The sequence below is a fragment of the Emydura macquarii genome, unplaced genomic scaffold, assembly GCF_026122565.2.
Source record: "Emydura macquarii macquarii isolate MOO-44397 ecotype Brisbane River unplaced genomic scaffold, CSIRO-AGI_Emac_v2 contig_295, whole genome shotgun sequence".
NCBI lineage: Eukaryota > Metazoa > Chordata > Testudines > Chelidae > Emydura > Emydura macquarii.
Genome location: NW_027130432.1, coordinates 8073365 through 8134312, shown reverse-complemented (window position 1 = coordinate 8134312; position 60948 = coordinate 8073365). Strand labels below are relative to the sequence as shown.

Genomic DNA, 60948 nt, shown 5'->3' with positions numbered 1-60948 from the left:
GATTAATATAGCACCTGAGAGTTAGATATAGGCATGAGGCTGTTGCTACAAACTTGGTTTTGGATGGGTGAGCTCTGTGCAGTAGGCAAATGGATCCTGCCACTGGATTTCTGAGTATTCAGTCACCTCTAGCAGTGCTCTGTCAGACAGACTGGCTGCATTGACATCAGCCAGGAACAAGAGACATCTGCAAAATGAGGACATGCCATAAGAAACTACAAACCATGCACACTCCAGGGGAAAAAAGTATCCAATCTCATGCACCTACCTATTCTATCTGGGCAGTTGTGTAGCCCCTATAATCATATTGACTCAGTGCCTATATGAACATTTCTCCAGACACCCTGTAACACCTCTGTCCTTTCTTTCTGCACAGGTTATTATTGGATTTATTTGCTGAACTTGTCGCTCTGTGTCAGGTGGCCATATGCCGCAGAGGTGGGAACCTCATATAACTGAATCATTCCTTCACTGTAGAAAGTGAGGAACAGTCCCATCCCTGATGCTCATTGGTTCCTTGATGTGAATGAGTTTTCCATTGGGTAGCAACAGCTGCCAATCATACATGTGACTCTGAAGAGAATTAATAGCAGCTGTGAAGTGGGAGGCTGTGGTCTTGTTTTGGCAGGGTTTGTTCTGATACTAGAGTTGGTTTATTGCTAACCCTTCTAAAAAGAAGAATGGAGTCTCAAGTGTGCCAGAATTTCCATGCTGGGTGTGAGGCTGCTGTGAACCGCATGGTGAACCTGGAGCTGTATGCCAGCTATGTTTATCTATCCCTGGTGAGTGTTTGTCTCTTCTCTAGTGTTCCTAAATATCCAGAAGAGGGTGTGGTTTGTTTTTTTTAAAATTTTTTTAATACACTAGAGGATTCACATTCTTATGCTAAAATAAGATCTAGAGGTTTCTGTTATTATCTGGGTTGAATCTCTTGAGTACCTTTTCCAAGTAGCTGGTCCTGAAGAAGCTTTAGGTTAACCTAACTAGTAACTCAGGAGATTGTGACTCTTCTTTGCCTCCAAGATCTAGAAGGGTAACTATGTTCATCTTTGTTTCTTGCACCACTAATCCTTTCATTAACTCCATGGCTGGTGAAACATCTTCATGCTGCACAACTACTTGCTCCTGAGCCCTCGTTAACTAATGGTTCTCTTGTTTGTGCCTTGCAAACTGGTCAGAAAATGATTTGATGTGAGAGGTGGGGAGCGATCCTTGTATATAAAAGCACAAATACAGTCCCCAGTCTTGTTAAGTGTATGGGGAAAACTAGCTTCTTTTTGTGTCTAATTGTGATGCTTGTGAACTCTCTTTCCCACTGAAAGCTCTGAATTAAAATATCTGAATAGAGTTGGAACCTAGATCTGGCTGGCAAACTTACCACAGCAGTAATTAATATTGCACCTCTGTAGCCCTAAGGCACCGCATGTTGTGTTTGCCTTGAGAGACTATCCTGCAGGAATGTGAGGCAGTGGGCTACGTGGATGAAATAGAAAGGATATAGATTTCCTGTGTGTTTCAGACTAGGGCAAGAGCTTCAGAAGCTTCTCCCTCTGAGGCTTATGTAGGCATCAGAGAATCATGACCATAATTCTTTGTGGCTGGCTTCATCTGAATATGTATATGGATTGGGACTTTCTGTAGTAGGTAAGCACGATGAAGGGAGGGGGAAGGATTTAGGCATCAGATAACGAAAGCCATTAATTCTCTTCAGTTAGCCACTTCCTGTGCTATGACTGTTTTGCTGTCATATGTCATTCATCTCCTCCTCCTCCCCCTCCCCAGTCCTATTACTTCGACCGTGATGATGTGGCCCTGAAGCACATGGCCCGGTTCCTGAAGGAACAGTCCTGTGAGGAGAGGGAGCATGCAGAGAAGTTCCTGAAATACCAGAACAAGCGGGGGGGACGCATTGTCCTGCAGGACATCAAGGTGAGAAACTGTCAGTAATCACCCAGACTGGGGAGAGTAGAATGGCGATTCCAGGACAGTAGCTCAGTATTTCTTGCTGTGTGAAAGTGATGCATAGGTTGGTAGCTGTATCAACTTCTCCTCTATAAAAGAGCCATTAATGACTACTGCTCAGCCCATTGTCCCTTGATGCTCATTTGAAGAATAAGAAACCTTTGCTTCCTGCCTGTAACCCAGCATGTATTGGGCTCTGTAGTCTCAAATGGGCAGTTTTTTTTTGGTTCCAACTTATTTTTCCAGTGGCTGTTGAAGCCTCCTTGATGTGTGTGAGAAGTCTGCATAGATAGTTGCCCTTTTTTCTACACCATATAAACACTTTAGAATTAACATACTTTTGTGGTGCAGCAATTTTATTCTAAACAAAAAGAGGCAGGATAGCAAGTAGTTAAGCAAAGGAGGTGGGTGTCTTAGAGCATGCAGGAAGCAGGGATCCTTTTCTAATAGTGTGGGTGTTGCCATTCTATTCCTGGTCTGCTCTACAGAAGCCAGAGCGGGATGAGTGGGGGAACAGCCTGGAGGCCCTGCAATGTGCCCTGCAGCTGGAGAAGACTGTGAACCAGGCCCTGCTGGACCTGCACAAGCTGGCTACAGAGCAGAATGACCCCCATGTGAGTGAGTGGGTAGTGGAGAAGTGCAAAAAGCAATTGTTTACATTGGTGCAGAGAGAGGAGTTGGAGAGATTCAGAAGCTGAGCATTCTGTGATTCACTTGAGGAAAAATTAGTGTCTGGCCTGGAAGGAGGGGTGAAGATGAAACTTGCCATAAGTCAAGAGCTAGAGGGAACTCTTCCTAGACCACCTCAAGTAGTGGTGAAGGACAAAACAGTCTCTAGCTTTTGCCTCCCCCTACATTTAGGGCTCTAATCTGATGATATACCTTGGATTAAGGTGACTATATATGGCTTGCTCTTCCTTGAACTCTAGTGTTAGGCTGGATCAGGATTTTGTCCTTCCTTGAAGGAGGTTAATACAATGACTCTGCATGTTCGCTGGTGCTACCACCTCTAGGATTCCTTATTGGAAACATCATTCATGTTTGAGGTCGGTGGTACTATTGTTCTGGACAAATGCTCCATAATTAGTATACTACCATCTTGGGAGTATGCCATGGAAATTTTGTAGCTGTAAAATAGGACTAGAATGACTGAGCTACAATCTGTAACCCAGCATAGTCCTCCTAACTTTTTTTTTCTTTTGCAGCTGTGTGACTTCCTGGAGTCTGATTACCTGGAGGAGCAGGTGAAGGCCATCAAGCAGTTAGGAGACCACATCACCAACCTGAAGCGCCTGGGAGTGGCCCAGAATGGTGTGGGAGAGTACCTGTTTGACAAGCACACCCTGGGGGAGAGCAGCTGAAGTGAACTCTAGGGATACTGTATATGTGGGGGCTCATCTGTATGCAGATAAAACAGGAATTGACTTGAGCTAAATACTGTGAATAAAACATGGCTTTCGGTTGTAACCTGACTTTGGCTTTATTTAGTGTTCTGTTTTAATTGGCTTTTGAGTAGGTGTCACTAATTACACTACACACTGACAACTGGATCAGCACACAGTGAGTGCCCTAGTAATTACTGTAGATAAACCATGCTTCTTGGCTGTCATAGTATACAGCTGGAAGGCAACACTCCATCAGACTGTCATTCCCTTTCTTTGCTGTCTTAACCTGTAAGTGATAGCCTAAGCCGATTCAGAAACTACTGCACCTGCAAATGAGCGATGCCTACCACCCAACACTAACATTGTTGGCTCTCCAGTTAGTATCCCTACATCAAGGAGGAACACTGACGAGCATCATTGAAGGTAATGGGTGTAAAGCTTTGTTCCAGGAGTTTGCTTAGGCACAATGATGCCCTGTAATGAAACCTGTCCCTGCAAGCAGCTCAAATGCATTCAGCTAGAACTGTCCCAGTAATCTCTCTCTTGTGACATGTCTGTATGCAACAGCTGGGTTTATTTTTTTTTTTTTTTTTTAAAAAAACCATAAACCTCCCTAAGCCTAGAAATATTTCACACATGTACAGGGATCTGGCATTAGCTTTCACAACTGCAGTTAGAGCTTCCTGCAAGAGGAGCCCAGGTACAAAACAAGACTCAACATGTTCAGATGTCCTCTCCAATAATCCTTCATCCCAGCAACCTACAAATAGGCCCCATATAGCTGAGCAAAGAAGGGGGGGAACAGCCCAATTACTGCCTTGCTTTCACTGCTAGTTGTTACCTAACTTGGTACAGACATTTTAGACTCATCTTATGGGAGAGGAGAGCTTTGCTTGTAGTAGTTGCCTTACTTCGGACACTGTAGCTGTACATCAAATGCCATGGGCTTTTTTCCTTCCTTAGTAAGGAACTGAGTTCAACACTCTTCCCACTAACTGATAGCAAACCATTCTTTCCCCTCTGCTGTATCCCACCTCACAAGAGTTTAGTGCCAGCTTGGCTACTTAAAGAGGCCTAATACTGAGTGCTGAAGGTTGGGCTCTCTTCATTTGTTGGCTTCAGAGAGGTGATAATCAGCAGGACAAGAATAAGCTGTTGACAGTTTTGTCCTGGCTCTATCATAGTCCTTCTCAGGAGAGATCAACTGAGAGAACTGGGGCTGCTCAAGCATATTTGCTTCAGCACCTCATCTACGGGGGACAAGGGGTAGGCCAGGGGTCTGCACCTGCAGTGTATCAGGCTGTCTCTTTGCAGCAGTGTGTCTCCAGGCCTCCTTGAGTTAGCTCTGCAAATATACATTGTCCATAATAAGCAGCTTTTTAAGATGGTTGAACGTCAACTGAGACAGATGATTAATAGCACAAGCTACTCAAAAAAACTCATTATTTGATTTTCCCACTTCTATGTGCATGAGATTGCATTATATCCTCCGAGGTGGTTCTGGAAGAAATAGTCAGTTTTGTCCCCTGCTTGGTAAGACCCATTGAAGAGAAGAGAAAACCAGAGAAGAAAAATCACTGTTACATCTCAGAGAGACAATAGCTCCTGCCAGGGGCTGTCTTTAAATTCAGTCATTTACAGACAGACCTGCTATAGTGCCATCACCCAAGTGCTGTCATAAGGATTGGGGGTGGGGAGAGGGGCTGTATTACATAGTGAATGTCCAGCCAGAAATCATTTGGAAAAGAAGGCAGCAATAGAAGGTTGGGAATATTTTGTCTTCTTTTATTGAACGAAACGGTGGAAATGAAAACATTGCAGGTTGGTTGTGGGAGTGCTACAGCCCAGGTTTGCCTGTTGCTTCAAAACACATGCTCACATGTTTCTTGTGTTGGTCCTATTGACAGGAAATTTAATAATGGAACAACATGCCATAGTTGGCCACTCTAAGCCTTTGATAGCCACTGACACCTTCAAGTGCAATATTATCAATCCTATTCAGCTTTACCCTTGCCACAAATAGGTTGTCTGTTTCTGTGACCATCAGTGCCCATTCTCACATGCCCCTGCTGCTACACTCCACATGGTCGTTTGCTCCCATTAGGTCCCTCATTCTCTCCTTGGATCTCTGGAGTGACATGTTTTCCCTGTTGTCCATGTTGTATTTTTGTTGTTATTTATTCATTTCTGGTAATGCCCTCAATGCGCTAGGCACTGTACAAACAAAGAAAAGCACAGTCCTTGCTGCTGTGCCCTTTGTGGTCTTGGCTTTTCCTCCCACACCCTATCTTACAATAAACCTCAAAGTCATTTCCAGGTTCTCCATATAATACCAGCTGTGTTAGGCAACATTTCAGAGAGCAAAAGGGCTCTTTCCTCCCTTTGGAGATGTCATAGAAAAGATGTGCACCGCACAGAGCATTTTGTCTAATCTAAAGTATCTTCTTAAGCTACATATCTATATATTTATCTGGCCCTCATCATCATAGTGTCTGTTCTCCAGACACCCCATTACTCCTCCTTCCCTTTCTTACAGAGCCATTACAAAACTGGATTTGGCTGTTGAACTTTCCACATCTGTCTCCACTATCTGTGTGACCTACACCACAGGGTCATTCTGCTAGTAGGCAATGTCATGTTACCTGTGGCAATTGAGAAACAGTCTCACCTGGTGTCTTAACTGGTTCCTTGGTGAGGAAGGCTGTTTCCATTTGCAGCAAGAGCTGTCACTCACATCCACACCTGGCTTTAAACACTATTAATAGCAGCTGTGTGGGGAGGAGGGGGTAGCAGTGTTGTGGAGTGGAGGAGTTGTGGGCAGTAGTGTTAGATGTGAACTTGTTGTCAGCTTTAGTTTATTGCTGATACTTTACTACAAAAATCTGGTAAGCAGAGGAATGGAGTCCCAGGTACGCCAAAATTTCCATGCTGAGTGTGAGGCTGCTGTGAATCAGCTGGTGAACCTACAGCTGTATGCCAGCTATGTCTACTTGTCCATGGTGAGTGTTTTGTCTGTCGTTCAGAGAATAGGGCTATTATTGGAAAGCATATAGAAATAGTCCTTTTTAACTGAGTAAGTGAGGTATGTTTAATAAAAATACAGCCAGGTCAAGCATTGAATAATAAAACTATGGAACCATAGTCCCCTCTCATGCCTTCTCTAAAAAGTCTTCCTATGGCCACTCCTGGAAACTGTGAGGTGCTCTTTGGCATAAATAGTTATCAGCCTAAGAGTGAAAGGACTGGCTGTTGTCTACAGAGCCCAGAATACATGTTACAGACAAAGGAAGAGCTACACACACTATCTCTGTGGGCAGCAGTGTCAGGGATATGGTAGTAATGCTGCTTGGTAGGGTAAGTGGGGGTGGGGGGCCTTCTTTGGCATAAGGCAAGGATATATGTATTCAGTCTATTTTCAATCAGTGGGAGATGGCAAGGTGGAAGGGAAGGTTAAGTTTCTGTATAAGCCTCCTCCACAGAGGAAGAGTGAGATGGGGATAACTTTCCTTACACTGAGGTTCTCAATTATGTATTGGAAGGAAGTGGTTTTCTGTGAAGCCCTTATCCTTAGCAAAGACATCTGTCATGTGACAATGTTTCTTAGTCTTATTACTTTGACCGTGATGACATGGCCCTGAGGCACATGGCCCAGTTTCTGAAGGAGCAGTCCCATGAGCACAGGGAGCATGTGGAGAAGTTCCTGACCTACCAGAACAAGCGAGGCGGGCGCATTGTCCTGCAGGATATCAAGGTGAGAAACAAATCAAAGGGGAGATTCTGAGGGCGCACATTGTGGCCTCAACTCTATAGGAGTCAAGTAACTTTTTCCATAGTATAACCATGAAGAGCAAAATGTAGAGTAGTATGGCCTAATGAATAGCACATTGGAGTGGGACTTGAGATCTGGGGTTTTTTTTCCCCCTGGTTTTGTTACTTGCATCATAGTCAAGTCATTTCTTTCTCTTTGTGCCTCAATTTCCCCATATGTGAAATGGGGATAATGATATTGACTTCCTTGTAACGTGCTTTGAGATCTGCTGATAGGTACTGCATAGAAGATAAGTAATATCCTATTTGAGGGTGTCTTCTCTGTGAGGTCTATGTATGAGGAGCAGGAGCTATGTATCTCTCTTCCCCTCCCCCCCTCTCCCCCCAAAAAAAAATATTTAAGGGCTAGAATTGCAAGGGGTCATCTAGACCAGGGTAGAGGCAAGAGAGATTTCTGAGAGTACAGGCAAGTGTTCATAATCATCTACAGATGTGGGAGGAGGAGAGGATGGACAACTTTTCTCCCTTTCCCCTATGTTTAGCTACACTCCTTGCTACTTAAGGGGCAGGGAGGGGAAACCTCTTTAATGCAACACAATTTCCAGTGAATGAAGACTTTATATGCTGTACACTCCTGATCCTCCAAATAGCATGGAGGACATAATTTTATGTGGATGATTGGGAGCACTGGTGATCAAGAGGGCAGGAGTCATTCAGCAGTGGGGTGGCCTCCTTAGTGGATGGAGTTGTCTCCTCCTCCTTCCAGTCCTGGCTGAGGGTCTCTGCTCTACTTGCTCACTCCCATGACAGCAGGGCTGAGGAGGGCTCCCTGCACTGCTGTAGGCACGGTTTAGCAGCAAGGTGGCCTTGCAGGCAGCTGGGGGGTTGTCCTCCTCCTTGTATTCCTGGTTTGGGGAGGAAGGGGGGGGTGTGTGTCTGCTCTCTTATTTGAATCTCTCATCAGAATTGCTTCCTTATCCAGCATGTTAGATGGAGAAATGAGGTGGGGATTTGGATAATAGAGAGGTACAGATTATCTCATTTTGGATAAATGAGTGCAATTGCTGAGCAGCAGGACCAGACAACGTTCTTTTGCACAGAAGCCAGAGCGGGATGAGTGGGGGAACAGCCTGGAGGCCCTGCAATGTGCCCTGCAGTTGGAGAAGACTGTGAACCAGGCCCTACTGGACCTGCACAAGCTGGCTACTGAGAAGAATGACCCGCATGTGAGTATGTGGATGCCCTTCTGGATTAGGATGTGCACAATTCCATCTTTGAATGTGCTGCCCTGTATGGGAGAGGGGTGAGTCTTTGGCTTTCAGTCTGGGTAGCAGGATTCTAGAGGAAAACATGTCAAACAACAGCACCTGTATCTCCTGTCTCTGTGTTAATGCATGTTATAAATGGAATGTCAAGAGGTTCAGTGGTATGTCCTGTCCCTGATCTGCACAAATAAGTGACTAGTCTGTCCTTGATTGGTGATGTAGAGCTATGCTAACAGTGGGAGCACTGTCAGCTTCCTGACTTCACTCTAGGTAGTGTCTAAGCCATTCACCCTCCTTCTTAGTGAGTGCTTGCCCCTCATATGAGCTGCTTACAGGTAATGGGACACTTATTGCCTGGACAACCTGTGAAACCAATCCCCTTTTTGTTATCAAAATAGTCTCCAGGAAGGCTTCATATCACCCAGTAGCAAACAGCATTAGACATACCAAGATAAGCAATAGCAGCCAACTACAAAAGAGCAGAATGGAGTCCATACATCCTAATAATCCCTTATTTGTATCTACAGCTCTGTGACTTCCTGGAGTCTGACTACCTGGAGGAGCAGGTGAAGGCCATCAAGCAGCTGGGAGACCACCTCACCAACCTGAAGCGCCTGGGAGTGCCCCAGAGTGGCATGGGAGAGTACCTGTTTGACAAGCACACCCTGGGGGACAGCAGCTGAATGACACAGCAGAGGCTCAGAATGCTTTGTGCCCCCTTCCCCTCAAACCTTGTATCCAGAGCAAAGCATATTTTGACAAATCCTTAAATGCTGAGAATAAAACTCTCTAATTCCTGAACCTGGTGTTTTGGTTTTTGTTGCCCAAAGGCACTTTGTTTCCTATGGGGGAAAGCCTCACACTATATGCATTGGAGTCTATATTTCATCATGTGTAAATTCTGATTATGCCACTAGAGTAATTGGGGCCTGATTAAATCACCTGTTGGCAGTTGTGGACCTCTGCAATAGAGAAATGGGCCAGCACACAATCTGGCTGTACTACAGTGGGTTTAAAGACTTAGTGATGCTTCCATGTGGTGAGAACTGACCTACAAATATCTCCAGGGGAGGGCCGAAAATCACAGTAGCCTATAGCCCTATCTAATGTAAAAATTCCATGTGTTGTGTATGGATTACTTTCTTTAGAATTACTACCATGCCCCTTTACTCTGAATTCATCACTAAACCAACCTGAAGTCTTACTTCTAAGTGGCTTGATTGGTTTTTCTTTTTTTTACCTTGTAACACTGCACTCAACCCCTTCAATTCCTATTCTGAATGCTCCTGCAGGTGATTACGGGAAGAAAAACTACAAAAAAGCCAATTATGGATTAAAGGCAACAGAAGCTAGAACATGCACCTGTCTGCTTCCTTCCTCAAATTCTCCATTCTCCCAAGCTGCAACCATACTCTTTGAAAGCTCATTGTTTAACTGGAGGGGGAGGTCTAGTGCCAATACTTAGCTCTGTCACAGGCTTCAGTGGGATCTTGGGCAAGCTGTGTAATCTCACTTTGACCCTATTACGAACTTGTAAAATGAATTGACTAAACTTAATACGTGGGATCCCACGATGTTAGAGACTATTCTAGCTCTGGTCTGCTAACCTAATATAAATAGAAGCTAAGAAGCCCTTCCTACAGCCTAAACCAGTGAACATTGCTGACTACTCTTCTCTCCACCCAACCCCCCCTTAAGTGCTACTACTTTGCCCCTGATGATGCAGGGCTGCATAGTACAGCTAAACACTGTCAGAGGCCCTAGGTTGGGCTATTCATGCGCTTCTAATGTAACTACACACAAAAATGTTTTGCTCTGCAGCCCAAGCAAACAAACGGTGTTTTCACTGATCTCTTGTCCTTTTCCCCAAGTCCTGTGACTGTGACGATGTTGCTCTGAGGCACGTAGCCCAGTTTCACAAGGAGAGGGAGCAAGCAGATAGTTTCCTGAAATAACAGCCCAAGTGAAGGAGGCATATTCACTTACAGGACATCCAAGTGAGCACATAATCTAAGCAATATCCATGGGAGGGGTTGGTGGTACCAAGACTATGGTGGGCCTGTTCCACAGTAAAAAGACACGTGTGTGGCATTGGTGGAGCGAATAGATATCCTGGTCCCTCTGGGTAGGCTTATGAATAAGTTCTAGCTGTCAGACAAAGGTTTCTAAGTTCCACAGCCAACAAAATAAATTACTTAGCTGGGATGATTGTTGGGAGCTAAATTTTTTTTATTTGAAGTCAAAATTTCCTCCTCTTTCATCCCCCCCCACTCAACTCTTCTTGATTATTAATTTAAACTCATTTGGTTCACTAATTATGCATGGAGTTTATTTCCCTGTGGACCAATGTATACACAGTTTTCCTGCTAGTGCATTTCTCCTGATTAGAGAGTGGTATGTGTCTGCCTTAAGACACTTGACTTGTAAGGCTTCCATTGAAATCAAGCAGAGCTAGCTCAGCAGTGACAGAATGCCCTTTTCCTGGTAAAGGTCAGTAAAAGGCAAGTATACAAGACCTCTTGCCTGCCCTTAATGTTGTGAAAATTAATTACAGAGAGAAGCCTTTAGAAAGACTGTTTATAGACTAGAAAATCTAGAGGAATAACCGTTCAGGGGAGAGAAACAAAGGAACTGACTCTCCAAACCTGGTAACAAAGAATGAGCAAATTCTCCAGGCCATAGAACAGACAATTTCAGATGATGGTGGGAATCCAAAAGCAGACAAGCAGGGTCCCATATATTTCTCTCTCTTTGAACAGAGGCTGAGTGGGAGAATAGCCTGGAGGCCCTGCAGTGTGCCCTGCAGCTGGAGAAGATGGTGAACCAAGCCCTGCTGGACCTGCAGAAGCTGGCTATGGTGAAGCATGAATCCCATGTGAACATGGTGGCAGATAAGTGTGATACAATTCCAATACAAGCTTGGGGGCAGTCTTGCGCTCTCAGTTGGTTTTTTGTTTGCTTTCCCCTCCCTACAAGAGCCAGGTTTCCTTTCCTTCCATAGTCTGTCTTCCTCTGGCATGGGGAAAGGCATGTGTGTGGGGTGAGGATATGAAAATCTAAACGAAGTTAGGTTGTGTTGAGCCTCTTTCCTGGTGCACAAAAGGGCCTTCCTGCCTTTCTTTAGCATGAAAATATCGTATAGCTGTGCTGCCTAATCCCCTCTTGGCTAAATCTTATCCCCAGGTGGCTGCTTCACAGCAGATTCCTCTCTGGGATGTCAAGTGTTTGGATGAGAGAGGAGTAATAGTCCCTCTCTCTGCAGCTGTGTCTAAATTTTTGTAAATTATGCTACCGTGGAACTACAACTGTATATATTGAAGTGTAATGGTGCATGGCTGAGCTGGAACAAATCCATCTTCTAACCTCCATTCCCTTTCTTCATTGCAGTTGCTTGACTTCTTAGAGTCTGACTACTTGAAGGAGCAAGTGAAGGCCAGTGAGCACCTGGGAGCCCACCTCACCAACCTGAAGTGCCTAGGAGTGCCCCTGAATGGCATGGAAGAATACATGTTTGATTAACACACCTTGGGGGAGCAGTAGCATTATGGAAATAGTCTAGCAACATGCACAAAAAGAGACTATCTCATAATGAGATAAATGTTAGGGAGACTTGTCATCTCGCTATGTTCAAAAAAATAAATCATACTACTCAAATAGGAACGAGCTTCCATGGTTAAAATAGAGCTCCAGCCCAGCTTCAGCATGAGAGGGCAGCAAGGGCCACTTGTGAAGAATATAGTAAAAAGTAATGCTGAGCAATGGAGACTAACACTGGAAGTGCCTGACATGTGGGAAGTATGAAGTAAACATTATGGGAAGCAGTGTGGCTATAGGTGCCCTTATGTTCCCAAATAGAGGGTATGTGGCAGACATGACTACAGCTGAGATAATGGAATGATTGCTAAACAATAGAGGCTTATCTAATGAAGCTTCAACCTCTTGGTTCATAATGAGCTATCAAAGTATTAGATAGTGCAGCAGGCTAACAAAGTGGAATATGACCCCCCCCCCCTCTGTAACAGAAGATTGGCCAAACAGAATGTGTGACCTCGTGAATCAAATAACCAGTACCTCTTCTAGCTAACCCCTTAGGCCTTTTTAACAGATAATCTGTAGAAGCAGATTTTCCTCCTACTGGCCACAGTGTAATGAGTGAGAGTGTTTGGTGGTTCAGAAATGGAGCCAGAATGACTCAACTAACCTGCTCCTGTTCCACATAAAAAATTGGGGAGATGTGTGTTATTTAAGCCGGTGTATCTAGTGTCTAAAAGCTCACTGTAGTTCTAATGTGGCCAAGGGACTAACTCTGAGGGAAACATCCACTGGTACATCATACTTTTGATTTGCATGAAGTGACAGATGATACAAAGTGATCTATACTTCCTTGTCTCTCTCTCTCTACAACAAGATTTACTTACTTTAGCATCTAGATGTGTAGGAATAAAGCTGATATAACATAGCCCTGGCTGGGTATGTTTCATGGCATAATGAGATTCAGAAGTAAGCCTGCTACCCAAACATCCTCTGGGCAGAGTGACAGAGCAAGAGTTAAAAAAGCTGGAATAAAAACTTTGACTTCCTGGTTCTGCCTGAGAATGGATGGAGTAATAAGGAAAATGTGCCCCACCTCTGGCTGTTGTGGTTCTACTTTAGACAAGTCCTGAAACTAGTTTAAGTGCACTGCAGAATGCAGGAAAGGGGGTGTGAATTGTGGAATACACCAGTGTTGTGCGCTAACTGCCCTAAATGGATGCTGCTAGTAATAACTAAAAGGTACCTCATTGATGTGAATACAGTCCTGTTTGAAAGAGGACTATGTTAATGTGAACTAAGTACCTTTTATTCACTCCAGTACTGTCCATGTGGGGTAGTTAGCATGTAACAGTTGGGTGTGCTCTGTAATTCACCCCACTCCCTCCTAATATGTTCTGCAGTGCACTTTAGACAGAGTCACACACATTGCCTGCCTGCCAGCGTTAAACCCTAGTGTGGGTGCTGCTGTGGGTCGGATGAAGATGAGTCAGTCTGCACATCTAAATAGTAGTATCTATCTGACCACCAAGAATTAGGAACAAGCCTTCTTGATGACTGACAGGAACCTGCTGCATTAGTTGTAGTACTTGGGGATCAATAGTGGATTTCAGCTACAACTCTAAAGAGCATTAGTTGTTCCATAACAGGGGCAATGTAGCTGAAACACTCACAACCATGGCCATTCTCTTTGGTATGAAAAAGGCGTAACTGACTTTATAGAACATATGAATTCCTCTAATTTTTCACAAATAGGCAGTGTCTACCTTATCTCTCCTACTTATAATAAAGAAAACAAAGCAAGTGGCTTCCAGGTATTCAATGGGAGATCTACTTTGGGACCAACAGGCTGGTTCTCTATAATGAGTCACAAAATGTGATGCAGAATGTCATCTTATTGCCCACTCTACATTTTTTTAAATCTCTTTCTTCTACAGCAACTGCCCTTCATTTTGTCTGTCTGCTGAGACTTGAGGCACTTTAACAAGATGTCCTTCCCCTGTGTTTTAAGCAACAGAGGAAGGATGGTTTGTGTGTGTAAGGTACTTGAATAGAACTCAGAAGTTCTGGGTTAATTCCCAGATTTGCCACAGATTTCTGTTGGACATTAAGCACGCAAGTAATTCTATGGAAGTCATTGTGTCTGCAGAATAAGGGCCATAGGTCATAAACTCTGATCTTTCATTTTTCTGTAAAGCAATATGCACTCCTCTGGTTGTGGATAAATAAGTGTTGCTATTGCTTGGACTTGTCACTCAGGCACATTGCTTTCCATTTTCTCTTTCTTGCTGGAAATAGGATTCATCTGCTGCAAGGTGCATTGCATAAGCATGAACTACTGATAGTGAATTCAGTGACTAGTAAGAACCATACCCTGTTGTGCGACAGAAATAAGCCACTATTATTAATAAAAACTAAATGGTATTATGCATCCACTGGTTTCAAAATGGGGATTTCATCATATCTCTTCTAAAAATGAACTATGACCCTAAAAATAGATATTAGGAAACTACAATGGAATTATTAGTCAGAGTTTGTCTACACCTGTCAATACAGAACAACAGAGAGGCTAATATCCTTATCTTTAATTTTCTTCAACAGTGTATAGAACCCCATCTCTGCAAGAAGGCTCTAGATGCTCTGCTCTTTCTTAAATTTTTCATTCAATCTCTGAGAGATGTTTCCTCCATGAGAAGTCACAGTGCTGCTTCTGAAAAGGAGACCTTGACTAGACAAATAACAGGAAATCCCTGTGCTGGAACAGACCACATCCAACAGTGAAAAACACAGGAGAACTGGAAGAGGAAATAGATCTCTGAACTGCGGTTCTGGAAAGTCAGTAAGCTCCAGATAAGTGTTGCCTTGCTCGTCAAGCAGGAATGAGATATCTGAGGAAGAGATTTCAGATATTCTTTTTACGTTTGTGCACTTCATTTCATTTGTATCAATATCTTCTTAAGACAGCGATCAAGTAGGATGAGGTGTTGCCATTTCTTGAACTAATAAATACACTTTAAATAGGAATTTTTAGTTTGTCATAGGACTCAGAGAGTTCTGAATTTCTTTCTTCCAGAAGATCGATCACAGCATTTCCACTTTTAATCTTGCTGCAGAGCTGCCTGAATATCATTTGAGTTGTCAGCCCTACATACCACATATCCACCAGGGAAACCACAAATAGAAACTTACATTGGGCAGGATTGGCTGCTCTGTTTCTGTCTCTGTCCTTCTGTCTGTTAAACAGTGTGGTCTATGTCCTGCCATTACCTTGGAGTTCCTGTCTTTCTCAGTGTTGTGTCTCCTCTATCCCCTCAACAGTGATCAAATAGACCCATGTGTCCATGCTCCAGTTTCTACTATGATATGCTTTGGGATTCAGAAGAGAGGTTTGAATGCCGAGAGGGGTCTCTAGGGCAGTATAACAATCACAGGTATCTTGCAAAGCTTCTGGCATTCAAGAAGCTCTGTCAATGAAAAGCAGAATTCATGGAAGACTTTAAGCCTCATGCACTGTAGGCATCATTGACCCAGATTCCCCATTCCAGTTGCTTCTCTTCAGAGCAGAGACTTGTGGGGAAATCACACTTGTTTGCTGCTTTCTCCATGTTAGCACATATCTCCCATCAGTAGAAACAAAGAAACCAGGGAGGGAGTGATCTGATCTGACTCTGTTAGTTCAGGAAAATATCCACCACACTCAGCTCTTCTAATTGGACTCGGAGCAGCAGATGCCCAATTGCTGAGTCATGCTCTGGCAACATAGTACTGATTGGGTCCTTGATGAAGAAGGGATTTCCATTGGGTGGCAGAAGCTACCCAGCATGCCCACACCCTGCTCTGGGCAGTATTAAAACTAACTGTGAGGAGAAAGGTTTCTATGTCTTCCTTGGGGTGGGTTGTTTCAGTAGTGTTTGGTAAGTAGTAAGGTGATATTATCCTTTCTTCTCTGAAAGGCTGTAATGGAATCTCAGGTGCGCCAGAGCTTCCACCGGGAGTGTGAGGCTGCCATCAACTGTGTTGTGAATTTGGAGCTGTGTACTAGTTATGTCTTCATGTCCATGGTGAGTCATAAGCTTTCTCAGACTTGTATTTTCTGTTTTTCACTTAAACTGTTACTCCAGATATAACTCCTGTAAAACTTTCTTTTGAGGACAGCTGATTCCTCTCTATAGTAGGAAAAAATTATAAATGTTTACTCACCTTGTAGTAACTAGTGTAGCCTGATTTTAAGTGTAATTAGTTATCTAATAGGGTTATAGGTTTGCCAATTGCTTGGATTAGAAGGTTCTTGTCCCTGAATCAGGCTCCAGAAGAATTATATAGGGAAATTATATACAGGAAGTTTCTTAGTGATATAAAATTATACAAACTTGGCTGTTTTACTAAGATAACACAAAAAATGATAGACAAACAACTGATATAGAGAAAATGTATTATCCATTAAAGACTCATATGAGATATATATTTCTGTGATATGCTTTGGATTAATATACTCATGCCCTTCCCTAGTTGAGAGAGAGATGGTTGATTTATTCAACTCTTGAGTAGAGGGATGGAGTAAGCACTGCTAGAGAGCTAAGAACTATAAACTAAGACTACAAATAAGACTATAAAATGAAGGAAAATCTTAACACAAACTAAAGAAACTTCAAGCAGGAGTAGATGATGATGATTGCCCCAAATAGCATGATCTTCCTTTTCTTATACCCCAAGAATATGGGTCCTCCTAAGTCCATGTTTGGATTTTCCACCCCCAAAATTATTGGGGTATGCATACTCTATAGGCTGGCAGGTTCATGAATATTAAGGATATCCATGACATTTTCACTTCCCATTTCAAAGATTCCATGACTTCACCTTTGTGGGTTTTGTGGCGTACTAGTTTGGGCCTGATATCATTACTTTAACACTTGTCTAGGCCAAAGGTCCTGAGTAATCTGCTAACTACTAAATCATCTATGCAAAAACATGACCGTATATGTCTTGTTTTTGCTATACGTCAACACTTCCAACACTAGTTCCCGAATATGTGTATAATAATTACATAGCTGTCATACAGGATGTGGCCTGTAAGGTACCTTGCATTACAGCAAAATATATAAATTTAGAACTCTATTATAACTATACAATCATACTTAAGTCTATAAGAAAAAATATATATCTCTCTATATAATGCAGGCAAAGCAAGCTAGTTCTCTAGGCTACACTAGGGAAATCTGAGTGTACAGGAGAGAGTGCCCTAAAGGCAAACAGGGAAAGTGCCCTCTGGGTTTACCCAGTACTACTGCTATTAGAACACACATGTATGTGGCATTGAAGATCTATATAGCTAGAGTTCTCCACTAATGAAGTCTTCATATCTCCATGGCTGGCTGAGGTATCCTCTTGACTGATTGCTTGCACTTCTCCCCAGTCCTGCTACTTTGACCGTGATGATGTGGCCCTGAGGCACATGGCCCAGTTCCTGATGGAGCAGTCCCATGAGCACAGGGAGCATGCAGAGAAGTTCTTGCAATACCAGAACAAGCGAGGGGGACGCATTGTCTTGCAGGACATAGAGGTGAGGGGGTGGGGGTGGGAAATATAACAAATTTTAAAAAAATTCACTTCAGTGTAGCAGCTGATCCCTAAGATGCCCTGGTGAGGGACTAATGGAATCAAAGCTGATGTATTGTAGGGAAAGGGTTCAAATGCTCCTTGGCATCATGCATTTCTGCTCTGTGTACCCACTTCCCATAGATACATGCTACCAGATCAGCTCAGTGATGGCCTCTGCCTGCTCAGTAGGCAGTTGTAGCCTATGGAAAGGGGACTACAATGCTTTTGTGATTCCCTCTTCTACCTTGACATATGTGTGAGGGTTATAGTGGGGGGGGGGGGAGCTTGGAGAGCTGCTGCTTAGCACTATGTTCTGGGGGGCTAACTCCATTAGCTGTTACGTTGAAATCACATAAAATGTCTCTTGCAGTCCTGGTGTTGGTAGAGACTCCTAGTAGCAAAGGGAATAATGACTTACATTGCAAAGGGACTGTTGGCGTATTGGCCACAACAATACTGGTGAATAGAGGTGAGAGGCAGCAGGACAGATTTCCTCACTGGTGCCTAGAAGTTAGCAGAGCTAGAGTAGATACGGGTTGTGACTCACCTCCTTGGTGCCTATTTCACAGAAGCCAGCACAGGATGAGTGGGGGAACAGCGTGGCGGCCCTGCAGCGTGCTCTGCAGCTGGAGAAGACCCTAAACCAGGCCCTGCTGGACCTGCACAAGGTGGCTACAGAGCAGAATGATCCTCATGTGAGTATAAAGCAGCAAGAGCAATGGGGAATGTGGTCAGCAGAGAGCAGTATGGGAAGGATATTTTTGGGGCTGCTGGCCAGAAGGCCAGTCCTCCTCTTAGAAAGAATAGCCTTGATCCATTGTCTTGGAACCTACCTCTTCTGTTACATGAAGTGACATTTGAAGTTGCCCTTCAGACTTTCTGAAAAGTCTATTTCACAGTCCTCATGGGTGAGTTTCTGGGAACTCAGACCAAATTTTCCTGTTTGGAAAAACAGGTTTTTGTCAAATGTAACTTTCCTGGGAAAAGTCTGACTTGACAACTTTAAAACTCTCCAAATAAAGTGGTTCAGAAAGTGAACATTTTATTCTCTCCCTTTCTGGCCACTCAGCATAATAGAATGAAGTGTCTAAGTTCCCCAGCTTTTTTCTTCAGTTTCCACTCCAACTTCTAAAATGGTTTTCATCTCTGCCGAAGTTTTCTTCCTTTTTTTCTTTTGAGAAGATAGCGGGGCACTAATGGGGTGAAAATTAACATGGAGTTATACCTGTAGCATTCAGGAGCTAAAGCCACTCAGTCAGGGCCTAATTCATGCCACTACTTCATGTAGCGATGCTCCCCCTCTTTACTTCACTGAATCTGAGTTCTGAAATTTCCCTTCTGAACTCTGCCTGATCATCAGTATTTCCCTGCATTCTCATGAATATGAGAATATTTTTGCAGTAACTAGAGCCTATGGCCATGCTTATTCCTCTCTAGAGTGAAAGGGGACCAAAAGATCCCTGGACCTAGAAAAGGGTGAGGAAGGGATTAAGAGGGGAGGAGCCGTCCTGGAAAAAGCAATGGTTAACTAAATGGGGAGGCCTAGACTGAGAGGATGAACATCAAAAACTCAATACAGTATAACTCCAGCAGAAAGTGTGGAGAACTGAAATGAGAGGTAGCAAAAATACATTATTTAGAAAGTGTAGTGTTTCTATATTCCCCTCGTCTTTTTCAGTGACCTTAACCTTGTGTTGTGCAATAAAGGGGTGGCATCCACTCTAAGATGTTTCTAGCCTCCACTGTAAACAATGTTTCTAGTTGAATTCAGACTATTGCCACTATGAAATCCTCTTCACTGTATGCATTATAGCTTTAATGATAACTGGGTATGGATATACAATTGTAGGGAATTGGCTTCCATGGAAACAATAGTGTGCAACACCTCAATGACTCTCTCTCATGCTTGCCCCTCTTCTAAGGAAGAGCACCCTAGTCCAAGGATCCTCCAGTTACAGGTTGCTGACATGAAGTATTCTATACTTCTGCCTGCTTACACCTAGCTTACTAACCAGACATGCTAAGATGTGAGACTAAATGTCAGAGTAGTTGGGAGCTGGAGTGAGTCTTCCTGGCTTCTTTCTGCAGCTCTGTGACTTCCTGGAATCTTGCTACCTGGAGGAGCAGGTGAAGGCTATCAAACAGCTCGGTGACCACCTCACCAACCTGAAGCGCCTGGGAGTGCCCCAGAATGGCATGGGAGAGTACCTGTTTGACAAGCACACCCTGGGGGAGAGCAGCTGAACTCTACACTGATAGCTGCAATGCCCAGTTGAATATATGGGTCTTCCCATTCACAATACAAAAGATGTATGGCTTGATTGCTAAGTGCTGACAATAAAGCTTATTCTTCATCTACTACTGGTGTAGTTTGTGTATGTAAAGGGATTTTGGGCCAGTCAGTGACTACCTGTCCTGGAACAAACAGGAAGAAGATAAGATTCATTTAGTGGACTGAAGGGGCAAGTGTGGATGCTAAGAAAAGGCGTTTGGAATTAGATAGATGCAACATACAGTGATTCCCTAGGGGTGTGTGTAGCAGGGACAGGGAGGGGAAGCCTTTCCTCTGCTAGCAATATGTCCTCCACACATTTCAAATAGGCTAAATCTAGTCTACTGGATAAAGACAACTCTGATCTGCTCCTTGTGTCTAAGGCCCTGTCCTCTTTTTCCTGCCCTGTAGGCTCATGTGACACACCTTTCAAATAAGTTGCCCCTTCTTAACCTAATTAGAAAGTTTTGTTCTCCTTGATGATAAATCCCTTAATCATCAAGTTAGAGCTCCCTTAGTGAACTTTCCAGCCTGTATCTTTTGTTGAACTACTTCCACTCCTCTTATTGCAAGTAGGGATAGCATATACAAAGGCATTTGAACAAAATCAGTAGTGGGTGACCTCAATATCTGTTTCCTGCAGAGGGGGTGTTAAGCATCTTCCTTCTGTAAGGAGAAAAGCAGGGGCTGGTGCCTAGCCTTCAGCAGGGACAATGGAAAAAATGACCTAGCAGCGTCCTTTCACCTCAAAAGCTGATGGTGATAAGCCCACCTGTAGATATACCACAGGAAGAGAATGGTGGGGACCATCAGTGCCCTGCAAGGTGAAGAGGAGGAAGTGAAAGGAGAGGTAGTGCTGGGCTCTTCCAGTGATCTGCATCTGACAAGGGACTACAATACTAGCATAGCTTATGTGGCAGACAAATACTCACCTAGTGCTATGGCTGATGTTGACAGTGCTTAACATGTAGCCGTTACTTCACCCATTTGCTTGTGAAAACATCTTAATTCCTCATCATAAGCTGTTGTATGTATCTTCTCCAGCAACTGGCAGATCTTGCTTTGGGAGAACATGTGGTGGGGAAATACACACACCTGTAGGGACATCATTGGGATTGTAGTACTACAGATTAGTCAATAGAAAAATACACTATGTATACAATTTATGTAACTCAGTGGAGCTAGGCTAATTTACACCAGCTGAGGTTCTGGCCCCAAATAGCTGCTGCAACTTTCTTTACACACAGTAGTAGGGGCTGTGGAAATTTCATCTTTGCTGATAAGTGGTTAGGTTTAGCTTGTAAGAGCAATAATTGGAGTGGCCCAGAAAAACTTCCATCCAGTGCAAAATTTTGAATCTTTGAAAAATCCTTCTGTCTTGTATCAGGTGCAAAACTACAACCCCCAACAACAAACCCACCCCTCCAAAAGAGACCAAGCCTTCTCCCCCCCCCAACCCCCCGGGCTGGAGAATGACAGTTTGATGGGGAAACAATGAAAGGAAATAGGCTGCCCTGAATACCCAGTTGCCTGACTCCTTTTCTCCATCTCTGGATGGTTGCAGAATCATTGAAAACCTGCCTCGTTTCCAATACATTTGAATGAATTAAGCTAGAAAGCTTCAAGTCTTTCAAATCAGCATTTTTCTGATGGAAAACTCTTCTGTCAGGAAATCTCTAGCCATCATTTTCATATAGAGCGTTCTAAGGAACACTAAACCGCTACTGCCATACTTACACAGATGGGCGGGGAAGACAATAGTCTCTATTCCTGCTGCACTCAATAAGACAGGAATGACATAGGAATATTTTTTCAATTGAAATGACAGAGGGACATTTCATGGACACCGTATGTAATGATGCAAGTTGGAATGGGGCTAGGAGACCATCCCAAATACCTCTGCTCTTATAAGAAAGTAGTTTTTCAAGTTTCAGGACAACTTCAGGAGAGAAGGGCCTCTGAGTGCTAATGACATTTAGTGTGATCTCTTTTCAGCCCATTCTAAAGCTGAAGGCTCCACAGTGCCACTTTGTGGGTTGGAGGACAGAACTTCCCCCTCATCCCACATTGAGATGTATCGAAGGTGGGGTTAGGCTAGTGCACAAAGGGGGGCTAGTGTCATCGTGGGATAGACACAAAGGGTTGGGGGGAAACCCAAACAGCTAGCTGTGGGAAACCACAGCAGAGAGTGGCCTCCTCAGCAGCTGGGCCTTGGCTTAAAATTGGTATTGATCAGCTTCCAGTGGAAAAGGAAAATCTGCTGATGCACCTAGATGCAGTTGCAACACAATGAAGGGATATCTATCGATGTGCTGACTTCAAAACTTCTGTGAAGCCACTTTCTGCCCAGTGCTGTATCCTCAACACCAGTGCCTTCCAGGGCACACTTTGATACTAACCAAAAGCAGCACTCTATTTTTGGAACTAACATAACCCTCCCTACCCCTGTATGCTCCAACACACAAGTTGTTGAGCTTTGGGATGGGTATGAAAAGAAAAACAATTGATTAAATACAGCTTCTGCAAAAAGGTCAGTACAGACAGGCAGGCACTCAACTAGGGTGAAAAAAAGGCAATTGTAGAATTTGAGTGAAATGAAAGTTAAAAAAAAAAAATCACTGACTATATCAAACTATTTTATTCAACTTTTTTTTTTTTTTTTTTTTTTTAACATTAACACTATCATTTACTAAAATGAGAAAAGGATGAAGTGGAAACAACACATTTTGACCTTTTAAAATGAATTTTCAATAATTTCCCATGAAAAATACTTAAGGAAATTGATACCTTCCTGATATATATCTCCTGATTTTGTCCAATCAGTAACTGCTAAGTGGAAAAACTGTTATGAAATTTTGGACTTTCTCTAGTCCTAATGCTAGATTTTCTGGGGAAAGAGTAATAGTGTTTTCTGTCTGCTTGTGTGTAGGAATCGAGACCATATCAACTCCGATACTTTTTCCACTTGGTCAGCTTCTCCAACCCTGTTTTCTTAGCTTTCAGGAGCAGAGGGGAGCTGACCACAGAGGGAGACGTGTCCCTCACTACATCTCCAGGTGCCATGGCTGATATGAGGGATGTGGCAACAATTCTGCCCCTGCTAACCCGTGCTTCTGGCAGTTAGAAGGAATACTCCTGAGGAAAAATTAACCAAATTTTCTGTCAGTCATCTTGCCTCTGCTCTTTAGGTTCCTTGATGAATTTGCTTTTTGGACAATCTTCATTGCAGACCCAATACAGAATTCAGTCCTCTGTGTCGTGACTGCTGAGGAAAAGCAACTCTTGCAGCCTCATTGAGGTTAATGTGGCCATCAGCTTGCACTGCCCAGCAGGCCTGTCTCTTTGCAGTGAAAGAGATATCCTGTTGGAGGTGTTCCACAGGCCAAACAGAAGCTGTTCCCTCTTGGAGAGTATGAGCTGCACATTTTTTAGCACTAGACAAAAATAAATGTCTGGAGAGCTGGGCAAGATGGCTGAGAGGTGGATGTTTGTGTTCCCAAAACACCAGAGCTAAAGTCACTAATGCATGTCCCAGCAGAATGAGATATACAAAAGCACTTAAATGCCATTTTGGAAAGCTCATGTCCCATTGTTTTCCAGTGATACTCAGACTTTTAAGTGCTTAACTCAGTCTTGGAGGTGGGACTTGGGTGCTTGTGAAAACTAAGTCCATAGTGTCTAAACAAATGGCATGTCAGTAAAACTATTAGTCTCCTACATGGTACTAACTATGCATCTAGTTACCCAAGGTTAGAGAATGCCAAGGAACTGAGAAACCAAGACAATCAGCTAAGTGACCTGTTTAGAGAGATCCAATAACCCCGCCTCCTCCTACTGCAGCAGTAATTACAATAGGAGATGTCATCTTGCTGAGCCAGTCTCTCAGCTGTGAACACTCTCAAAAGGTTCCACCCACAATGCTGATTGGTACCTTGCTGAGGAAGGGAATTTCCATTGGTCAGCATCAGCTTCCCATCACGGCCTAATCTGAATAGTATTAATGCCACCTGTCTCAAAGCACAAGTGTGGCTTTTGGAGGGTATAGTTCAAGTTTCTTTTTGTGTGTGGGCACTACTATATTGGCTAGGTCTTGAGATAGAGTCCTGGGTATGTCAGAACTTGCCTGCTGAGTGTGAAGCTGCTGTGAACTGCCTGGTGAATCTGGAGCTATATGCCAGCTATGTCTATCTGTCTATGGTGAGTATGTGGGTGCTGTGGGTGTTTTGTTTTTTAAATTTTTGACTACTGTGAGTTAAAATACAGAACAAATACTGACTGATCTTGGAGGTGACACTTGTGTGCTACTGAGGAAAATGGGAAACCATGAGATACTTTAGTGGTTTGTTGATAAACCCTGTTGTAGGTGTTGTGCTGAGTGGAAATTTTTGAGGGAGACTGTCTTGGAGGGTTTGGGGGAGGAGGGGAGAAGGAATGACTTACTTGCTCTAGGTTCCACAAAGAGTGATGGTCGGAAGCTTAGACTTCCCTTTTGTGGTTCATTAGAAATAAGTGTATTGTATCTTGCTAAAGGCCAAGGCTCAAGGAGGCAAGCAGGCTTGTGTCCATGTAGGGGGTGCTTTGTAAGTAGATTGGCTACTTCCCTGTAGTAAACACCTGATGCATTGTCTTCAGTGTTCTCTTCTTTCTCTCTTGTCATTTTACTTTGAGTGGGATGATGTGGCCCTGAGGCACATGGCCATGTTCCTAAAGGTACAATCCCATGAGCAGAGGGACCATGTAGAGAAGTTCCTGATGTATCAGAACAAGTGAGGGGTGGGGTTTGTTGACCTGCAGGACATCAAGGTGACTACTATGGCTGCTTGCCATTCAGTCTTGCTTTATCGTGCAGGGATCATGTCAAGCTATCTGGAATGGCTCATGATGGTGAATGCCTATCTTAAACTGGTGGTGTGCTAGAACTAGATTTCACCAACCCAGTACCAAATGTGACCTCCCAGAGAGCTCCAACAGTCCTATAATGGAGTCTCAGGCAGACTAGAGCATCCAAGGGGACTAGCTTGTCCCCCTAGGCAAGCTGGACTATGTGGTAAATGGTCACTTACACCAACCATTGCAAAACATCCGGTTACACAGAGTCCTAAGAGACCAATTGCTCCCTTTGTTTGACCTGTATCCTAGATCTCACACCAGACAATGCTAGTAGCCAATTCTATAGTAAACCAACAAAAGGTTTAATTGCTAAGAAAAGAAATGAGAATTGAGAGGTTAAAGCAGGTAAAAATATATGTACAGGTGAGTCCCAGTCTAGAATTCCAACTGGTAGCTGAGATGTAGTCTTTGGTCAGTTTCCCAAAAGTCTCTAATGACAACTCTGGGATCTGTCCTCTCAGTAGTTCTGCATTGTTAAAATGCAAATAGTCAATAGAGGAAGGCTTTTTCCATTGTGGCCATACTTTGTAGCTGCTTGTCTCGGAAAACAACCTGACAGGGTCCCTACCCACATGGGCTCTTTCCTCCTCTGGTGAGACAGGAGTGTGTTCAGAGACTTTGATCTCTGATCGGCTCATAAAATGACCACTAGCGTTCAAATGCACAAGAGTTAGTACATTCCTGTGAAAGCTCTTCATTGGCATTCCACAAGGCTTATCTAGTTACAGGGGCATACACTGTGTAAATGTTTGCTTTTATATTCTAGCAGGATACAGATAAGGAATAGAATATTACATGCCTTGTTTTCACTTTTCATGAAGTTTACACACCAAATACACTTAATGACTTTGATCTATACTAATTCACAAGAGAATTGACCTGGCTTCCAGCAGTGAGTTTGTCAGGTGTCAGCTGACACCTAGGCTTTGGCTTGTGCTGGCACTTGGCTTACCAGCATCACACATCTCCAAAGCTTATTGCTGCTGTCTGTTTAAACAAGTGTATGAGATGATTCCCGTCCCCTTCACCTCTTAAATGAAGGATGCTTTCTCTTTGTGAAATAGACTCTACCTGGCTGTATTGGGAGTGGGAATCTACAAGTGTGCCCCATTCCTCTGTTTGGATCTGTACAGAAGCCAGAGTGGGATGAGTGGGGAAACAGCCTGGAGGCTCTGCAATATGCCCTGCAGCTGGAGAAAACGGTGAACCAGGCCCTGCTTGACCTGCACAAGCTGGCTATAGAGCAGAATGACCCCCATGTGAGTATAGTGGCAGACAGACAATACAGTCAGAGTAGACACTTGTGCCCTCTGTCTGAGGAAGTCTGGCTTCTGAAAATGAGTTTCTAGACTTCATTTCCTATTTTGGGGAGGGGGAGATGCAGACTTCTGCATCACAGCAGGCTCTCTCCCCTCTGGGATGTCAAATATGTGGAAGGTCTGGGCTGGGGGAGACAGGATTATGGTTACAGTTGTCCCCAGTCCCTCTTACTTGGAGCTGTGGCCTAGATTGTTGGGAATGCTGTGCTGGTAATGGTGCTTACCATCCTCCAACTACAAAGCTTCCTTCCTCAAAGGGGTGAGAGAAGCAATACTGACCATTTTGGAGTTGTCCACATCCAGCTAAGTGGTATACCTGTTATGGGGGAGAGGGGGCGAGGAGAGTTAAAAATGCCCTTGCTCACAGACCCTTATTTGGCGTTACATTTGAGTGCAGGCAGTTTTAACTGTGCATAGTTGAGCAGGAAGAAATCTTCTTCCTCCCCTTTCTTTGCTGCAGCTGTGTGACTTCCTGGAGTCTGACTACCTGAAGGAGCAGGTGAAGGCCATCAAGCAGTTGGGAGACCACCTCACAAACCTGAAGTGTCTGGGAGTGCCCCAGAGTGGCATGGGAGAGTACCTGTTTGACAAGCACACCCTGGGGGAGAGTAACTGAACTGTTTACTAGGGCTTCTTGTCATGCTGGCTGTTATGACTCTGAACCAAGTTGAAACTGAATAAAAATGACTTTGCACCTGCAATCTGGAGTATTCTTTTGTGTGGGGGAAGGATATCTGGTCTCAGGGGAGAGTGCTGGAAGTTGGGTGGAAAAATAAGGATGAGGAATAGTTTTGTTTTGTTTGGTAGCAATCAGTGTGTAGATCTACACTTGAGTAATTTATGCTCTGCAGTGGGTAAAGTGTGTGTGGGAGCGGGTAGAAAAGGCTGGGCCTCTATGCAAGAAATGGTTACAAAAACTAAACCTCTTGACTTGTGCTGGCATGGATATTGGAAAAAACAAGCCCTCTAAACTACATCGTATGCATTTATTTAAAATTGCAACAGCATTAAAAAATGTTAGGCACTCTCCAAATATGCTTCCTGCACTGCAGAGCCCTAGATGCTACTCCAGTACTTCTAAGCAACAAGAATAGCTGACTAAGTTAATAGAGAGTATACAAACACATGAATTTCATCTTCCAAGTTATAGCATGTTCAAGTACCTTCCAGTCTAACCTGCTTTTAGGTTAGAGGCGATGCTAATATCTCAAACTATAAAACCCTTGACTTGACCTCTGTGGTTTTGTGCTCTATACTTATTGTGGGGTAATAAGTGATGAAATAACAGACAACAAAGGGACGGGGGAACATGTAACATTTCATTTGTGTAAGAGTCACCATGTTCATTCCAAGTTGCTTCTCCACACTATTTAATAATTTCGCAGAGGGCTCTCTACCTCCTACATTATGACCAATAACCATGCTGTCACTCTTGTTAATTGAACAATGATTTTATCCAAAAGAGAGGCTAGCATGTCTCTCTCAAAACACCCCCATGATGGGTGGTAAATGTGGCCCTCTTTTCCTTCTGCCTTTGCACATCAAGTGGAGTATATAGGCTTGAGTAGGCTCATGAACACAGGTGCAGCTTGGGACCTTAAATTCAGGCTACAGATTTGTCTGGCAGCTTGGGATCTCATTGGGGAGACTGTTGGTTAATGAGAACTAAATATATATTAATGTCTGAAAATTCTTAATTTAAACTTTTGATGGAGACAAACCTTGAGCTCAGAGCTGCAGTTCTTCCTAAACACCTGCTTGAGGAGGCTCTTCCCCTAGAACAAAGTCATTTGAGTATTCATTAGAGCTAAGCTAGGAACAGTGACCTTGGTGTTGAGAGGTATAGTAGAATAATACAGGGATTATTATTGTCCAGGTTTTCCTTCAGAAGTAAAGAAGGATGAGTAAGACCTTATTCATTTCACAGTAGTCACCCAATTGTTCCAGCTGCTTGCATGAATTTAATCTGCCCACACATGTCCACGTTTGAAAACTGCTTCTGGAGCAGGAGCTTTTCTCCTATCTCTCTAGTCTTCATTTGTATGAATGAAGTGGGCAGAGGATCAAGAGATGTTGACATAATTGTTTTTAATGCAGGTGGACTATGACATTTTTGTGAAGACTTCATGGGGTCTTGGAAAAAGTGCTGTAGATTAATACAAAGAAATAGAGCAGGGGCTTAAGCAAAACGCAAGGCAGATTGGACCCAAATGTCCTGTAAATCAGTTTTGAGCTGTCTTCTGAGCCAGTACCATGTACCAAGAGAGCAGTGTCTAGTTTTATATTTTTGTTTTGTATGATTTATGTGCACAGACGCGTCTTAATAAAGGAAAAAATGGACAAAGGTTCAGTGGACCAGCAAATACATCACAATTAAAGGAAAACTGCAGGCCATGCACACTGTGCCCCTGGAAGATTAGGTGCCAGCACATGCAGAAGCCTCAGGACAAGTAAATTGTCCTATCAGTATAGATCAAAGTGATCATTATATGTATAATAGCATATTTGGAGTTTAAACTTCATGAAAATGAAAGGGATGTTACTTGCATTGTTTTCACTTACCTATATCCTGTTGTAATGTAGTAGCAAACATTTATATTGTGTATACCCCTGTAACTAAATAGTGACCTGTCTCTTGGAACTGGAAGCAACCTAAATGTGAGGTGACTTTTTTTGGTGTAAGTAACTATTTTATCACAAAGTCCAATTTGTCTGAATAGCAACATAGACTTAAGAGTTTAAGGGGACTGTCTGTGATTCAATGGTAGGACTGGTATAGTGATCCAGGAGTTCACACTTGTTACTGGTTTGGTGAAATCCACCAGCTTGGGGTATCTGCCCTGAGGTATGCACTTACAGTTGTGAGACATACCAGACAGTGTGACATCCAACACAGAATCTGAAGGTAATCGCTATTGGAGTAATGCATTTACCTTGCTTTGCTCCATCTGTTTCCATTTTTAGCCTTTCACTATTTCCAGACATTGGCAAAATCCACAGTGTTTTACCTTTTGCAAAACCTTGTCAGTTCAGGTATGGAATTGCGACACATTTTTCCTGGGCCCCTGTGTGTGGTTACAATTTTCTGGTATTAGCCCAAGGGTAAATTACAGCAACAAATGGTGAATGTTCTATACCGAAATCCCTCTTTTCGCAGCCCCCCTCATCTTCCCAGCACAAAGAAGGACAAGATAAATGTTAGCTCTCATTGGAAAAATTCATTTTTTCTGGTTTGTCTAATTGGAAATGTTTCATGGAGACAGTTCAGTTTGAGTGACACTCTGGTGTAACCTAGGCAGTGGTACAACATAATCCAGCCTGCTTCCTGGCAACTCAGCAGCCTGCCAGGTTAGCTCAGAGACATGGACTCCATGGCTTCTGAACTCCATGGCGCTAGGGCAGTCCATTAAGGGCTCCATTCCATTTTGAAAAGAATTTTCAAGTTTTGTTTTCATCCCAAACCAGAATTACTTTCTACACCCAGCTTTAATAAATATGCTCAGACAAACTTAAAATCAAGTGCTCAGTAAGTATAAACAAAACACTATGCATTATCTGTAGAATAACAAATTGTAAAGACTAGGTCAGGAGCCAGATGTAACAAATGAACCTTGCTAATAAAGATCAAAGTTAAATGTACAAGAAAAAATTACCCTTTAGAATCAAAATATATTCTATGTGATTTGCTTTTACTTCATAACAGATGACAAAATTGTAGCACAATTGATATAATACTTATAACTTCATATGTTCAGAGCATAGCTTGCATTTTACCTAGCTATCCCCAAAGTATCCCCTGATGGAGTTCAGTAAATTGTATCCTTATTTTACAGATGACAAACGGTAGAGTGATTTGCATAAGGCCACAATTCTGCAGACACTCCTGTTTTAACCTTATTCACATGACCTGTCCCACTGAAATCAATAGAACTAAATAAGTGCCTAGAGTGAAGCATGAATCTGAGTGTTTGCAAGATCAAGGGTGTAGTGAATTAGGCCTTGATCCTGCAATGAACTCTCTAGCATTATTTTTATTTAATTGCAGCTGTGTCCACTATGGGCTAGGAGCTTTGCACAGTCTCTGTGCTGAGGCACTCACAGTCTAAGGGGTAATCTGTTTTAGAATGTGTCAGTGTTGAAACTGAGGAGTTCATGGCTCCCCTTGCAAGGTTCATTCTGCTAGGCCACATTTGCATTGTAACATTTTACTACTAAATGTACTCACAGTTTAGCAAATGCAGAGCAATATAAATAAAGGAAGATATTTTCCCTAAATATTTAAATTGCAATGATTATAAGGATGTTGTAGCTTATTCTTTCTGATTTCCCACATAGTGAAGGGGGAATGTCACCTCTGACCATGTCTTGGCTATGACTCATCTCAGAGTTCTGAAATAATATTGAGTATTTAAATGGCATTTTCCAACTTCATAGCTAATTAAGTCAGTCAGCTCCATTTTGAACCAGGCAAATAGCATGATTATTCTTTTTTCTTTGCTGATGGGAAAAATAAGGCAGAAAGGTGAAATGATTTGCCTAGAGCTGCAGAGGGAGTTAGTGTAACATGTGGGATTAGAACACAGGAATGGCTTGTTTCTAGATTCACACTCAGAGCACAGATTGCTTGTATGTTGTAATATGCATGTGCTTCAGGCAAGGGGAGGGCTTCTAATAGACCAGGGGTTCCCACACTTTTTGTCATCACAACCCCATTTTAATGAAGACCCCAGACAGCATGGAGGATGCCATTGTGCTCCTCACACAGTTTGACCTTACATGCGCTATATATGCAAGGTCATGCTGTGTGGAGCAAAATGGTATCCTCCACATACTAGGGATTGCTGTGACCCCATCTGCTCATGGTGTGATCTCATTTGGGGCCGTGACCCACAGTTTGGGAACTGCTGTAATAGACCATAGAGATGGTTCATGGTGCTATTCAATATGCACTGATAAACTGTGTATACTCTAGGCACATAACCCCAGAATTTCTACTGGAGCTACTTAAATGGACTGTGAGATACCATACCAGCGCCTAAATATCATGGTGATTGGTGGCATAGATGCACATTAGAACATGATTGATAGAATCTGTATAGCTTTACTCAATTTCCTCCTCATTTTGTGCTTACTGTATCATACTCTTCATAGTCAATCAAAGGGAAGGAGCCAAAAGGTGCTCACACTTTCTTGTAATAGCCCAGGTATCTATTATCCATGGTAACTAAGGGCTGGCTCATTGCTGAATCATGCTGTCACCTGTGGAACATCTGTCAGACACTACCCAGAGGCTAATTGGAAGAAGAATTCTATTGGGTAGAAGCAGCTGCCAATCACAGCCATACCCTGTTTAATAGCCCATATTAATAGCAGCTGTGTGACACAAGATTTTTATATTTGCTGTGGGTTCTAGTTATGTTTCAGTAGTTGCCTAGGTTTTCATCAGAGCCTAAATCACTACAGACACTGTAGTGCTACAGCTCCTGAATGGAATCCTAGCTGAACCAGAACTTCCATGCTGGATGTCAGGCTGTTGAGAGCCACATGATAAACATGGAGCTGTGTGCCAAGTATATCTAGCTGTCCCTGGTGAGTGTCTGTGTTTCTTAGTCTCTCTTTAGAGATCCAAGGCTTAACTTAAATGTTTTTGAACTTTGTTTCTTGCTGAGTGTGGGGGTGTTTTTTCCTAGGTTGTGGGAGGAGGGGAGGAAGACCTATTGCTGAGTCTTACCCAGACACTGTAGTAATGTATTAAGTGTTGGGTATGCTAATTTGAAAATAAGGGGGAGTTATTTAGGGTGCTGTGGCTACAGCATGGCCTTGAGTAAATGCCCATGTATGGGTGATAGAAACTTCAGGACTTTGAAGTAGTGCTTCAAAACAGTAGGAAGAAAGGTGTTTTAATAGGAGCTAAGAGCCAGTTACATTTTAGAATTTTTGTAAGAGTCTCTCAAGTGTTGGTGGCTCCTTAACTAACCACAGATGTGATGTATAATCTTACTACACTAATTTCTTGTATTTCCTCACTCCTGCTACTTTGACTGTAATGATGCCTCTCTGAGGCACATGGAACAGTTCCAGGAGGAGAGGAGCATGAAGAGAAGTTCCTGTGATACCAGAACAAGCAAGTGGGATGTGTTGTCCCATGGGACATCAAGGTGCAAAACAAATTCATTTGTGTATCCAGGAAAGGGACTATTGAAACCATATTAAGAGGGTGTCAGTACTTTCAGATAAGCGTTCAGGTGAACTGCTGTATTACTGCTTTGTACAGAAAAAGAACAAATAAAGAGTTTCAATAACTCCACTGAGAAAAAAGGAGATCCATTAGAGAGCTGCCTCTGTTCAAAGGGTCATTACATGAATATGTATTAACAGATCTGTCTGTAACTTGTAACTGGAACACTAAGGGGTGCTGTGGATCTGCATTAAACTTGTGAGGGGAAACACCTTTCCCTACAATATGCTTGGCTGTAGTCAGTGCTATAGCTCTTTCCTCTGTAATAGAATACATACACACAAATAATTAATTCTCTTCTAAAGGCTTCTGTATACTCACTGCTGCCTGAAGAAAGGCTGCTAGCAGTAAAGAGGACAACTTCTGCAAATATTGGAGGGCTGAGGGACCTTATGGCAGATTCAGAAGCTGTTCAGATGAGCCTCAAAAGACAAATTCAGTCTGCCTGATGTGGAATTCCTCGCTATGTATTTTCACTTTATGTTTGTGCCAAACCAGCTTCTCCAGGAAAGGGGGAGTATTGGAAGTCTGCTCCTTTGTACTAGTTCTGCAGTCTGCCAGCTTAGGAGATGCCTTGTTGTGTGGCAGGGGAAGGGAGAGGCAGTCTAGATTACTAGCTGAGTGGAGTGCTTCAAGGGAGCCCCAGCTTCTTTCCTTACTCTTGGTTGAAGTACTTTAATAGGATATTTTGCAAAGAGGCTGTCAGATTAGTCCTCTCTCCTCAAAGTGCCCCTTGTTACTTGTCCAATAGGTTGTCCTTGGAACTTGCCTATTCCTCCTGCAGAGTCCTTTGTATATGTGGTTCCACAATCCTCATGAACGTGAGGTCCACTATCTATGTATTTATTCTGTGTTTTCCCCTCATGCAGAGCAGGATGAGTGGAGGAACAACTTGGAGGTCCTGCAGTGTGCTCTGCAGCTGAAGAAGACTGAAATAGGCCCTGCTGGACCTGCACAAGGTGGTTATGGAGAGGCATTATCCGCATATGGGTAACCATGCAGCTGCCCTCACACCCTGCTTGTGGAGATGTTAAGGAGTTTGTGAAAACAATGTGTAATGGTCCATATCGGCCTGAGTGGACACAAGAAAAAACATTAGTCAGTGTTGCACCATAGCAAGGGGCTTAACCTAGCCATATGGTGCCTTTGTTATCCAGTCCCTAAGAGTTCTCATGATTTGTAGTAATGTCTTGGTAGCAACTGAGCTGACAGTATGAGCTCTGCTAGATCTCAAACCGCCTGTCATGGATTAATTGGAACCTACAATAAGCTGTTGCTGTGTCAAGATTGTAGAGGATAAAATCACTACTGCCCTTTCACCCTATCAAACCGGTGATGTAGCTTCCTCTTTCTTCAGGGATTATTGCATAAAGCCAGTCACTGATGCTAATAAAAGAGCTTCCTTAGAGTGTGATTGAACTGAACTTAACCCTAGTGTAACTTCACTAAAATTAAACTCACCAGGGACCATTCAGGACCACGGTATAAACCAGAGGAACAAATGTTGCCAAATGTTTTAGGGATAAGTTTACAGAGCAATAGAAAAAGCTGCTTTCTGAAAAACAAAACTAGATATTGTCTGTCAATTGCAAATAACAAATAGAGAATACTTGTCCTCTGCAAATTGCTCCTAAGTCATACTAAAACTATTTTAACTCTTAGTTAATTGTGTTTTGTCTCTGTTTGCACTGAAACAAATGGGACTCCCTAGTCTGTATGGAAGGCTCTGAACTGCAAACTGTGAACACTTGGAACACATCACTATTAATAGTCTTTATCATAAGAACATAATACAAGAATAGCCATGCTGGGTTAGACCAATGGTCCATCTTCCCCAATATCCTGTCTCTACTAGTGGCCAGTGCCAGAGGGGTCAGAGGGAATGAACATAAGGCAACTTTGAGTCATCCATCCCTTGTTGTCCTAAACCTCCAACTGTCACAAGCTGGGACTGGAACACCGGGGGGGAGGAGAAAGGGGGGGTGAAGTAGGGGGGAGTTATGCTTAATCATAGCAGGCATTTAAATTCACTACTCCACCAGTAATGTGGATGACTAGGAGTGAATCTATCTTTTCTTTCCTGCAACTGGGTGACTTCCTGGGTCTCACTACCTGGAGGAGCAAGTGAAGGCCAGCAAGCAGCTGGGAGACCACCTCACCTCCCTGAAGAACCGGGGTGTGCCCCAGAGTAGCATGGGAGAGTACCTCTTTGACAAGCACACCCTGGGGAAGAGCAGCTGAAGTCTTCACTATTTTTGTCTTTCATTAAGGCAGCAAAGGATCAATTGCCTAACCTCTCAGTAGGGTGAATAAAATTTGGCTTCGAGCTATTACGTGGTTTCCTCAGTGTTATTTCATAGACAATGAAAAGTCTAATCAATTGTCTGTTACAGTGGCTAAAATACTGCTATCGAGTTTTCCTCCTGCTCTTCCCACATGCAAAGTTCCAGTTGTGACAAATATACTCTAAAGCATATGGCCATGGCCACCGTTAGAGGCAGCATAAAGGGCAAATACATTTTTGGTCTGCTCTGCTACAACAGCATTTCTGGTCCTGTTCACTACAGCAGGAATTATCTAGCACAATCGCAGGGAGGCTGGATGGGGTGTTTGCTAAGCAGTAGGGAAAATGAGTAGAGTACGTTATGTTCCTCAACTAGTAGGAGGCATGGGAGGTGCTTTAGGGAATTATCAGTTAGTGTGGTCAGGACTCCAGCATAAGTCGTCTCTTTGCAGTTAGGGCTGCTAGGTAGCCATGTTGAATGGCTTAATTTAGATAAGAATGGATACTTCAGATAAGGTTTGATACTATAACAGAGTGAAAAGCTTCTGTGGGTTTAAATGAACAGCCGCACTCCTCTGTATGTTGATTCATGGTTGACAAAAAGGCTTGAACAACCTTCCTGAATGTAGGCCATGTTTTGAGTAGGATGAGGGAAGTTTTATTGTACAATGGTGTTCTTGTGAGAGGGGGAATCAAAGTGCCAAGTATAAGTAGATTAACTGAATGTGCTGGTCAATTTCCATCTAAAAACCCATCCAGGAAGACTATCTTTTCACATCAATCCAGGTTTCATTTTCTGACAACTTGAAACTGTGATTAGGGGGGTTAAGGGGCAGAGCCACTTCTTACACCTTCCCCACCCTTTCTTGGGGAAGTGGGTGGCTTTCTCTTCACCCCCCCAACTTGAAGTGAAACAAATGCACTTGCAAAGTTATCAGTGACCAGCCCTGTAAAATGGCTGCTTTTTTATTTCTTTTAAAAGGGTGAAGGGGAATCAAGATTTCCAGTTGTTATAAGCTATTGTCAAGCTTTTAAGACATCCAGGTGATATAGTGCACAGCATGACTGCATGATACAGTACTACCTAAAACTTTATGGTCACCTGTATGCTAATCCCTCTAAGGCAGTATTTCCCTGGCTTTCTTGTTCTCACTTCTGAAGTGGATAGTGGGACTCTTCCACATCCTGCCTCCTGAGAACTTGACTAGAGCTGGTTAGAAAATATTGGATTCATCAGGCTTGCATGTAGTGGACAGCTTGGAAACCATTGCCAAAATAACTAAATTCTTGATCAGTTCCACTCTGATGGTGGGAGCATATCTCCATAGGAGCCTAGGCCTGAACCCTGCTCTCTGTAGAGTGTTGCTATGGCAACAGGCCTTCCATCTCATATATAGCTGCATGCACAGCTAGAGCGTGACACCATTTGTGTTTTCTATGCACACCGCAGAGAGACTGAGATGCCTAACAACTATAGTCTCTCAGCTCAATGTCCTAAGTTTGCGCTACTTAATACCTACTTCTCCAGCCCTGTCTCTTGCTTTAGTCTGTGCCGATCTTACAACCACGTTTGTGTACTCTGACTAGAGTTTGCCAAACCTATGCTTCAGTTCAGGTGCCTTCCTACAAAATTCAAACACTTCCTGATGAAATAATAGAACCGTTCCAGCTGCTGGTGGTGAATGATTATGACCAGCAGCATAGTGTGGGGACTCTCAGAGGTGGTGGTGGACACTGTGCTATTGTGCACTGTGTAAGTAGTTAGCAGCCTGAATTTATTAACTTGCAGTGAGAGTAAAGACTCGTTCTGACAATCTCACTTTTATCATGGTCTCTTTTCTCTATTCACAATCCCTTCCCATCCAACACCCAAACATGCAGCACTAACTAATCCAAGAGGGTTCTCTGTAGTGTTAGCTCTATCTTGTGGAGCCTGCCTGTGTTAGGGGAAACATGATTTCCCATGACTCTTTGCTTTTGTTAGGGTATTGGAAGATAATAGCTTCTATCTCAAACTTTAAGAACATCTAGATTCCATCTTCCTAATTTAGTTTTCCCTAATGCTCTGCTTGCACCTTTTCTAGGCTTAGTCTAGGAGAGGCAGCATGGTGGTAGTGCAGCGTCTTCCAATCTGTGTGCTTTCCTGTACTACTTGTATTTACAATAGAGACCATCTTGAATGCTACATGTTGCTATGCTAACTAATGGGCAACAGGTTCACAAATGCATGTGCACTACCATCTCTGTCAATGCCATCCATGTTGTTCAGTGGTGTTTTAGTGAGGAAGGAAATTTCCATTGGCTGGGCAGGAACAGCTAGTCAGAACATAGCTGCGCCTATGGAACCCATGTTCCAGAGTTTTCTCCCTGACTACGAAGCTATTGACAATGGCAGACCTGATTTTATCTGTCCCATAGTGGGTTGTTCCTTTTCCTACTCTCCAGGCTTTGAAATGAAATGTTTTTTCAGTTTATATCTGCTGGGGGCAAAATTACAAACCTTTAACCAAACGTAACAAAATATCACTTGTGTAAAACCTGATAACATATTGTGGGCAACTACTAATAGGCTCTTAGGAAGAAACATTCCCATAGGCTTGAATGTAAAAAGTCCTGGGGATATGGAACAAATTTGCTGGAGTATATCAGTGGAAGAAAATGGGTTATGAAGGTTGGATACTTACATTACTTATGGTATAAATGAATATGCTTCCCTAAGTATTTTTGTTTCTCCTTTATAAGTATAACTGCTACCTAGACCTTTATCTTCTATATGGGATATAGTTTCCTGAAAGTAAGACTTCATTGGTCTCCTGTATATTTTTTCTAGTTCTACTACATTGCCCATGATAATGTGGCCCTGAGGCACATGGCCGACCTCCTCAATGAGAAGGACCATGCAGAGATGTTCCTGAAATATCACAACGGAGGAAGAGGGTGCATTGTTCTTCAGGACATCAAGGTGGGCAATAAAATACCTGATGCTGAGGCTGCTGGAGCAAAGATTTGAGGCCATGGGTTTTGATTTCCCAGTGCTGGAGTACATGGGATGGTTGTTGTATTACTGAGTCCTGAAGGCATATGATTAACTTTTTGTTCCTCTTACTAATTTGGCAATTATTGTTCTCGTGACAGATCTACCCAGAATGGTGGCTATCTAAATCTATTATCTCTGAGATTTTCACTATTTTGAAATGAAGAGATTTTGTTATCTCACTCATCCAATAAGACTTTCATTATCATGAAAACAGGGGTTCTTGTTTGTGGTTCTGAGCTGGGGCTAATAATGGGGCGGGGGGACACACTCAGATCCAATGGTTCAGATTGTAGACCTGATTTTAGCCCTTTTCTGTTTGTTCCTGCATGGCCATTCCCTATCATTTCAAAAAAATCTACTCGGTCTTTGCATTACTTGTACCAGGCCTTAATGTACAAAAGCACTTTAGAGCTCACAAAAGATAAAAGCTGTTGTAAACAACAATAAAAATTGTTTGAAAGGGGCACAAAACTCAAATGCATATATATTTCTTTTGGGATATTTACTAAAAAGAAGATAATTGGCAGATGGGTATAGTTAGAGGTCTTCTCAAGCTGAACACTGAACAGAATGGCTGAGGACAATTTAACTGTTTTCTATATCTAGCTTTGCTTGCCTTGCCCACACACAATCACACACTTTCTCTCTCTCTAAATAAAATAAATAAAATGAGATAAACTTAAATAAATGGTGACTCTTATTTAAGTTCCTGACCTAAGAACTAGCTAAAATATAGAGTCTGACGCCAGTTTGTGTTTACAATTATAATGCCATTACTTTCTTGATAGTTTGAATAGCTTTTTAAGCATGGCTCTCATAGGCCAGTAATGACATCAGTACTGTGCCAGCTTTGAAGTTTGTTGAAGGGCCTGGTGCAATGAAGTTGCTTAACTACACAATCTTCTCAGGGAGGAGAAAATACAAGAGGGAACAAAAGAGTGTACATTTTTCTTTCTTCCAGAAAATGTAAATATTTATTGGAATGAAGAAAAGAGAACCATAGAGCTGTGCCAGACATAACAGATAATTGTTTTCTGTTCAAATGCAGGCCTCTGTCTCTAAATAGGAGTAGCTGGCATACTAACTGTCTACTACTGAACAGCTACAGCCACTGAGTATTGTGGATAGGAATACCGGCAGCACTTGGCTTCCTGTTTTTTGTTAGCTGTATTTTAGGTTTTGTTGCATTGTTGTAGTCTTTACAATTTTTTAATGTAGTGTTTGCAAGAAGGTGCTTGGTTTGCTGTCCTGTGAACTAGTCTTTTGGTCAGTATTGCATGTGCAATTGGAGTCCAAGTTCCCCTACGTGGTGCTGGCAAAGTGCTTCATACCTGATCTGATGCAGCTATGTCTGTAAGAGAGAAGTTACTTCAGACTTTGTGTCTACCCAGTCCAGGGCCTTTCTTTTGAGACTGACTTAACAAGGGTGCCAATCATTGTGACGTAGACACTCATCTACCATGGACTGTATTAACACCTCCATTTCACTTCATGTAGGCCATCAGAAGGTAACAACTACTGACCTGATTTGACCTGAATTGGGATTTATGTCTCTCTCTTCCATAATCTGTTCCCTAAGCAACCAAGTCTTCTATCTAATTTATCTACTTCTAAAGATATTTAGAGGTGTATTCTGACAGATACCTGGGGATACATATGATTCTATGATTCTATGATATCAGTTAGCCAACAGTATTTTTCCTTTAGCAAGGAAACTTGAAAGCAAATTAAGTGTTTCCAACCACTGTAGTTAAACTGCCTCAGAATGCAATATGTGAAAAGGAACAGATGTAAGTGATTAAGAGAAAAACATAATAGATTTTGTGGTTTAAAATCTGCTCTGTTTTATTAGAACTTGCTTGAAAACATAGAGCACAGGAATTGCCATATGAATCAAGTTGGTGGGTCGTTCAGTCCAGTGAGAGAAATCCCATTTTGGACGTTTATGGAATAGCTAGACCATCACGAGAGTTCCACTCTAACCCCTCTCTATTAGAGGTTGGCTTCAGTTGTGAAGCATGAGGACTTCTGTCCCTTCTATTTTTTCCTCCTTTAACATAATTGGATATTTTCCTTATTCAGATAGGCACCTAACTTTTATTTTCTGCACCAGCTTCCATTGAAGCTGGTGAAATTGTCTCTGCCTTTTGGCTGGCTGATTCAGAAACAAATAACTGGCCAACAGAAGCCATTAAACAAACACCAAAAAAAGGCACTAAGATACTGAGTGGCATGAAGCTGAGCAGGAAAAAAGTGATGGCTTCATGGAAATAAGCATTTTTCCTGTAACTAGCAATGTACAATTCACTTAATGTGTTTTATTGACCATCTGTGGTTTTACACAAAGCTTTTCAGACATGGTGTCATTAGGTGAGAGGCTGGACTATTTTATTGTTCACTGCAGGAATATCAGGCTTTGCAGCCTTAACTAAAAGGAACAAACTGAAAATTATGTTCTAAAGGAAAAAAGTTCCAGTATTTTGTATAATGATGATTTAAAAAAAACTTTTCATCTGGAAAATTCCCAGAGTATATTACAAATTATGCAATCATTTCACCTATCACTAAAGGGCAACCATCTTTGGGCTAAAATGTGGCAGTAGTTGAACAGGGAACAGTTGGGCTGCACTAAAAGTGGACACAGAAAAAATAAATAAATAAAAAGAATATCATGTCCAAGTGTAGCTCTAAGTAGAATTGTAGTTAGGCAGAATGTAGCAAAGCAAACTGAAGTTTAACTAGGAAACTACAACAGTGGGAAAATTAACTTTTAATCGAAATATTTTTTTCTTAAAAATTTTGAGTTAAACAGACACTTTTAATTGTCCATAATTTCCATTTGATGGAAAAAATGGGGTTTTCAATTAAAGTTTTGACAACATTTTTGACCAGCCCTAAAAGCGGCAGAGTTGCCTTTAAAATAATAATAATAAAAAGGTAGATTTGAATGATAATGATATTCAACAAAGATTATCTCTGTGTGAAGTATGTTAATGTGGAGACAAAGATGCACCCACATGGTGAGCTGGTGAGGATAGCAGATTTGTCAATGGAAGAGAAAGAGGACGAAAGATGCCTTAGGAGGGAAGATGAGAAGTTTAACTTTTGCCACATGTAGTGTGAGAAGTGGCAGGACATCTAGGAGGAGAGATTGGGAGGGCAGGCAGTGATGCCAACCTGGATGAAGTGGGAGCTTTAGAAAGCAGAGTTACAAACAGAAAGTTGGTGGCTGAAATCATAGGAGCTGTTAAGTTCCCTGGGGAATGCATATATTATTTCTTTCTTATGTAATGGACCAAAGTGTGTTAAAGACACCAAAATAACAGATCCCATCCTTGTAGAGTGTAGAGGGAGAAAAGAAAAAGGTTTTTAATGAGAAACTTAGTAATGATTTGCCACTCCTCATTGAGGCAATTGGTATAATTGATATCCCTCCCTCCCTCCATCCCAAATCAACCTGAATTTTAATAAAGTTTGAAGCACTTCTTGCAACTTGCCCTTTCCCAATATTTTTAATGTTAATGTTCATCTCCTGTTCTGGGCTCTGCCTTAGCCTGAAAGCCCAAAAGACTAACACACCGTGAGAGAAGCTGTTTCAGTTTCCAGTCACCTGGAAGTATCAGAAATCTCACGAAAACCTCTGCTTTTCTGAGTTTTGCATTCCCAGCTCAGATAAGTAGTCAAAGTTTAAATGCTTACAATAACTGCCTTTTGATGTTCACCTATCTCAAATTGAAAGCTGTCTCTGACTTTTATCAACAAAAATTTCACTTTTTTATAGTAGTTGTGGATGTTTCAAATTGCCAAATCCTATTCTGTGCTGTATTATACAATATTTACCCTGCTTCCAATGTGTCATTTAAATCTGTTTTTATTAGAGGAAAATATATATTATAATTAATAATGTGGTTGAATATCTTGGTTTTTTCCATCCTTTTCTTCCAACTCAGTCATAGTAACACCTGATTTGCTAAGGTAACAAAATTTGATAGTCGGAAATTTCCTGAGCTTGGAATGGTTCTGATGGAGGTGTCTCAGAGAAAGAGAATCCTGTAAAATTTGAGAATGCCATGGAGGCCTAATGGGTAAGGCTAATAGTTACTGTCTATTTCTGTTTTGTTTTTAAAGTAAAATTACATGGATTTGAGACATCTTGAAACAAGGTGTTTCTCTAGGTGAAATAAAACTTAGATATATTTCAGATATTTCAGGTAGGGGAAGGGGACCAGCAGCAGTGTTTTAGCCCCATGAAGACTTAGTTTTCTGATTCCAAGCCATAAAACATTAACATTACTGTGAAACCCACCATCTATCTCTCTGTGATGCACTTGGCCTTTTCAAACAGGAGAGGACAATGGCTGTTTTGCTGTGGGAGATGCCTGGTACACAAAATAAAAAAGATTTGATAGCAGAGTTTGGAAAAAGTTAACTGGTTTGCCCTCCTGGGCAGAGATAAGTTGTTGCACTGAATTAGGCATGCAAACAAGATGGAGATGGGAGGAAAAGAGAGACCCGTCCATTCTGAGCAGTGTGGGAAATAGGAGCAATGAGGAAAACACTCTGCTCAGTGGTCTGATTTTTGTTCCACCTTCAACAGAGCAACCCCTGAAAAGTAAAATCACTGGCTGTCTTTCTGTGTAGTGTATGTATGTGTTTATTAGTTATTAGCTCTAATCCTTTGCTATTTAAATGTTACTTGTTAAACATAACCAGGAAAGATCAAAATAAGACAATAAATACTCTTGCTATTGCCTTAAAATAAATAATAATTTATCTATTTTTAATCAAACCATATGAAGATTGCTGTCCACAATGTAGAGCAGTTCTGCCCAACACAAACACACCTGAATTTAATCCCAGACCACATCTAATTTTTAGAGTTTCGAGGGACATTTATATACACAGATAGGCAGGAAACTGGGTGAGGGTAGAGCAAGTTATGCTTACCTCGCAAATGTGCATATTGTGTGTGGTGTCACCTATGGCCTATTAGTCCATCCCTACATCTCAAAGGAAGAATAAGAGAACTTGTTTCCTTTTGAACTGTATAAGTCACCTCAAGAGCAGTTCCAGGATCTGCTGTGAAGATATAGGGTTGCAAGGACCATGATAAATTGTCATCATTCAAACAGAAAATATGGATATCATACACACCCACTCTGTAGCATGTGGAGACATACAAGTCCTGTGCCTGTAATAATCAAAACCTATCCCTTTCTTGTCTCTTGGTGGCACCCCAGAGCTGTGCAATTTCTTCACAAGTATCCAGTGTGTAATTCCCAGCTTTGTAAAAGCAAGGCAGTGAAAAAGTTTTCAAGGTGTGTCTTAAAAAGTGCAAACAAAAGAACTAGAGAGTGCAGGAAGAGAAATATACATGGCAGAATTATCACAATTCTCTACATTAAGCAGCAAGCTGTGGGGAGTTTGTGCTGGTCTCTTGTACTCTGCAGTTATTGACAAAGTAGCCAAATGCATCTTGAATTTCACAGAAGCCTTTTGTAATGATTTGCATTTCATTTGAATATATCATGTTTTTATGCCATCTGTAAGGGGGTACTGGCCCTTTAAGTCTAGGAGAGGTAAGTGGGAGGCCTGTTACCCCATGTGTCCAGGGAAAGAAGATGAATGCTGGAAAAATTATTAAAGCAATCATTGGGAGAGAGGAAGATGGTCCTGGGGAAAAGTTAGCACCTGGGAAAGGAAAGGTCTAGGGCTATCCCGCACTTTATTCCTTTAAGGGCCTGGGACCCTGTAGACCAGGTGAGGCAAGGTTCCTCTCTCACCCAACCCACACAGACAGGTGTTTGGCATTATTAGGCCCACCTGGGAAGGATCAAGGGCCTGATTAGTTAATTGGCAGGTGACTCAAAAGGAGACACTAAGCCCAGGTAAGGAGGAGCTGATGAGGGGAACAGTAGAGTAAGTTTACAGCCCCAAGAGGGAGGACTGAAGCATTCCTGAACTGAGGAAAGCATCTACATGCTGGGGAGATCAGGGTTAGAAGCACACACAGCCCCAAGAGGGAGGGCTGTAAAATCCTGAATTATAAAAGGGGAGCTAATTAATCTGAATAAATTAGACCTCAAAAGAGGGGAAATATTTATTTTAAAGACTGTAAGTGGATTATTTTGGAAAATTGAAGGTAACTGAGGCAGGATGCTGGCAGGCCATGAGCCATCATCCTGGGGATGGCACCTGTCTCTGCCATCAAATGCACTGTTGTTGTTACATAGGCTTAGCAAGGTAGTATGATGCAGTGGCTGTGCACTGGACCCTGCTTTGTCTTCACTGGAGATTTAAGTCAGGTTCAGTTGTGAGCTTTTCCCTTAACATGCCCTGCAGTCATATGTCAGCATGCCTTGAATCATGCCTCCCAGTGAAACAGCCCTGTGCCCTGAGGTATTGGGCAGACACCAAGCTAGCTTAGTGCATGTATTGCTAACCTAAGGAAACTGCTATGCTACCAGCCCTCTGGGCACCCAGTCCTAAGTGTTCTCTTGCCATCTACCTGTGGTCTGACCCCTAACCAAAAGTGGCCTATCTTCATGTGCTTCTGCTCAGTGTCCTTGGTCCCACACTGCTTGCAGTTTCTTCAGCTTTGGTCATTTCCAGTGTTTGGTATAGCAGAATGCTGGGTTAGAAGCCCAGGTATCCGCACGCGACCATCTGGCCAGAGATAGATATCAAAATCTTGATGCATCTTTGGGCTGAAGCAAACAAAAAATGCAGCTCTGGCTCCACAAAAAGGAATCTTCAGCTGTACAATGATGTACTTTGGTAGCTGCTGGCTGACCATGGGATCAAGCAGACTGGACAGCTATGCACAGAGAAGATAAAAGATGCTCAAGGATAGCTACCGGCAGGCTAAGGATAACAAGTCCAGGTCTGCTGCTGCTCTGATGAGTTCCCATTTTGCAGTGAGCAGGACCATGTTCTGAGCTGTGTCCCTGAGCATGGAGCCCCATTTCAGCATGGATTTACCTGTGGAGCTGGGATGGGTGTGGGTTTGGAAATTGGATGACATCCACCCCTCCAATGAGGGACTGAATCCTGGCCCTGACTCTCAGGATCTCTTCCTTGATTTGGATCAGGAAGTGCACAGTGGGTTGACCGAGTCCCACACAGAAGAATGAGGGGAGGACGCAGCATCTCAACTGGGTAAGATGCGCTCATCCATCTTTGTTGTTGTTATGAAGGATGTTATGAAATGTTTGGGTGGATTTTAGCCTATAATTCCAGTTTCTGCTTCAATTGTAAGTATAGGTGCTGGAACAAGGGATTCCGGGGGTGCTACTGTACCCCTTGACTTGAAGTGGTTTCCATTACATACAGGGTTTACAGTTTGATTCATTGGCTCTCAGCACCCTCTCTATAAAAATGGTTCCAGCACCCCTGATTCCTTCCTCCTCCTCCCTCTAGCCACGTTGTTCAAAATGACAGACAACCAGAGAGAGAGAAACTGCAAAGTGGTAGCTTAAACTGGCTGAATGCAGTAGCATTTTATTGATGGAAAAGTATTAACGCAACATGTAACAGCTTTGTGGCCATAGCCTGGGCAAAATATAACTTGCCATAATACAATCCTTAAAGGATTCTTTTCCTGGCTTTGTCACTGAACAGCCGTGACCATGAGCAAGTCACTTCCTCTCTCTGTGTATCTTTTCCCTTGCCTCTCCTTTGTCTTGCTTACTTTAATTCTAAGCTCTTTGGGGCAGGGATTGTCTCTGACTATGTGCATGCAAAATGCCTAGCACAGGAGGGCCTGATGTCAGCTGGAGCCTCTATGCACTACTGTAATCAAAACAATAAGCTACATATAAACTGGTGGCCTAAGCCCCTGGGCCTCAGTGACAGGGATCATAAGTGGAGGCCATTTACAGTTACATTCCATTGTCAAATAACATGGATCGGTGCTGGGCATTGTTTTGAGCCAACCATACTCCCTCCTGTTCTCCATAGAAGCAAAGTATGTTGTGAAAATGAATGTGACCTGAATTCTCCACACCATATTGGAGAAGAGGTGCTTGCACTACAAATGGAATTTATTTTCACATTTAGTTTTACATTACATTTAGAGGAGTGTGCAAAGTTGCCCTCACTCTCTGACTTCAATTACAGTAAAGAAAGTAAAATTTATACCCCAGAAATGACTTGAATTATGCTTTACATATTTTAAACAAAAGGAAATACTTTATGTAGAACATAATTATCTTTTGGCACTCACTGCCTCAAGATATCCTATAGGCCAAAACGTAGTAGGTTTAAATTAAGGCTGGATATTTATCTGGATAATGAGATGGTCTCACATTAGAGAGGGGAAAAACATAATCATATGAATCTTTCTATTTCAGGGAGCAAGCCAGCTGCTAAGTTGTGATGATTAGTGAGAAAGATGATGTTCCATAATTAATTGCCCATTATGGTGTTTCCTTTGATTCCACTCATAGTCAGACTGCTGGAGTATATTAAACTAGATGGAATGCTCTTCTGACCTGCTATGGGAATTTCTTTGTGATATGAACATCGGTCTATCATTCCCTTCTCAGGCTTTTGTGAGACTCTATATTCTCCTACTTTGCTATAAACAGTCATAGTCACCAGGGCCATTTTAAGACCTTGGTAGGCCCTCCGACCAAAATAACTAATTTGATTTTAAGCTATTAATAAATAGTTTTTAAAATAAAAATAAAAAATTATATATACAATTTTTTTTCATAGGCCCTGAAAGTTTTGTAGGCCCTAGGCACTGTGCCTATTGTGCCTAATGGATAATACGGCCCTGCTAGTCACTCTTCAGCATTTCACTTGGGGGTGCTATTCCTTTATGTAGGCATCAACCAGTGTTACAATTTTAACATTCCCCCTTCCCTGCACACACACTCTGGGTGATATCAGTATGGTCTACTGGAAATGTAAAAGATTATCTAATCTTGATGATGCTTCAGTTGAAGAAGAAATTGTTCTTTAAATTCTTTCTAAATCTTTTATTGAAAAGCTCATGAAAAGTTTATGAAACAGAGAAGCCTTTTCTTTTTTGTGGACTTGCTTTCTTATTGTATGATTTCAAATGCAGCAGTTGGACCTGCTATTCACTTCAAATGAATATTTCCCAACAAATTAGGCAGTTATTCCCCCACCCCAGCAGGCATATATTTTATCTATTTAGAAAAAAAGAATAAGTTCAAACATTTATATCTTTCAAGTTGCTGATGGATTTTGACTTCAGAATGAAGTACAGCTGGTATGGAAATTTTCAAGGAAAGGTGTGAAAGAATGAGTGAAAAATGTCCTGGATAATATTTGTTTAATGTGATTCCATTCATACTTCTTTCATATCCAAAAATGTGTCTTTAGTCCATCTGGGAACTGTGCTGCTGTGTGATGTTAGTCCTTTTTTTTCCATTCACTCCATTTCACTTATACTTCCCACCTTTTTATTTTATTTCCCCTCTCCCTTCTTCCACCCCCTTAGCCTTTCTCTTTTTCTGTACTAGTTTGTTCTCATTGGCTTTACTTTTAATTAGCTAAAATGAGTGGCCTTTGACACAACAAAAATTATGAAAGCAATGGGACAATGGTTACTGCTTTGAAAGAGTTTGGCAAATATTTTTTACATTTACACTCTTTTCTCTGTTAACTTTTTCCTGAAGACTCTTGGGATTGTGTTGTCAGTGAGAGAAGTCAAGGAACCACTTGAAAATAAAAAGAGATTTTACTTAGCTATGGTATAGCCGTGGTGGTGTGTAGAATGGACTTCCATCTTGAACGATCCATTGCAAGTCATCTTCTTTTGGCAAGGGTTAGTATGGAGGCTTTCACAGCTCTTTCAGCATTAGGCAAAGCTACAAACGCACAAGAGACAGTCCCTGTAACAAGAAACTTTCAATAGAAATAGGTAAGATAGGCCAGGTGTGGGAGAGAGGTAGTAGTATTCCCATTTTACAGAGGCCGAATTGAAACATAGAGATTTAGGGCCAGATTTCCAAAGGGTTTAAGTTCTTTTGAAAATCTGGCCACTTATTTTGGTGTTTAAATGGGAAGTGGGCTCAGTGAAAATCTGGTTCTTCAAGAACCGAATAAGATTCCAGAGGGAGCATGTGATAGAGTTTGGAAATGAATCCAGCCCCTCACCGTTCAATTCAGTTACTGGGTTTTCCTTCCTTACCTGCACAGATCCATCACTGAGAACCTTACTGTTTCAAGTACAAGAGAAGATCATAATTTAGTCACTGTTTGAGGCTTTTTGCTGATTTAGCTAAGCTGAAGCCTTAAAGGCGAGTCATAGAAGCTAGAGATGGCAAAGACATATTAGATCACTGAATTAATCTTCCTGCAAATGTATGATACAGCCTCCTGTTTGAAGACATGTAGGAGATTTATGTTTTCCCACACTTTGATTTAAGCCAAAAGGCTGGAATTGCAGTTGCATGCTGTATGTTCTTATACATAAACTTAAATCTCTGCTCTGATGCCAGCTGGAGCATGCAGAATTTTGTTTGTTTTTAAAATGAGAATTAATGAGGAACAATTGAATCCTAAGGCATTTCCTAGCAATTAGTCATTCAATGGCAAAAGATCAATAGACCCTACTGTCATTTTTCACTTAGGCAATGACTTATATGAGTTCCTTATTGCCAGCCTTCACAGGTGGGAATTGTTAAGCGCCACGTGAACCTCAGCCTGTGGATCTGTGTAACCAGACCTTATGGTTTGAATTTGCTGAAACTATGGGAGCCAAAAATTATTTTTTTTCCCCTCTGCTCTGGTTGCAGGTTCCCTCAGCAGAGAAGCAGGGGATAGGTGACGGCTCATACTTATTTAGCTTTCGATAGCAAAGGTAAATAGACAAGCTGTTTTGACCACCAGCCTCCTATTTTTAGAGATGCCTTTGTTTTGACAGAAATATCAAGCTTTAATGCTGAGCTATGACTGAGCTCTGCTCTGTGCAGCTATGGGGAGAGACAAAGGTGGCTTTATGATACCTTGCTAGGGACCAGTCTGGTTAGCAGTGCAACTCAGAGCTATGTCTGGGTTTCAGTTAATGAGTCCAGTTATAATAGCCTCTAAAGGATTTCAAGAAGCCAGATCTTGCTAGAGTGCAGCATTGCTGTAACCATGCCCTTGATACACCCCCTGTTCTGGATCTATGAAGGAAGGGTGGCATAAGGCCAGAGAAATCCACAGGAGGCTGGTAAAAGCAGCTGTCTTTTGCTGTTGCAAAGCTAAAGGGAGACGCATGGTGGCCGAGCCCTGATACCACATCAGCATTCTCCAGAGTGATTTGAAAAGCATGGGCTTGAGTTTTAAAAGACCAGGCATATACATGTGCATTTAAAAAAAAAGAAAGAAAAAGAAAAGATTTTGCAGCCCAAGTCTGTGTGTGTGATTACCTTGCAAGTCTGCATACAGCATATGCTGGATTGCATAACTGGCCAGTTGCTTATGTGGGGCCATTGGCTGATGCAAATCCCTGATTTTTACATGTGGTCATGTAATCATACATGTGAGTTTACAGTACGTGGATACAGGCATGTGGGGGATGTAGCATCCCTCCTCCCCCCCACGTCCCCCGCAGCTTGAAGTGGGTTCCATCATATACAGGGTTTACAGTTTCATTCAATGGCTTTCAGCACCCCCACTATAAAAATGGTTCCAATGCCACTGCATGAATTTGTGCACTACATCTTTTACAAATCAGGGCATGGTTTCCGTTTCTATTTTTGGGAAGACCGTAAAGTGCAGGTGATATAGCAGATTTTCAGACTTGCAAAACCAGCAGATTCATACGGCTCTGTGCGCTACTAAAACTTAAGCGCAGGAAAAATATTAATTGATAAAATGTCCAAGTACTATGGATGAAACTGGACCCTATTGAAGTCAATGGGAGTTTTGCCATTACTTTCAGTGCAACCAAGATTTCACCCAGTATGCCCATGTTTAGCCCAGGGACAGTTTTTACAATCGTTATAAACCCCTCTGGAAAACAGGGCTGATAATGGAAATACTGGCCCAATGGTAACTAACTGAGTCTAAAGAGCTTTGCTTTCACAATAACAGAATTCTTAGAAAATGCCAACCTTTAAGATGCTGAAAGAATTGTGGAATGTAGAACAGCACACTTTGAGGATTACTCAGGGCAGCAGGCACAACTGATAATCCAGGAAAGCTGGTTAACAGGAATTGATATGCATCTCCTTTTTTCTTTTAAGCCATGGACAAGTATAATTACTACCACATCATATTGTTACTCTTCAAGCTATACCATGCTATTTGCAGGTGTGAGCAAAGAAGACCATAACCACTCTTAAAACGGGAGAAAAAGCAAACTAGAAATAAGCTTGACCTGCAAAGTTTGGATCCAAGTTTCCCCCAAAATTCAGATTGCTCCTCTTACAGGGAGGTTGTCCTCTAGGTAGATCATGTAAAGCTTCTTGCACTGGAAACTTTTGTTTAAAAGTATAAAAACCTGTTCTCACAAAAGGTTGGGCAAAGAGATTCAGAAAGAAGACACTTCCCTATAACCCCCTTACACTCCAGAACTTTCACGTGATTCTCCAAACTGGATCCCAGCATTTTCTGAAGTTCTGAAATGTTCAGCTGAATAGGTCCAGGAGTGCCAAATGATCTTATCAAGGCGGTGGGGGGAGGCTAGGCTAGGCACTGTTCTTTAGGATAAGAGGTTAAAAGATTGCTATTTTTCTTTTGTAATATCTAGAGTACAGGTATTGTCTTATTTGGGAGACTTCTTGTTATTAAATGCATTTGATGTGAAAATTCTGTACTGCTCTTAAAGATAAGCTAACTGCAGTGGATTTACATACTTCTTTACATATTTAATCATTTATATGACAGTAACACCTAATATTCCTTGTGTTCTACAAAAATGTGATGAAAAAGTCAATCCCTATCCTCAGTGTCATTGGTAAAACACAGCAGGTGAATGGAACAAATGCATGGCTAGATATGGGGAAAAGGGGAGGACAAGGTATACAGTGATATGAGTACAGTTCCTGGTAGTCCAGCTGTGTGCACTCATGACAAAAATGTAAACTATCCATTCTGACATTATTTGACATTGTCTATTCGACTGTTTTTAGGAAGTTGTGTATTCTTGTACCTAAAATGTAATTCATCTCAGTTGACTTCCTCATTGGTTTTAAAAAAGCATACATTCCCTATTTGTCTCTAGCATAGTTTTGCAAATGGCATCAGTCATTTATTGTACTATATAATAAGCCTGTTCAGTGTTTTTAAAAAGTGTTCAGCTAGGGACACTATACAAGTTCTTTGGAATGATTTTAGTGTGTCTGGGTGTATGTGAGAGTATATATAAAAATATCATTTTGACTGGTTTAAATCTATTCTGACTACTGTTTAAAAATGGGTTATTATATGTCTCATAAAAGAAGCAAGGTAATATTAACCATGTCTACTGCAGAACATTCCTAAAAATAATTTACTTTCTTTATAAACAGCTGTTGTTGAAATATTCTTCACTAAATCAAACACATACACTCTATTGAGCTTGATACAAACTGATGTGGCAAAATTAAATATATGATTTAATGTTGATTGAAAAATGGTAACAAAATTGTATGTTTTGGGTTTCATCAATAACCAGAACATTCTTTTTTCTAATGAAAAATTGATAATTTTTTAACAGCTCTTACAAAGTTTATACAAAGACAAACGAAGAAAAAATGGGAAGAAAAAAAAAAAAAGCATATGAATGCAAACCTGATGCTCCTGGCCATTCCTTCCCCCTTCTCTCAAAATGTAAGATATAATTTGTGGTCTGAGACATAATCAGAAAAAGCAAAGAGTTTTGGAAGGTATTGTACATAATTTTTTGTAGCTACCTAGGTACCTCGCCTGAGTGGTGTCGTGCTTTAATTACTGCTTTGAGATACTTGGATAAAGACCGTACGGAAGTTCAAATAATGTTTTAATATATTAATTACTGGGGAAATCTTATAAGAATGCTAGGTTTCTGTGTGCAGGGGGAGAGATCTGTTACGTTGTAATGGATGGGAGGGAAATATGGTGTATAATGTTTACTTACCACTGTATGTTGTCTTGACACCTCAAAACCAAGACATTACTTCTGAGAATGATTGTAAACCATTAATTGCTCAGCATAGTCTTACAGTGCTAGTCATTCCTGGAAGAACCATATACCAAGTGGTTAATTACAATGTAAAATGGGGAGAACTAAAAAATGACATTCTCTGATCCAGAGGGTTAATATAAAACGGGCAAAATCCTCAAATGTTTCTGTTCATGGCTACTTACTCTAAAGTCATACCTGCTGGCTTTATCTGACTGCATATTCTGATTCTTATTCCCTATAGGTTTTATTTCAGATATTAACTTTTTTTTTCCCCTGAAGGAAAAAAGGTCCCATTTCTGCAAACTGTTCCAAGTGGGTGAACTTTTGTCCTGGCATGGAGACCCATGTACTTTAGTGGGATATGTGCAAGACCAGCAGTCCATTCAAGCAGAGCAGCTTTCAGGACTGGACCCTAAATAAGGCTAGAGATTGGCTTGCATGTTGCATTTTACCATCTGTGAATCTCAGTGTTTTACAAAGTGATGCATTAAAGGCTCAGTGCGATTTTCAAAAGTGAGCAATAATGGTCTAACTTTGCTCCCTCTGACATGAATGGGAATAGAATGGGAGTAGAGTTTAGAAAGAGTGCTTGTGAAAAGCTCATTCTTAGAGTGTAGTGACTAAGGCAAAAACCATTATGCGCTCAGCAATGACACACACGCCATTGTCTTGTGCGTGATAAATGCTTTTAGTCAGGGAAGAAGTGTAGGTAAGGACACTGGAGTCACCAGATGGGCTTTCTGTTGCTTCCATATAGCAGTTACAGAAAGACATAAGAAATAACCTTGGTGTAGGATGTGTTGGGGGATGAGAGTTGCACAGACTACCTGCTTCTGCTAACTGATGAAAACCCCCCACAGATATGAAGATTTTAAAGTAATGGGCAGTGCCTTTTAAATGACAAAGGGTTTCTGCTGTAATGTTTTGATATAAGACATACGGTGGTCGACATTTAAAAAGTCAATAATTGTCAGCATTTACCACAGAGTTTTGACATTTTAATAGTGACCACAGGAGCCTTCATTTGCTTTAAATGCTCCACTTACAAATTCTTCTAGCAAATTATTGGCAGTTTTGTCTTCTTTTAAAGTGGTGGCCTCTTCTGGGACTTCAGCTCTTTGGGAGTTAGAGTTCTTAATTTGATGGTTACAGTCACTGAAATGAGGTCAGCCACATAAAGCTGGGCACTTATTTCCTACTGGTGGCATTTACATTTGGGCTGATGACAGGAGGAAAAGCACAGCACAAGGACAAACAAACACTTGCTTTCTGGAAATGTTCTCTGTAGTCAAACCTTTTCTTTGGGAGGCAGTGTGGCCGAGTGGACAGTAATTTGAAAGACCTGGGTTCTGTTTCTGGCCCTGCCGCTTGTCTGCTGGATGACCTTGGGGAAGTCTCTTCCCCCTGTCTGGGTACGCCTGTGCTGGGAAAAAAAAGTCCATGTCACTGAGTGTCAGAGCTCAGGCCAGCTGATTTAGGCTTGCAGGGTTCATGCTACAGGGCTAAAAATAGCCATGCAGATGTGTGGGCTTGGTCTGGAGTCTGGGCTCTGAAACCCAGGGGGAAGGTCTTAAAGCCTGGGCTCCATCATGAGCAGGAACATCTACACTGCTATTTTTAGGCCCATAGCATGAGCCGCATGAACCTGAGTCAGTTCACCTGGGCTCTGAGACTCTCTGCCACTTTTTTTTTTTTAATTTGCAGTGTAGACATACCATCTGTGTCTTTTCCCACATCTATATAATGGGGATAGTGATACTGACCTCCTTTGTTGAAGTGCTGTGATGTCTGCAGATGAGAAGTGCTATATAAGAGCTAGGTGGTGATATTTTTTTTAATGAGAGTTGTAGAAAATTAATCTGAAACTATCTTAACTGAGACGCCAATCCTGGTGCATGGGTTTCCCTGCACAGAGTTCATTGCAGGCTCTGGTGCTCAGTATGATTTGGAACCAAAACTGAAGGACTGAATACAAATGAAAAAACTTGCAGAAATGACATCAGTCCTAAATGAATACTTCTGCCAGGAAAGTATTGGCAGAAACAACATGGCCAAACGAATTGAGTGCATTCTGGGAAATCTGTACTCCTCTGGCTAACTCAGTTAGCTCTGCTAGTGTTCCACATTTACTTCTACTCTAGTTATCTCTATATAATTCTATAAGGGTAGCAGAACAGGAATAGGGACTCTAATAGGAAGACTTCCTGTCCAAAAAGAATGCATATCTGACTAGGTGGAGGGTAAGGAGAAAGGAAGTATCATCCCCATTTTACAGATAGGGAACTGAAGCAAAGATAATGTAATTAACCTTAGAACCAATAAAGATAGAATGGAAAAATATTTATCTCTGTTACAGATATGTACAATATAGCTTACTGAAATACAAGCAGGGTTCTCCACTTTGGGGTTGCATCTCTATCTTTAAAAGGATGTACTTAGAAACTTTAATAACATTGTGTTTTGGATTCTGGTTTTCTCTCTTCTTGGCTTTCACCGTAAATGAAACACTATTTAATTTATATAACTATTTGCAATGATTGGTTGTGGGTCAGCACCAGGATGTCACTCAAGGATAAAAGCAGACTGCCTATTGATTTTTTTAAACCAAAAAATTAGGGTGGCAGCTAAACACTAAGGTAAAGCTAACACAATGCCACTTAGAAGTTTTTTAAGGAAAGTATGCAACAATATTGATTCCTGTGGAATGTTCTAACTATAAATCTTTAGTTTGATTCATTTCCCTACATTCTTTACTCATTTCCACCTCCTTTTGTTTCTTACATGTAAAAATTTTGAAATGGCACAAACAGATGTTATCTGTTTTATTTGATTTCGAGTTTGATTCAGAGCCCATTGAAGTTAAGGGGAGTCTTTCCCTTCATTATACCACAAGCTGCGCTGATTTTTTCACATAAAAACTCTGTGTGATGGGGATCTTTAGGCTATCCTCTGCAGTAAAGGCCAGAAGCTTGTTCCTCCAGCCCAAGTGATCAGTTTGAATTGGTTCTCATTGTTTTCAGTCTTCACAAGTAGAAGGGCTAGAAACTCCTATAAAATGGAAGTTGTAACTATCCTTCAGATGGCTTTAAGGACAGCATGTTAATAAAAAGCCAGCTCCAACTCAGTAAGTTAAAGGGGCTTACAAAAGTGTGTTCTCTATGAGGTTTGTTTGTGCCTAAGGTTTAATTTGGACCAGAAACCTGAAAACAAGATGTGTGAAAGAGTCTTTGCTGCACCATTGTAAACATAATATTTCTATTTCACTTTTGTCAGTGCTGTAAATACATGGAAAGAAAACATTGAAACAGCAGTGGTCTCGGCTTCCTTTTTCAAATCATGCAGAATCAGTTTAAAACCCCTGACAACTCCTGGTCGCAGAGAGGTGATCAATCCTGTGCCATGAGGGAATGCACTGAGCAGCAACTCCAAAATTTTAGCTTTTGAAAAATGTACAGTCTGTAACGAGATCCTGTGAGCACATGAGCTGTTTGGACTTAAGGCTCTGGCCTCTTGTTGTTGTACAGCACTGCAGCTGCGCCACTGTAGCGGTTTAAGTGTAGACATACCCATAGAGTTCATAGTTTGACACAGATGTACCCCACACTGTCACAAAGGTGTCGTAATAAAACATCTGGGTAAACTAGATGACATAGCATGAAAGCAAAGAGACAAGTTCTGTTCTGCATAGGGAGTCAGATAAGAGGCACCCTGCTCAGTCAGAGGGAGATGCAGCACCAGGGAAGGATCCAGGAGGCGTTTTCTGCACAAGCCATGCATAAGGTCTGGTGGGGAAATAGCTAAAGTGATAGAAGCTTTAATGGGGAGAGGCTTTAGGAAAGACCAGGTACCAGAAGGGGTTTCAGGAAGGAACTATAGAGTCTATGAAAGATTTTTTTAGTTGAGTTGGCATTGAACTATTCTGTTATATAAGAAAACTCAGAAGAAAGAGACTGAAATTATGCTGCTGTTTGGAACTTAGTTTGCTGTATTGGCTTGCACAGTATACCAAGAATGCTTATTAAAAAGTCTCTTTGAACAGTGTCTCCTTGTTTTCATGCTCCGCCATCTGGCTTATCCAGATGTTTTATGATCTTTGTAACAGAGTGGGGTATGTCTGTGTCAAATTATGAACTCTATGAATATGTCCACACTTAAACCGCTACAGGGGAACAGATGCAGCTGTGACAAGGTAGCAGTTCAGTGTTGACTCTCCGTATGCTAATGGGAGAGATTTCTCCTGTCAGAGTACGTAATCCACCTCCCTGAGAGGTGATAGCTAGGTCAGTGGAAGAATTCTTCAGTTGGCCTAGTGATGCCTTCACCAGTGATTAGGTTGGCATAGTTATGTATCTCAAGGGTGTGGCTTTTTCACACCCCAGAGAGACATAGCTATGCTGATGTAACTTCCCGCCAGCTCCCAGTTGTACTGTATATGGAAATATAAGCACTGTGACTGCTGTGATAGGTATGGTCTTGCCTTGGGGAAGCCTAATATACTGCATTCCAGACAGCTACCCTGGCTGAAAAAGGTGTCTGACACCTTGTTTAAGCACTATCACGAGAGCCTTCAAGACTGCAGTTTGTGGCTATTGACATTGACTCTTACCTACTGGCCTATGGTGTAATAATGGTCTAGGATGGATGTGGTGCCCTATGTCTCAAGGAACGGCATCAGACAAAAGGTCTGAGCCTGAAAGTATTCTCTTGAATCTCAGAGCTAAACGCAGTGATGATGCAGTTGGTTTGGAAGCACATGGGACCCAGCAATTGGGTCCATTGGCAACAGACTGGTGACTATACAGTGGGCTACCAGTCCAGTTTGCAACAATTTTATTTATGGCCACACAGAAAGACAAGGACTCATCATTAGAATAATTGATTTTTCAGTTCAGTGGATGAACTGAAAAATCTGGAAAAAAAATTGTTTGAACCAAAACGGAACTTTTAAATTTTTTTCCTCACCAAAACAATAACCCCTTCCCTCCACACCCATAAACACTTAATTTGGATCAAGCAAAATGTTCTGAGCATTGATTCAAAACAAAATTTTCAAGATTTATTATCCACCAATTTTTTTTGCCCAGCTCTACTCATTATTTACAGCATACCAACCATGGTACAAGACATTTTCTGAGCATTTATGGGTATTCTAGGAAGTGATAGTGCACTGAGTCACTGCCAGTCATCATTCCCCCAGAAAATACCCTGTGCCTTTTTTGCACGGGGATCATGAAGTTAATGTGTGTTAAAAGCATATTATCTATTGTGTTCTTTCTTGGTTTGCCTTAGAAAACTGGCAAGCTATGTGCATCATATTCTTTGTATTGGTGGTAAGACAAGGCTACCTTGTGTTCCCCAGAGTTGTCTTTTTGAATCCTCGGTTTGGGCAGCATTCAGGTTGGTCTAAATGTTAATGTTCCCTTACCTGAAGATTTCCTTCATTTTTTAATGATTTTGTTATAAGGGAATAGGCTTGAACACCTTTGCCTCATGTTAACCAAGTTAATCCCTGGGGTTTTTTAATTGCCTTTGTGCTGATGAAGGTGTATGCTATTATTTTGAGTTTATTACTTTGGGGTCTCTTGGCTTGGAGATAAAAATCAGAGCTAATTTAATCCCAAATCTGGTGCATATCAGCATACATAGTCCACAGGGCTGTTACTGCCATTCCTGAGTCTAAATTTAGTATCTCCAGAAACACTTCTAGATGGCTTTAGTGTGAAGTGTTTGTTCGTTTCAATTTTCAGTCATGGCTTTTTAGCATTAATAAACTACTTAATAGAATGTGATTTGTATATGGCTCCCTTTTCATGTTAGTTTCTAGAATTAGACACACCAATCAAATTAAAGGGCAGATGGCAGCTTGTCAGAGCAGAGAGGAGATTCAAACTCTTATAATGGAATACATGGAATAGTTTGTTTACAGAACCTATATTATCAGGTGTTTGCTCTGCAGCACAGTCCCAGCACCTACTGTATGATGGATTTAGCCTATAGCTCTAACTTGTGAATAGTCAAAGTTTAAATAAAATCTAAGGTCCAAATTCATGATGAAAGGCAGCACTTTGACTCCCTCAAAATTGGTGGGAATTTTTGCAGAGTGAAGTACTACTCCATCAGAGTAAGTGTGGCAGAATCTTGCTCCCAATAGACCAAAGAGACGGTATATGCCTGTGGTGTAGGAAATGTTTTCCTTTCTTCTCCAGTTCCTTTCTTAAATTTTTCTAAAATATCTTTCCTCCTTTCTCTGGTCTGTTTATGCAAAATGATATAGCTAGGTTAGGAGCTAGGATAAAAATATACTGCGCTATCCAATCTGCATAACTGATTATGGACTCCAGCATTTCATGCACGGATAGATAGATGGTTATTCTAGAATCTAAAACACAGGACAGGGAGACAAACAACCAGAGTTCTGATTCCCCATACTACCCCTAACTTAATTTGTGACTTTGGACAAGTTACTTAAAGTTGCAGGGTCTGTTTTGTATTTGTAAAAAAAGGGTAACCTACTGTGATGTTTTGGAGGATAAATATTTTATAAAGCACACTGAGGTATTTGGGGGGCAGATGCTCTATAAATCTATTATTGTTTTATTATTAGTTCTCTTGTCCCTCAATTTGAAAACTACAAATAGAAACCAACCTCTTACATAGTCCTGTAAAGTCTGTGATAAAGTGTCTTTTGAAAGCAGTTAATTTTCTTAATCTAAATACAATGCTTTTAAAAAAGAGAAAGTAATTGTAGCTCGTACTGTTTTCCTGTGGTACTTGTTCTTTTTATGGACAAGAAATAATATTGGTATTTGTACATATATCCTTTCCTTATCTGATACAGCAAAGCTGTATAACATAGCTTTTCTTATTCCTTCTTATTGTGGTTCATTGTGGATGTTTGTTTAACTTCAGGGCTGTTTTTCTAATGGAATAACAGCCTATATTAAAATTAATTACTAGAAACTAGGATTTCATTTAGAATGACAATGATATAGGACCAGATCAGTTGCTTTACATTCATGTTCTATGTCCCACCAACTGTGCAATATATATCAGATTTATGTCAGATTTCATCTGGGCAAAGGGACAGCACAAGAATATGCATCACTTAATTATCATTTAAGCCCTTAACAATAGGGCTTATGTGGTACATAGGCCTTTGGTGATGATCCTCTGCACATTGATGCTCTTTACCCTTAATAGCGTGAAATAAATACTAAATTAATTTTAAATAAGCTGTATGGGTTATATGCAAAATCTAGATACTGGCACCCCTAACAGGTAGAGTTGGTTGAATGCTCTTCCACATGAGGATCTTAGCTGGACTTCTGTTTTTCATGTTTGCTTGAACACTTTTTTTCTTTTTCATTTTATTTCATAGATTTGTTCTGTGTGTTCAGGCTGTACAGTTGCTTTTCTGGACTGCACTTTGATTCAGTAACCCAAAATGACACTATGGGTTGGACCCAAAGCCCAATAAAGTCAAAGGCAAGATTTTGGTCCAGGATGTGTGACTCCTCTGTAGCAGGCTGCTGTTGGACACGTGCTTTGGGTTATCAAGTCAAAATGACAGTTTAACAAACACTGCAGTAAATAACTAATGAAGGACTTCTCATCACTGAGGGAGTAGCAACATTCAGTGGCACCAGCTGTTCACAAGACCATGCCACACATATCTAATTTCTACACACACAAGCTGTGGAGCAGGCTCTCAGATACCATGGTGATGGGCAACTGTAACAAAAGCTAGACGGACAGACAGTCCAACTGGAAGATTTCTCTCTGGAAACACAAAAGGCTTCAATGCAAGAAGCACCAAGTATAGTGGTTGAAGCGTAGGACTTAAGCCTCAAGACACTGGTGCTCTGATATTTGCTATGTGACCCGGGAAAGTGATTTACTGATGTGCTTTGAATGTGGAAGTTCCCTGACTCATATCCCCATGATAACTTACAAGTGGTGGCTTGTATGAGGATTTGGGATAACAATGGCAAAATTCCCATTGACTTCAATGAGTGAGGATTTCAAGTTTGACTCTAGTGGACTTCAGACACTCAGGAGGAGCACCCCTTACCAGGCAGTGCATGTAGCATACTGGCTACATGTATTGTCTCCCTTCTACTGGCTAATCCACATAACTTTAGTAGGCTTTTATCATGTATCAGCTAATGGAGTCATTCTATTTGCTGAAGTGGTAGAAATCTCTGCTTTGGCTGTTGAAGGCCCAGGTTCAGTCCCTGCTGTAACCCTTGATGGTGGTGGTTACAGACTTTTGCTGATATCCCCCAGGTGGTTCTGTAATAAATCATGTCTTAGCCTACACTTTGTGCCAATCCAGGCATCAAAGGACCCATCGATTTAGGTTTTACTGCTTAGATATTTACCTCTGGAATTTAAGAAATAAGCTTAGAATTCTCATTACGGAATAAAAGCAATTTCCCGCAATGCTCTCTGGGAGAAATAATAAGAAAAAATAATTAAGTATGTTTGCAAAATCATTGTTGTTAGAAGATGTTTATACATCTGTGTTACCAAAGGCTAAAGGACTGGTCATTGCTTTAAATCACTTAATTTTCTAGCATGAGAGGAATATAGAAACTGAAATTAAAGTCCTGTGCTGTGGGTCCCCAGTTCAGCAAGGTACTTAAACATTTGATGATCTCTTAAGCACAGGAGTAGTCCCCTTGACTTCAGTACTGGGAAGGTGTTTTAAGTACAAGCATAGTAGATGTAGGAAATTGGGGTGGCAGAGTGAGATATGTCTGTATCAAATTGTGACCTCCATTTTGTATTATATGTTGCAGATATTTGAGCTTGTCCAAGACTATTATAGTGCATTACAGACAGCTGCCTTAACTAGGAAAGGTGCTTGACAGCCATATTGAGAGATGGACTTTGAATGACTCTCAGCTACTAGTCCACTCCCATGGAACAATGATTCTTCTAAACAGGGGCCCACAGGCAGGGCAATGCGTGATGCTGGGAAGTCTAAACAAAATGAATTGAAGTGATAAAGTCGAAATGAAATGTGGCTAAATCGAAATGTTTTGTCTTCTACAAAATGAGTATGAATATGAATTGAACATGTTATTGAAATTGACATGTTCCTGTGTTTCAATTTTGATAAAATTGAATTTTTTGATGGAAAACTTTTTAGTCAAAAATGTTTTGACCAGGTCTGTTAGTTAGATATACTAGTTCTTGGATTAGTGTTCATCAGACTAAGGTGAGCAGGATATAAACTTCTGTGAGCATGTGGATAACTCCTTTCAGAACATATTGTTTCTGAGAT

The 60948-nt window shown here is 41.7% G+C and overlaps 4 protein-coding genes and 1 long non-coding RNA gene across 5 annotated transcripts; all 5 read left to right on the top strand.

Annotated features, from left to right (window-relative positions):
• Positions 1-606: 606 nt before the first annotated feature.
• LOC137155281 (ferritin heavy chain A-like) lies at positions 607-3429 on the top strand. Its single transcript, XM_067551484.1, has 4 exons — positions 607-782; positions 1783-1929; positions 2451-2576; positions 3168-3429. The coding sequence occupies exons 1-4, from the start codon at positions 681-683 to the stop codon at positions 3321-3323; spliced, it is 531 nt and encodes a 176-aa protein (XP_067407585.1). The 5' UTR covers positions 607-680; the 3' UTR covers positions 3324-3429.
• A 2710-nt stretch (positions 3430-6139) lies between these two features.
• Positions 6140-9181, top strand: LOC137154093 (ferritin heavy chain A-like). Its single transcript, XM_067549823.1, has 4 exons — positions 6140-6346; positions 6952-7098; positions 8216-8341; positions 8908-9181. Exons 1-4 carry the CDS (start codon positions 6245-6247, stop codon positions 9061-9063), a joined length of 531 nt encoding a protein of 176 aa, XP_067405924.1. The 5' UTR covers positions 6140-6244; the 3' UTR covers positions 9064-9181.
• A 6606-nt stretch (positions 9182-15787) lies between these two features.
• Positions 15788-19867, top strand: LOC137154081 (ferritin heavy chain A-like). The gene is made up of 4 exons (XM_067549815.1): positions 15788-15972; positions 17325-17471; positions 18079-18204; positions 19598-19867. Exons 1-4 carry the CDS (start codon positions 15871-15873, stop codon positions 19751-19753), a joined length of 531 nt encoding a protein of 176 aa, XP_067405916.1. The 5' UTR covers positions 15788-15870; the 3' UTR covers positions 19754-19867.
• Positions 19868-23782: 3915 nt separating this feature from the next.
• On the top strand, positions 23783-26691 carry LOC137154071 (ferritin heavy chain A-like). Its single transcript, XM_067549808.1, has 3 exons — positions 23783-23978; positions 25736-25930; positions 26451-26691. The coding sequence occupies exons 1-3, from the start codon at positions 23976-23978 to the stop codon at positions 26604-26606; spliced, it is 354 nt and encodes a 117-aa protein (XP_067405909.1). The 5' UTR covers positions 23783-23975; the 3' UTR covers positions 26607-26691.
• A 4691-nt stretch (positions 26692-31382) lies between these two features.
• LOC137155255 (uncharacterized) lies at positions 31383-33973 on the top strand. Its single transcript, XR_010920395.1, has 2 exons — positions 31383-31579; positions 33098-33973. It is a non-coding gene; the product is annotated as an uncharacterized lncRNA (long non-coding RNA).
• Positions 33974-60948: the final 26975 nt, after the last annotated feature.

Excerpts from the sequence above, each read along its gene's own strand:
- LOC137155281 (XM_067551484.1), top strand. The coding sequence starts at position 681 with ATGGAGTCTCAAGTGTGCCAGAATTTCCATGCTGGGTGTGAGGCTGCT. Across the intron at positions 783-1,782 it reads GCTATGTTTATCTATCCCTG|TCCTATTACTTCGACCGTGA; the intron begins GTGAGTGTTTGT and ends CCCCCTCCCCAG. Across the intron at positions 2,577-3,167 it reads CAGAGCAGAATGACCCCCAT|CTGTGTGACTTCCTGGAGTC; the intron begins GTGAGTGAGTGG and ends TTTCTTTTGCAG.
- LOC137154093 (XM_067549823.1), top strand. The coding sequence starts at position 6,245 with ATGGAGTCCCAGGTACGCCAAAATTTCCATGCTGAGTGTGAGGCTGCT. Across the intron at positions 6,347-6,951 it reads GCTATGTCTACTTGTCCATG|TCTTATTACTTTGACCGTGA; the intron begins GTGAGTGTTTTG and ends AATGTTTCTTAG. Across the intron at positions 7,099-8,215 it reads TTGTCCTGCAGGATATCAAG|AAGCCAGAGCGGGATGAGTG; the intron begins GTGAGAAACAAA and ends TCTTTTGCACAG.
- LOC137154081 (XM_067549815.1), top strand. The coding sequence starts at position 15,871 with ATGGAATCTCAGGTGCGCCAGAGCTTCCACCGGGAGTGTGAGGCTGCC. Across the intron at positions 17,472-18,078 it reads TTGTCTTGCAGGACATAGAG|AAGCCAGCACAGGATGAGTG; the intron begins GTGAGGGGGTGG and ends CCTATTTCACAG. Across the intron at positions 18,205-19,597 it reads CAGAGCAGAATGATCCTCAT|CTCTGTGACTTCCTGGAATC; the intron begins GTGAGTATAAAG and ends TTCTTTCTGCAG.
- LOC137154071 (XM_067549808.1), top strand. Across the intron at positions 25,931-26,450 it reads TAGAGCAGAATGACCCCCAT|CTGTGTGACTTCCTGGAGTC; the intron begins GTGAGTATAGTG and ends TCTTTGCTGCAG.